Source organism: Gobio gobio (genome assembly GCF_949357685.1).
Source record: "Gobio gobio genome assembly, chromosome: 15".
Lineage (NCBI taxonomy): Eukaryota > Metazoa > Chordata > Actinopteri > Cypriniformes > Gobionidae > Gobio > Gobio gobio.
In genome coordinates this window covers 6,529,987-6,602,075 of record NC_137108.1, presented here as the reverse complement: position 1 = coordinate 6,602,075, position 72,089 = coordinate 6,529,987, and the positions used below count along the sequence as shown (strand labels likewise).

Here is a 72,089-nt window from a genome sequence, read left to right as displayed (position 1 = left end):
GCGGTCGGTCGAAAGTTTACTTGATACTTTGAGTGAGAACGGGTTGTAAGGGTGCTTTCACATCTCTAGTTCGGTTCATTTGGTCCGAACCAAGGGCAAACAACTATACATTGTAGCATTTTTCCGCTTTTTTGGTTCCTTTTCACAACACACTGATTCCTTTGGTCCGAACCAGTTGAAACAAACCAAAATGCAGTCAAATGACAACATCCACATCACTCATTGGCCATGGCGTATTTCCTAAACTGCGACTGCGCGGGCTGGTTTTGTCAATGGCCATAATCTAATACATTGTTTGTATACACCACAATATGCAAACAATACATTTCTATAATGAAGCGTGGATTCGGCTTGAAAACAACGTTCTAATGCTCTGCAAACGGCGAGCGCGCATCGCTCGTCACTTCAAGCGAAGATCACGCTGTTCTTGTGAGTTTTCGAAAGTTGGGACCTAATATGGTCATCAGACCAAATTTCTATGAGGCTCCGCCCCTCCTCACTACTCCAAGTTTGTCCGCGAGCTGCCATGCTAAAGTGCAAACTGTCAACAAACACTTCCTCATCCCATAACGGCAGCTGGTTTAGTCCAAAAATGATCAGTACTTTTTGCAGTTGGGTCTGTTCGAGGTCGTATCACGTTCTCACCACAAACGAACCGCTCCAGAGTTCGTTTGAAAGCGTACAGAGATCACCTCTTCAAGGAGCTCTCGGGACGCTTGTTTGGTCAGCTTTTGGTGCGCACCCGAGTACGATTGCTGCTTTCACACCTGACCAAACGAACCACACCAAAGGGGAAAACCAACTCTAGTACGATTCAACCCAACTAAATGAGGCAGGTGTAAAAGCACTCTAATGCTGTGTTCACACCAAACGCCAATAGAGAGTCAGGAGCGAGTGATTTCAATGTTAAGTCAATGGAAAGGTGTGTTGACACACGTCTGGAGGTCCTGCGGCTCGATGGACGCGATTCCGTCTCATTCACACGTCCAGTTCGCGTGAATGACGCGAATTGAGCGTCTTGCGCGAATGGTGCTTTTTGTGCATTTACGCGCTTAAAGCGAATTTATGTCTGACGCCTGAGTTGAAAAATTGAACTTTGCCGTCAATTCGCGCCGCGTTAACCAATCAGGAGCCTGCTCGCTGCTGTCACGTGGTAAAGTGACGTGATGAGAAACCCAGCATAATTTAAAAATACTACTATCGTGTCACAAAATGTAGTTTTAAGACTTTTTCAGGTGGGAATGTAGTTATTTAAAGCTCAAATCTTTGGTTTATTTATAAAAAAATGCGCCTTTTTAAAAAAAAATTATCTTGTGTTTTTGGAGTCGTGAGATCCAGGCGATCAGCGGCACTCAGCGCTCATTAACCCCAGCGAGAGCAGCCTTTCCTCAGCCAGTCCTTCTGACGTTTGCCGCTGGCTCTGATGTCCTGTAGTTGTTCGTCTTGTGTGGATCTAACGGGCGATCTTTGGTGTCATGAATCTACAATTTGTTGTCTGCAAAATCGTTTTGACTGAGGGCAAAGAGAAGTTTCATAACTTTATTTTTTAAGGATATTTAAATATATATGCAGTGAAGATAATGTAGGAGTTGCCTGGACCACATTTGTGGGGCTATTAATATTTAATATATATTTTAATGAAAATGAAAAGAGGTAGAGTGGTGTTTTATGACATATTTCTCCTGGAGCGTCTTGAACGTGCATCTATTTCGCTTCAAACGCTCGATTTATACACGCGCCCAATTCGCCGTGGACGCGCGAATGGATTCAAAATGTTCAAGCGTCCAACTAGACGCGATGTTGCTTCTATTTCTATTTTCACTCTATTCACCTTTGGTGTGAAAGCACCCTAATACTTCAATGTTTAATAGGTTATTTACTTTTTTGAGACAGTATGTTTACCAGCTGTTAAATTCCTAAAATGTAATGTAAAATAAAAACAAAATGAATGAATTGAAACTAAATCTAATGATCCCATGATGGGAACCCCTAAGGTTCTGTATGAAGCGCCTGACGGAACCCTTTAAGGTTCTTTATAGAATAATTTCTTCTAGTGAAAATAAAGTACAAATAAATCACAGAAAGCACACAGTTGTTCTTAAACATCTATACAGTAAGATCAACCTTGATATTTCAAAGAGTACTGTGATTAATTTCAGTGGAGTAATGTAATATCTGCCCTTCAGATGTGCTTCACTGATACCCGTCACACTGAAGAGTCTTGTGTGTGTGTGTGTGTGTGTGTGTGTGTGTGTGTGTGTGTGTGTGTGTGTGTGTGTGTGTGTGTGTGTGTGTGTGTGTGTGTGTGTGTGTGTGTGTGTGTGTGTGTGTGTGTGTGTGTGTGTGTGTGTGTGTGTGTGTGTTTCAGGTCTGTTTTCTCAGTTGTTTGTGGTGCTGCTGACACCAGCAGAAGCAGGTAATGCTGCTCTGTCCTGTCTGTTTTACATTAGCTTTCATGGTTACTTGACTGTTCTACATTTAAGAGGATTTTTTTTATGTGAAATTGACCCCAGGAAACCTTTTTCATCTGGCAGAATGCATTTTTCTCTCCTTAATTTGAAATGCTTGATCTTCCTGTGCGTGTTAGGCGGCATCAAGAGAGGCCCTGTATTTATGGGGGAAACGTGCATGTTTCCCATATTTTAAATCACACCTTTGAAATCCCGTCATAAGGCCTGCTCACTTAACCCATAACTCTTTCCAACTCAGAGAGCTGATTTACGGTTCTTACAGAAGTGAGACCAGGACCAGGCATTTTCAATAAGCAAGCTGGGACGCACAAGCCCAGGTTACGTATACATCACTCATTATATATACAGCGGGTCATTGTAATTTGAGACTGAAAATGGTTTAACCTGTTAATTTCAATTTTTAAGGTCACCACTGAACACCTCAGGCCTCAGTAACCCCAAAGACATTGAGGGACCACCATAGCAGGACTCGTCCACCCCAGTACTCAGATTAGTCGTATAATATTGTGTTGGTCCCTCTTTTACTGCCTAAACAGCCCTGACCCGTCGAGGCATGGACTCCACTAGATCCCTGAAGGTGTGCTGTGGTATCTGACTTCAAGATGTTAGCAGCAGATCCTTTAAGTCCTGCAAGTTGCGAGGTGGGGACTCCATGGATCTGACTTGTTTGTTCAGCACATCCCACAGTTTCAATGCCTTCACAAGAACTTTAGAGTTCATTCTGTATATTTTTAACTTAATTCATTTAACTTTTTAACTAATAGGTAACTTAGCAATGGTTATTGGTTTGTAATCATATTTTAAAAATTAACAAAAATAAAGTACTAAATTAAATACATTTATTCCTCAACAAGGCACAGAGTTTGAGGAATCATTCACGTCTGTAGAATTTAGAAATTTCAATATTTAAATAACCGCAACCTCCTGGGTGCCACTGTCCTCGTACGGGGACATTATATTATATACACATTAATATGCAAATTAGAGACAGTGTATAGATACATTGCATTGAATGGGAAAACCCATGTTAGGCCATTTTACCCAAATAATGCATTTGTAAATACTTGATATACCAAGTAAAATGGTATATCAATTAATTACGTTATATCGTTCATAACGTAGTTGAGAATCATCTTTAAACAAAGTTTGGTAAAAAAAAATAAAAAATTTATCCAGAAACCTGAAAACTGATTGATGAATGAAAAAAAATCCCATTGTTTTTGCCTATACATGTCATTTCATGTCATTTTATTTTTTAAACAACTGGCCTCTTACGAAGACATAGCATAACATGAATAAAATATAATTTTTCACAAAAAAACATTTAATAAATAAATAAATATGTTTCTTGTGCAATGACTTGACAAAAAACTAAATTCAAAAGATTTTATTTTCCTGGGTCTTGGGAGGTTAAAATAAAAATATATTTCAACATTTTCTAAAAAACATTTTCTTTTATATTTGAATTTAATTGCATTATATTTAAAATATTTCAAGGTTGAAAGTTAGATTATCTAGAAGACTATCTAAAAAATGTCTGGCCTTAACTTTAAACTAAACTTTAACTAAACTAAATATCACAATGCACATATAATAATCACATCACATTCAATATTTTGGTGGCATTTTTTCCTGTTCTACATACTATAATACTTACTATAGGATACTAACACTGAATCTAACCCTGAACTCAACCTTAACCCATGTATTTGATTTATATTGCTCTGTACTTTCTTGGGTAACCATTATTTTTGTAAGGAAGAAATCTGAAATAAATAAATAACAAGGATTTCTTATAACAGGTCTGAATAGAGGGTTACAGTGTAGTTACCTAAGAAAGCACTGGCAATATAAGGTCACTACATGGGTTAAGGTTAGGTTTAGTGGCAGGTTCAGGGTTAGTAGCTAGTTATAACTCAGTTATTGTAGGCCTAATTGTTATAATAAGTACAAACATGTGGAGCAGGACTACAGACCCGGGGTGGCCATCGGGAGACTCAGGAGACTTCCCGGTGGGCCGCTCTGCCCGCTCATAAACTGGGCCGGCAGACTCGCCTGCTTTCTCTTTATTTTTTCTGTATTTCTATATGTGTTAAGTTAATGTGTGACTGATATAACACAGCTAATTACAATAGATTTGAATTTAAATCAGCGCATAATCATCAGACCGCGCATTAAAGGGATAGTTCACCCAAAAATGAAAATCAGCCCATGATTTACTCACCCTCAAGTCATCCTAGGTGTACATGACATTCTTCTTTCAGACGAATAAAATCTGAGTTATATTAAAAATGCCCTGGCTCATCCAAGCTTTATAATGGCAGTGAAGGTTGCTCTGTTCATAAAAGTGCATCTGTCCATCATATAACTGCTCCACACGGCTCCGGGAGTTAATAAAGGCCTTCTGAAGCGAAGTGGCACATTTGTGTAAGAAAAATATTCATATTTAAAACTTCATAAAGTAAATTATCTAGCTTCTGGGCGATCATAATCCGTATTCAACTTAGGGAAAAAGTGTTACGCTATACGTCTGATGACATTGCTCTTCATACGTACCGTAAGCATTTTGAACTGCGGGAGGCGCGGGCGCTTGAATCTACACTTCAAGTCAGGTTAAGTTGCTGATTGGAAATATGAAATTTAATTGTGAGTTCGGCAAGCAGTTTTGAGATTTTAGTATTCCCCTCATTCAAATAGAGAGGACTTGTACCCAGGGGCGGTTCTAGACTCTTTTTAGGGGGGCTTCAGCCTTAACTTCTGCCCCAGCCCCCCTCAAATAATGTGTGATTAACCTTTTAAAGCATTTGAAACTGGCGGGAGGCTTCGGCTTCGTCCTGTCTTTTAGTCAGCGTGTTCTTCAATCCGCAGTGGCGCCGGGCAGAGCGCACGTCAGAAGCATGTGTGTGCGTTCATCTGAGCCATTGGTCTGTCATCGCTCGTCAATGTCAAAATATTCGAGAAAACCAATCAAATCAGAGTAGGCGGGCTTTATGTTCACACAGAATCTGCCGAGGCTAAACGCGAATTTTAGCAGCATGACTCGACGTCAAGTGAGAGAAATGTAAGCTAAGACTCTGCTTCTTTAAGTCAGAAATGTTAAACAAAGACAAAAATATTCAGGCAAATGAATAGCCTACACTTTTGTCTAATTTCGCCAATTTGAATTGAAAATAGGCCAATGTGATTCATAATGTAATTAACAAACAAGAAATATTAACAAAACCGTTTTCTTCAGATTAGGCATAAGATTAATAATGAATGTGTAAATATTGTAAATTAAAGGTCCCGTTTTTCGTGTTTTTTTGAAGCTTTGATTGTGTTTACAGTGTGCAATATAACGTGTTCATGTTTCATGTGTAAAAAAACACAGTATTTTTCACACAATTTACTTATCTGTATACCGCTGTTTTCACTGTCCTCAAAACGGCCTGAGAATTTCCTCGTTCTATGAAGTCCCTCCTTTAGAAATACATAACGAGTTCTGATTGTGCCAGCAGTTCCTGTGTTGTGATTCGACAGCAGCTTAGCACACGTTGCCCGGGAAGGTCACGCCTCTTACCATAACGGGGAGATGAACGCGCTCAAACTACAGCCCCTGAAGGCCAAACAAAGGTGATTTGACTCCGGGATGAAAATAACAGCGTCTGAACGACAAACGCAACCAAACCTAACCGAACGCAACACTTCCTCTTCTCCACGAGGGAGCAACAAGACCACGCCCCCTTTTTCGCGTACTCTTGTGGGCGGAGGTTAGTCGACAAACTGTTCTACTGACGTAATTAAAGCAGGATGTACATGGATGTAGTCCAAACCGGCCGTTCGCTGTAGGCTTTGAAAGGGAACTTCTATTAAATAAAATATCTCGCTTGGCATTGAACTTTGAGCTTTATAATTTTACAGGTATTATTTATGCTCTAACAGCAACATTACACACTAACGTCTCGGTTACGTATGGTAACCCTCGTTCCCTGAAGGAGGGAACGGAGACGTACGTCGGACGTACCGACGAATTGGGATCACTTCTGGGAGCCCCTATCAGCTTCGAGCTATCTAGAACCGGCCAATGAACAATTGGCGTGCGAGATTTGCATCTCGCGCTCCGCCCCGCGCCGCGGGTATAAACAGGAAGCAAGAGCGAATGCACGCTGTTTTTCACTGAGGAGCCAAACGTAGTGGCTCAACCTGCAGTGATGGTACAGCAACTGTGGCGACGGGACGTACGTCTCCGTTCCCTCCTTCAGGGAACGAGGGTTACCATACGTAACCGAGACGTTCCCATTCAGTCGGTCACGTTCGACGTACGTCAGACGTACCGACGTATTGGGATCCCCTATGGAAAACGCCATAGTTACTACCACTTCCAGCGCCCAGCGATGAGCCCCACAGACCCCGATCTGATGCGGGCGGGAAAGTTCACGCAGGGAGAGTCAAAGCTGCTGTTCCGCAAGACCCACTCAGCTGACTGTATTGGATAACGCTGGGAAAGCGTGCCTGTGAAGGCAGCTGCGGAAGCCACATCATGCCCAGAGGGAGTTACCATGTGGAGAATACACGTATGGGCTGGCCGTGGGCAGCACAACATACGGAAGTCCCAGGGGTGGCCCCGGCCAATTAGGAGGGAGACAACACGTACCTGGGACGGCAGAGGGAACTCTGCCGAGGGAAAGACACGGGCTCGCCGTAGGGAGCCGTACCGTGGAAGAATACACATATGGGACCGCCGTGGGGGTCACTACATATGGAACCCAGCCTAACACAAGTTCCACCAATGCATTCGAGTGTTAGACCTGGCGTTGAACGCTCCGCCACGTCCGACAGCCGCGGGTTGCGGAGGACTCAACAGGGTTCGCCGTTCTGGGGAAATCGACTGGAGCAAAATAAGCGCACGCATCCGTCTACCATAGGGGAGGGAATGGCGCAGCAAGCCGACACTAGAACGGGCACTTCGGTGTTACTGACTATGGGAAGTGAGCACACAGGAAGAAACCGGCTCTACACGGAGGCTATAGAATCTAGCGAACGTGTTAGGTGTCGCCCAGCCCGCAGCTCTACAAATATCTGTCAGCGAGGCGCCACGAGCCAGCGCCCAGGAAGAGGCAACACCCCTAGTGGAGTGGGCTCTTAACCCGAGCGGGAAGGGCACGTCTTGGGACTGATAAGCCAAGACGATGGCATCCACTATCCAGTGGGCCATCCTCTGCTTGGAGACAGCCTTTCCCTTCGGCTGTCCTCCGTAACAGACGAAGAGCTGCTCTGAGGTCCTGAAGCTTTGCGTTCTGTCCACGTAAGTCTGGAGAGCACGGACGGGACAGAGAAAAGCTAGGGCTGGTCTGCCTCCTCCGAAGGCAGCGCTTGCAGGCTCACCACTTGGTCCCGGAAGGGAGTAGTGGGAACCTTGGGCACATATCCAGGCCGGGGTCTCATGATCACATGAGAGTTACCGGGCCCGAATTCCAGGCACGATTCGTCGACCGAAAATGCCTGCAGGTCCCCTACCCTCTTGATGGAGGCCAACGCAGTCAGGAGTATTGTCTTTAACGACAGAATTTTCAACTCAGCTGACTGCAGAGGCTCAAAGGGTTCTCTCTGTAGTGCAGTTAGCACCAGAGTTAAGTCCTAAGAGGGTATGGAGGGAGGACGAGGCGGATTTAATCTCCTCGCTCCCCTAAGGAACCTGACGATTAGATCGTGCTTACCTAGAGATTTTGCATCTACGAGCTCATGATTAGCGGCGACATAGACTTTGAGGCTGGAGGGAGACAGCCTTCGTTCCAACCCATCCTGTAGAAAGGTAAGCACAGATGCGACCGAACATCTTCGGGGGTCTTCTCGGCGAGAAGAGCACCAATCGACGAACAGGTTCCACTTCAACGCATAGAGGCGCCTCGTAGAGGGGGCTCTAGCGGAAGTGATGGTGTCAACTACCGCTTTCGGTAGGTCACCTAGAACCTCCGCGTCCCATCCAGGGACCAAACATGGAGTTTCCAGAGGTCCGGATGCGGGTGCCATAGGGTGCCCCGTCTCTGAGTCAGGAGGTCCTGCCTCAGAGGAATGGGCCAGGGAGGTGCTGTCGCAAGGAGCACTAGTTCCGGGAACCAAGTCCGGTTGGGCCAATACGGAGCGACCAACAGGACCTACTCCTCGTCCTCCCTGACTTTGCACAGTGTCTGCGCAAGAAGGCTCACTGGGGGAAACGCATACTTGCGTTCTTCCCGGGGCCAGCTGTGGGCCAGGACATCCGACCCGAGGGTCCCCTCGGTCAAGGAATAAAACCACTGACAGTGGGTCGTCTCTGGGGAGGCAAACAGGTCTACCTGTGCGGGCCCGAAACGACTCCAGATTAGCTGGACCGCCTGGGGATGGAGTCGCCATTCTCCCGGAAGCACCTGCTGACGTGACAGCTCATCGGCCGCACGATTGAGCAGGCCCGGAATGTGAACGGCACGAAGCGACCTCAGATGCTTCTGACTCCATAAGAGGAGATGGCGGGCGAGTTGCGACATGCGACGGGAGCGTAGACCACCCTGTTTGTTGATGTACGCTACGGCCGCAGTGTTGTCCGTCCGGACCAGAACGTGCTTGCCTCTGAGCGGCACTTTGAAGCGGCTGAGTGCAAGACGAACTGCTAACAACTCGAGGCAATTGATATGCCATTGCAGTTGAGGCCCCGTCCACAGACCCGAAACTGCAAGCCCGTTGTACGTGGCACCCCAACCCGTGGATGAGGCATCCGTGGAGTGCCAACGGAGTGCCTGGACACTTGTTCTAGGGGGACTCCCGCCCGGAGAAACAGAGGGTCCGACCACGGGCCGAAGGTTTGGCGGCACCTCGGAGTCACTTGGACGCGTAGAGGGAACCGCTGTGCCACGCCCATCTCGGGACTCGATCGTGTAGCCAGCGTTGAAGCGGTCTCATATGAAGCAATCCGAGCGGCGTTACTGCGGCTGCGGATGCCATATGCCCCAGGAGCCTCTGAAAATGTTTCAGTGGTACCGCTGTCCTGCCTTTGAACGAATTCAAGCAGTTCAACACTGACTGGACGTGCTCCTCTGTGAGGCGCGCTGTCATGGCGACCGAGTCTATCTCCATACCGAGAAAAGAGATCCTCTGTGTGGGACAGAGTTTGCTCTTCTCCCAGTTGACCCGAAGTCCCAACTGGCTGAGGTGACTGAGCACCTTGTCCCTGTGTTCGCACAACTGCTCTCGTGACTGGGCAAGAATCAGCCAGTCGTCGAGGTAGTTGAGGATGCGAACACCATGCTCTCTCATGGGAGCAATGGCCGCCTCCGCAACCTTCGTAAAGACGCGGGGCGACAGGGACAGGCCGAAGGGTAAGACGCGGTACTGATATGCCCGTCCCTCGAACGCGAAGCGTAGAAAGGGCTGGTGTCGAGGGAGAATCGAGACATGAAAGTACGCGTCCTTCAGGTCGATCGCTGCAAACCAATCTCGGGGACGGATGCACCTGAAGATGCGCTTCTGCGTTAACATCGTGAACGGCAGCCTGTGAAGGGACCGGTTCAGGAATCGCAGGTCCAAGATCGGTCGTAACCCGCCGCCTTTCTTGGGTACAATGAAGTATGGGCTGTAGAACCCGGACCTCATATCAGCTTGAGGGACCGGCTCCATCGCGTCCTTCGCCAGTAGGACAGCAATCTCCGCCCTGAGCATGGGGGCGTTCGCCTCCACTACAGTCGTGAAGTGAACGCCCCTGAACTTGGGGGGACGCCGGGCGAACTGAATCGCATAGACGAGTCTGATGGTACGGATGAGCCACCGAGACGGGCTGGGAAGCGCTAGCCAGGCTCCCAGACTCCGAGCAAGGGGGACCATCGGCACCACAGACGTACCCGCACCGGGGCAGCGAGGCGGAACGCAGGGATCCGGCTCGGACGGCATGGGAGCGGCCCGAAGCGGGATCTGAGTGTGCTGTGCAACACTTACCTGCATCCGCGGAGGGGGCGTGCGAGTGTGGGGAGGCCGCTTGTGTGCGTCCCGACAGCCGGCGTCCCCTGCTGGCGAAGGGAGAGGTACTTGAGGGTGGCGAGGCATGGGAGCGTCGACCACCACCAAGCGCGCTCTCTTGGCACCCAGAGATATTGGAAACTGCTCTTTTATTGATGTTTTGGGTGCCACTGGCACTGGGACCAGCGGCGGAACAGAAAAACAAAAGATTTTCCCCTGGCCCTCCTCCGGGGGAAGGAGTGGTGCTGCAGCCATCTCCCTCAGAGCAGTCTCCTCCATCTCTGGGCGGCCCGTCTCAGGGTCGCTTGCGACGACGCTTGCCACCTGGCTTGGCAGCGGCCTGAGCGGGCTGGACATCCTTCCCACGGCCGGCCCCACGCCGTCGGCTGGTGGAAGGCTGCTGCGGTGCCTTGGCGGGGGCGGGGGCGGGTGGACGTCCTCGGCGACGAGTAGTCGGAGGTGCTGCCGCCGGCGGCGGGGTGGAGGCAGCAGCGGGCCGCCGGGGCAGGATGTGCTTTATCGCCTCCGTCTGCTTCTGGACGGCCGAGAACTGTTGGGCGAAGCTCTCGACCGCGTCGCCGAATAACCCAGCTGACGAGATGGGGGAGTCCAGGAACCGATATTTATCGGTCTCCCTCATATCAGCCAGGTTAAGCCAGAGATGCCGCTCCTGGACCACAAGTGTGGACATCGCCTAACCGATGGCACGGGCGGTGACTTTCGTCACCCGGAGGGCGAGGTCCGTCGCCTCCGGAGCTCCCGGAGGAGCTCTGGGTCAGGCCTACCCTCGTGCATGTCAAGGAGTGCTTGGGCCTGGTGGACCTGAAGCAACGCCATGCCATGCAAAGCGGACGCAGCCTGTCCGCAGGCCTTGTAAGCCTTCCCGGTCAGACCGGAAGAGAACTTACAGGCCCGGGACGGGAGACGCGGGGCACCGCGCCAGTTAGAGGCGGTCGCCGGACACAGTTGCATCGCGACGGCGCGCTCCACTGGCGGGATCCCCACGTAACCCTTGGCTGGCCCGCCGTCGAGGGTAGTGAGGGGGGAGGAGTCACTCGGCCGGTTTCTGGCAGAAAAAGGTGCCGTCCACGACCTTGTGAGCTCCTCATGCACCTCCGGGAAGAAAGGTGTCGGGGCAGGACGCTGAGAACCAGCGCGACCCACCCCGAGGAACCAATCGTCCAACCTAGAGGGTTCGGGACACGGTGGAGGGTTCCACTCGAGCCCAACCCTTTCGGCGGCCCGGGCAAGCATAGCAGCCATCTCAGGGTCCGGGGCAGCCGTTGCCACTCTCCCAGAGGGAGGCAGTACGACTGACCCTTCATCCCCCGAGGACTGAAACTCCCCCTCCGATGCAGTGATCGACATCTGTTCGTCCGCTGGAGCTCCAAAAGTCACCACTGGTCTCCCGTGGGAGGGTCCAGCGGGTTCTCTCGGAGGCTCTACCGGCTGTTGAGCTGAGGGATTAGGGGCCTGCGGAGGATCGCTCGGCGGGTTTGCCCTAAACGTAATCCTCAGATCACCCTGGCCATCCAAAGAAGCAGGTCCACCCGGGTTAGGGGTAGACCTAGTTCGTGGGATGGGTAAGGGGACTCCCCCAGCCCGGAGGTAGGAGAGTCTAGATCTTAGCTCCGAGATAGTCATGTTCCCGCAGTGGGAACATGAACTATCCACAAACGCCGCCTCAGCGTGCTGTGTGCCCAAACACGTGAGACAGCGATTGTGACCGTCAGCAGGGGACAGGGAACGACCGCATCCAGAAACGCACGGGTGGTAAGACATCTTGAAAAAGACGGCACGTCACCCGTGAAGCTCTTTTTGTGAGGAAACGCTCTGTGCTGAAGCACTCAGGGGGAAACGCGACAGCGCACGGGATTGTGTGCAGCCCGTGCCTGTACTCAAAACAGGGAAAACGCCCAACCAGACCAACAGAAATTTGTTGCTGTGAAAACAGCAGTTTTCTCTGTACCACAGAGGCAGCAGATGAGTCTTCCGCGATCCCGCTCGAATGTGCCGTCTCTCCAACACGCGTTTCTCCTCTTCTCCGGTTCTTCTTAACTCCTTTTAGTATTGCTGATAGCAGCGAACTCAATATTGAGCGGTCTTCGATTGCCGTTTGTCTCCGAAGTGAATGACAGCGTGCATTCGCTCTCGCTTCCTGTTTATACCCGCGGGGCGGAGCGCGAGATGCAAATCTCGCACGGCAATTGTTCATTGGCCGGTTCTAGATAGCTCGAAGCTGATAGGGGCTCCCAGAAGTGATCCCAATTCGTCGGTACGTCCGACGTACGTCGAACGTGACCGACTGAATGGGAACTAAAGTTTGAAAAATGGGATCACGAAGAACAGGACCTTTAATATTATTCCATTTGTAGCCTTCAGTAAATAAATAAAAAAGCTCAGCTATTTCAGCCTTGGGCATAAGATTAGTAATGAATGTGTTTATTTTGTGAATTAATTTAATAAACTTAAAACTTTAATAAAACAGTAAATTAACGTGTCTAAGAAAAGTATTCATAAAACATATAAATATCAGTATGTTAATATGTAAACCATATTTACTTTCTTCTCTGACGAAAATGGAAAAACTATATCAGTTAAAGCTCAGCGTTAGGAGGGGAAGAGACTGGGCAAGAGAAAAACAGAAAAAAGAGATGTGGAGATAAGAAAGACAAATAATCTACTGCCCAATGACATGGTTTTCAAGCTACTGTTATCTAATTTTTTGGCCTTCAGAACATCTTAAAATATACATATGTAGATCAGAGAAATAAACATTTTCTCGGGGGAGCTTTATAAGCCTGTGGATATGCATGTTAGTAAGCTACTAGTTAATAGTGCAATTTGGACCCTAAAATACCCTCGCTGGGGGCTAAGCCCCCCTAAAATGAATATCCTAGAACCGCCCCTGCTTGTACCTAAATAGCTGGCCGGAGGCTTTGCAAATATGGCAGCCTAGTGAGATGGTGGTCCAGTGGGTTAAACCATGGAACTGATACGCAGAAGGTTGTTGGTTCGATCCCAGCAGTCACCACCAGTGTGTCCTTTAGCAAGGCACTTTACTCCACGTTGCTCCAGGGGGATTGTCCCCTTAATAAGGTCCCTGTAAGTCACCTTGGATAAAAGCGTCTGCCAAATGCATAAATGTGGTGAACAGACTGTTATTGAAAGGGACTTTGCTTTAGTACATTTATGCATTTGGCTTTCACAGTGTGTTTGGGTTTTGTTCATGTCATGTTCATTGTCTTGTTTCCTGGTTTGTCATGTGATTCCATTGTGCCCTCATGTGATCATGTGTTTCCCTTGTCCTCTTGAGTTCGGTTGTCATTAGGCTTGTTCGACTTCACCCAGTGATGCGCAGACCGATTGGCGGCTGACTTGAAGCAGTGCATGCCGGTTAGGAATTTTGTCCGACGTGAGGCAGCGGCGACGCCATGTGACAGCGAAGTATGGCATCAAAGTACCCGCAAGAGCGATTCGAGAACAGCCGCTAATACAGCCGGTGCAGTTTCTCCAGAGCAGCTGCACGGACTCTGATGACGACACAACTGTTTCACGATTGGCCGGCTTCACCGCATGACAGCGATCACGTGTGTTTCGAGGTTTATTCTAAAACCTTCAGCTCCACCAATGCTCACAAATCTGTTTTTTTAATTCCCTCGGTCGCGCCGGCCCGATCGGCTCTCTTTTTTTCTTATCAGTGCCAAAGAGACTCAAATAACTGTCATTTTTTATCATTCAGGCAAGTGTTATACATCATTATAATCTGTTAAGCTTCTTTTTTTGTGTACAGTCACAATAAAAACAAAATGTTTACTAAATAAAGAAAACAAACATGATGCGTGATCTGCAGTTCATTCAGATAGTCTTCAGAAAAGGAACTCTAGCTTAGTGAATACTTGTCTCACAAACATGAGACATATGTCTAAAGAAACGCTGAAATGTCAGGTTTTAAACAATGTAAACCAAATCGAAAACAAATATTCTGTGTTTATGTAATCTGGTTGAAAAGCGATAGATGTCAGTCCCCCGAGAGCCACTTCATTAGTGCTAATGCGACCACGCCCATGGATCGCGCGTTCTATTGAGATTCAAATACTGAAGAATCAGAGTCAACGCCCACATCAACTCATACAAACACATCAAGTGAAGCGCTGTAATGTTACTTCAGCTACATTGTTTTGAGACGTTGAGGAATAATCCTGGATTTATTCTGCTCATGAAAATCTGTTCATTTCTAAGAGCAAAGGATTCCGCCGCTGATTGTAAGGTAAGTTTATTCTGTTAATATTCATCTGTGAATATTAAATGCAAAAAGACCATTTAAATATTAATCCTGTTGCAACATTAAATGTCATACACACAAGACTGTTTAGACAAGATTTATTTGGCTTGTTTTGGACAGATTATAACGTGTTTATTGTAAAAGAGCCTATGTGTCACAGCAATAAAGCTTTTATTCGCAAATGTCTGCTCATATGCTATAAATAAAGTACCAGTCAAACGCTTTTTATTTAATATCAAAGTTTGTTTGAGTTTTGTTTTGTAGAAAGTGATTTTTTTGTTTTGTGTTGTAGAAAGAGAATTGCTTTCTTTAAAGTGAATTTCGTTTTGTATAAATTGTATCTTAATTTTAATTATTTCTTATTTAATTTTTTTAGCATGACTACTTTTAAAAGCATAACAATTTTTATAAAACAAAGTAGAAAGAAAGCTCTTCTTAGTAATTTTTGTCTTGTTTCAAGTTTAAATATTTAAACTTTCTTAAATCAAGATGCATTTACTAGATAAGGAGCATTTTTTTGCTCTCTCAGGTATGAAGCTCATTCATTGTGCAGCTCATTATGCATGTTATTATGTTCTTTTGTTATCTCAGGTGATACTTATCATTATTCATTAGATATCACGCCTCCTCGCATACGGGCTTTGTGAAGAAAAACTTCACAAATGTATTGTTGTATGTGAATGAGTAGGCTCAATGATTCTCACATCAGTTTGAAGCAAAAACTCAATGCAAATACACCCTGGAGTCAAAAGTCTTGTGGACACATATCTATAGTTTTTTTGAGGCCTTCATTTAAAAAAAAAATTTTTGTTTTAACAAAAATCATGCATAAACATTTTTCTCTCAAATACAAGCATGTACATAGCCTACATGTTGCTTAGATATTATGGTAGCCCAGTTTGTGCTGAATACAGTGTAATTTCACTTTTGCCATTAATGTGTTTATAAGCAACTGAAAAAAAACAGCGCATGTCAGCGCATGTCAAAACTTCTAAAGGGCTTCAAAACAGCTCAGACTCCTAGGGGGTTAACAGTAAAACCTCCTTTCATGTAGGCGCAATGTTATATTGTCATGTTTATCAAAATAAAACTGATAAAAAAATGTAGACCCCACTTCATTGATAGTGTAGGTTTATATGTTTATTCTACAAACACACGCTGTATTAAGCAGTGCATAAAGTATTACATGACAATAATGTCTCTGAAACATCTGTTTATTGCCAAATATTGCATTTATTTCACTTCAGCTGTGATAAAGTATGCAAACACAGCACGAGTGTCACTTTTGACTTCACGTCTCCGTTTGCAGCTCCTCCCCGCCTGCACGCGGCTATGTCGAACACACCTATTGGTTGTTTTAGTCATGTGTTCTCAGTTCAGTTCTGTCATTGGTTCATTGTCCTGATTGTTCACAGGTGTGTCTTGTCTAGTCATTAGTCTTTGTGTATTTAAGCCCTTGCCATGTGTCCTTGTCGAGTATTGTTCCCTGTAACCCACTGTTGGTGAGTGTTTGTTCATGCGTCAAGTCTGTTTCAAGTCAAGTCATCGGTTGTTTTGTATCAGTTCATGTTCTGTTCACTTTGGATCTGTAAATAAACTGCACTTGGGTTCACTTCAACTTGCCTCCGGTGGAAGTCTGGTACATTGGCAAACACTTTTATCCAAAGTATTAGTATTTTTATTCAGTTCAGTTTTTTTCTTTTGATTATCTGTTTCAACTCAATTTCAGTAATTTTTAGCATAAATGTGATTGTGGTTCAATACAGCTAATTCTGATGAATCAATTTGGAAATCCCCCATAATGCTACTATTGTTGCAGAACTGTTTCTTCTAATTTATTTCATTGTTTTGTGGGGGTGGATGGGCTGGTCTTGTGCATAGACTCCCAGGCTGAAAATGGGTCCCACTCCGGCCCTGCATGTGGTCAATTATGATCTCATGTTAGAAAGATTAAGGCATTGGTTTTAAGAGGGAATGTCACATAACAGGGTTGAACAGAAAGCTAGAGCTGTTCGTCTTGTGGCGTAAACTGACAATAAGCAAAGAGACAAAAATAGTCAATGAATTGGTCACTCCATCCAGACACAAATCTATGGGATTTCATGCCCGGCTAACACTGACGTTTTAAATAAACCGAGACTCCTCAAACAGGCTGAACTGGCCTTTATTGTATGAGAACGGCTGAGAAGAAGGAATTGTGTTTGTTCCTCAGCGCGTCCGAGACACTGGTCTGTCTGGGGTGTTCATTTCCTGTTGGGCTCCAGTGTAGGTGTGAGGTGGGTGTTGCGTGTTTAGAGAGCGTCTGAATCCCTGAATGTGGCCTGAAGGATGACATTTCCAAAGGCCTATTCAAACACGAGCCGCCAACCTTTTACGACATCATTCTGTCCTTTTGACTGATGCCTCAGCGCTTTTGCACACACCGGCTTCTGGTTTCACTCCTTTCTCGTGCACTAGACAGCGGCTTTCCACGGGATCGGACAACAGTGCGGTCACTTCACAAAGAAAGTCGACATCCCTGAGGTGACAGCAGACACCACAGTGCGTGAGAAGATGGGCCTATTCTGAAGCCGTGTGTGTGGGAAGGTTGCGCCTCGCTTGGGCTGGGTCAGCTGGGGCTCACAGGGTCTGATCCACAGCGCCATCTGTCTGTACGGATCTGAAGAGATCTCACTTCTGCTCTATCCACCTTATTTTTGAGCGGTGCAGCCATTTGAAACTTCAAGGGGTCATGAACTTATTTATTTTTTTATACTGTTGTCTGAGGTCAACTTGTGACATTTGCGTGGTTTTTACATAAAAAAAAATCATAATGAATAAGTAATAGGCTATTTTCTGCCATGGTTTTCAGCCTCTCTCAAGACACGCTCGGTTTTAACGTGCCGCACTGAAGACTTGGAAGTAAATGCCCACTGCTAGAATTGGATACAATTTTCATATTTAATGTGCTTCAGCTCCCCGGTGAGAATTGTTTTGAAAGCGGCAAATGGAATGATTCGTCCCTCAGGGCTTGCGAAATGTCTTTATCAAACAAACACAATGATTTATCTCTCATCCACCCGCGATTAATATGAATGTTATTTTACATTACTTGGCCCGCCCGATCGGTGGATATAAGCGTGAACCGTGCATCACACACACACACACACACACACACACGCGCGCGTGCGCCAAGTACGTTGCAGACAGCAAAAACTTCCACGATTGTATTTTTCCTTCAAATATCAAGTCAAGAGAGTGAACAACACACATCCCTGGGACGTTGGGCTTTGCAAGCCCTGTGATAGTGGTAAGCTATGTTTATTTAGACACGTACACGATGTACCATTGTATTTGATCTGTAACAATGCAATACTATCACATGTAAAAACATTTTTTACTCGCATTAGTGTGTTGCTTCATTCGTTCATGTAATCTCATCCTGTCTGCAAATCCAGTCTCTTGTTTACAAACGAATCCGCGGTCAAATGAAGGAACAGACGTGCAATATCTTCCCCACGAGAGCTGGATATTCATTAAAAAGAAAGTTCAACAACACATTTCCAAAATTAGAATCCGAAGGAAGCTTATGCAGCAACTGTGTTCTTACACAACCAGGCACAGCGCAATATCTTGCTATCTTCAGCATGTTTATTGCTCGGTAACGCGATCCGTTTAGCTCCATGAGTCGGTGGGCGGGGCTACAGAATTAGGTGTTCTTCTTCTTCTGTTGAGGTGGCTTTTCTGCATTCTTTGACGTCAATGGTCGACATATTCTGAGATCGAGCGTTTGCTGGGCCTGGTGTCAATAAAAGCTTTTCTTTGACTAACAAGGACGTTTTCAGCGCCGAAACTTACAGGATATTCTTATATCACGATGAACATTTATATATAAAAGGCTCAAAGGAAAAGTTGATTTCTCAATTCATCACCCCTTTAAATGTGTCGGGCTTCTGATGTCATTCACTTCCAGTTATTTTAGCCGAACAAAATTATTATACTAACACAATCTCATGGCAATTCATAACTATTTTACGTTTTGCGAAATGGTAACTAATTCATATGAATTTGTATGATCTCATTTGTACGTTTTCGCATGATCTGCTTGCGCCAAGAGAAGGGTGTGTTTAGGTGTGGACCTACTTTTTTCTAAAAAGCTTATTTTTTTGTACTATTCACATCATATGAATTTATAAGAAATTGCCAACTTGTAACATTTCCCCATTAGATCAGGTCGGTTATGCTGCTTTATATTACAAACTGGCATTTGTTGTCATATTATTTTAATTTATTATCATAATCATAAACACAGTGTTTTGTACCACAAATATTTTTACTGTTTACTGCGCTGTTATTCTTCTCATTTCCCTATAGCAGCTAATGAATCAGAAATCTGGCACATTCACAGAAAATAGCTTGCAAAATAAGGTATAGAACCAAGCGTTTTTGTTAAAGGGGTAATAAAATTAGGTATAACGATACATGTATTCCGAAACCATCCCAGTACGGCCATCACGGGTCGATGCATACAGTCAGATGATGAATACAGTCAGTCACAGGCGATCCACACTCCAATCCAGAAGGGGGCGCTCACGGTAATGCAACGCTGTTTGCTAACAACAAGAAAAAGAGCAGAAGAGACGATCTATACACTAACCCAAAACAAGAGTTCAGATGCACGCAAGAGCTTGCTAGTAGCCTATACGCTGAGTTTCGGTTAATTTTTATGACACACTCCACAAACTTCACAGAAAGAAAACCAGGACGCCAGAAAGCAGCATCCTGTAGGCCTAAGTTTTCTATATTTTACAAAAGCACAATGATTTGTTTTTATTGTAAGTGTACAGAGTACACAAGTAAAACTAGACTCAAATCCGAAAGAATGAAGAATCCGTCTTACTCTTATCCATATGACCATAAATGACGGAGTATCTTTCCTTGATTTCTTGTAAAAGCGTAATATTTCAAACAATCAGGAATCTGGGGGGGGGGGGGGGGGACATGTAAATGTTCAACTCGTCTTGAACCGTGCGAGAGCCGCGAGATCGGTGTGAAACGCAGCTGGCGCTCATCATCCATCACGCACCGGCCTCTTGCCACTCTCTCACGGCTCTCGCCCCACAGTGGTTCAACTTTAATTTTATGAAGCGACGAGAATAGTTTTTGTGCGCAAAAACAAACAAAATTAACGAATTTCAATTTTGTTGACGAGACTGACACAGACGAAGAATTTGTTGGATAAATTAGTTATTTTTGTTTGTTTTTGCGCACAAAAACGAATTATCGTCGCTTCATAACATTAAGGTTGAACCACTGGAGTCACATGGACTATTTTAACTGCCTTTCTGGACCTTCAACGTGTTAATATCGAGTTTTGTAGGAAGTGAATTTTTTTGTTTTGCAGAAAGTGAATTGCTTTCTTTAAAGTGAATTTCGTTTTGTATAAATTGTATCTTAAAGGGGTCATAGAATGGTACATGCACTTTTACAAGTTGATTATACGGAAATGTGTGTTGGCAGTGCCTGTACACAACCATCCTATAATGATAAAAATACATCCAGTGTTTTTTTTTAATCTCGTTATATATTTTCCCCTGTCTCAAATCGAGCCGTCTGACCGTGTGACGTTACACGGTGTACGCCCCTCCTACGATTGTTGATTGACAGCAGCGTTTCAACACAGACCCGCCCTGAGCGAGCTGTCATCAGTCCGCCATTGTTGATACTCTGGAGCAGAATGGCGTCTAAGCGATTGTGGTGTTGTGTTGTTGGGTGTAATAACGAACACAGCAGTCATTTTGATGTTCCTAAATCCGAACCGCTGAAGACCCAGTGGCTGCTGAGTTTTGTTTTAGAAGGGAATATTCCCCCCGATCAACGGCAATGTTTGCGTGAATCATTTCTCAGCAGACTGCTTTATAAACGAGCGTCAGAATAAAGCAGGTTTTGCTAATAAGCTGCTCTTGAAAAAAGGATTGAGTTCCTGCTGCACCTCAGGAAGATGTGAGTGTAACGTTTTATTAACCTTTATATTAATCTTTGCAAATCGCTTGCACGCTTCACGATGAATGAGGCTAAAGTTTACATGGTAAGTTGCATTACGGCATGCTTTCTGTGTATGACGTTCTCAATATAATTCATAATCCCACGTTTATAATGAACAACGTGTTATGTTTGTTATTACAAACTGTGTAAGTTACTCGGGTGATAAAGTTAACGTGGTAACACTACACTAAGCTTACTTTGGTACATGGTTTATAACGGTGTCTGTTACTGATTAAGAAGTAATGTAAAAAAAAAAAATCTTATAACATAACAATCTGTCAATGAACTAACACATCAGTAAACACATAGCAACTACGCTACTCTGCCAGTACAAAGATAGATCAAAGTGACATGACGTTAACCAACCATTCAGAAACGTTCGTCATCTGTTCCTGGTCCGACTCCGGTTCAAAATGATAATGTTGCTCAGATGTGTCCTCAGAGACTCCCGTTGCCATTATTTCTCGAAAATATACCCTCAAATGTTGTCAAGGCAACACTCCACGTGTGTTGTGGTGTTATGTCGGGTCGAACCGAACGCCCCACAGAGCAGAGGGGGCGGGGTCAGCAAAGCTCATTATCATTTAAAGTCACATACACTGAAATGACTTGCTGAAAACTAAGCTGGTTTTGACCAGGTAAAATGAGTGTTTTCTTACAATACCAATGAGAATTTTTAATTAAAGTATATTACAAACTTTTCATTTAGACACTAAAGAATCATATTAACTTGTACAAAAATGTCATTCTATGACCCCTTTAATTTTAATTATTTATTATTTAATTTTTTAGCATGATACTACTTTCAAAAACATAAAAAATAGTACAAAAATTTTTGAAAAAATGCTCTTTGTAATTTGTGTCTTGTTTCTAGTCTAAATATTTAAACATTCTTAAATCAAGATGCATTTACTAGATAAGTACAATTTTCAACTAAATAAGAAGAGCATTTTTTTCAGTGTAGTCAAATCTTTTGATCAGTTCAAATATAATAGGCCTTTGTTGACTACATTCTAAATAAATGATTCTGGAGTTTTGTTTTGTAGAAAGTGATTTGTATTGTTTTGTAGAAAGTGAACTGCTTTCTTTAAAGCGAATTTCGTTTTGTATAAATAGCATAAAATGTCTTAATTTTAATTATTTATTATTAAATTTTTTAGCATGAGACTACTTTCAAAAACAAAACAAAAAATAGTACAAAAAATGTAGAAAAAATGCTCTTAGTAATTTTGTCTTGTTTCTCATCTAATTATTTAAACATTCTTAAAGTCCCAGTGAACTGGAAATTGCAACCGACTTTATTTCAGTGATTTGACGTATTTCCGAGAGAAACGGAATACTAAATGAGCAGAACAGAGGGCGTGGTTTGTTTTTTCCTCCCTGTGACCTGATTGGATATAGAAACGTAGGCGTTTCATTCAGAAAACGCACCTCCTCGCCATCTCTGTTTATTAGCTCGCGGGCAGCAGATTGTCAGTTGGATGGACGTGTTTAATGATGGCATGTCGGTGTCGAAGCCCAAGCCGTCAAACAGACGTCATCAAAAAAGGCCAACCAATGTAGAGGGGAAGAGCATTTTCAGATTTTGATTAAAGATTACGAAGCCAAATAATTTTTTGATGCGGATTGACTTGCACGGATGGATTGTTCACCACAAAACTAGCAATTTGCGTTAACAAAGTAAATATGATCAATTTTGATTTCACGAGGACTTTAAATCAAGATGCATTTACTAGATAAGTACAATTTATAATATATGTCCTGTTGCTCTCAGTCACACACCTGAATTAAGCTCATTCATTATGCAGCTCATTATGCGGGTTATTGTGTTCTTTTGTCCTCTCAGTGGATCTCCATCATTATTCATTAGATATCACGCCTCCTCGCATACGGGCCTTGTAAAGGCTTTGTCTTACAAATTTTAAAACAATTTATGGTAACACTTTATTTTGATAGTCCACTTTAGACATTCTACTAACTATAAGTAACTTTGCAACTACATGTCAACTAACTGTCATTAGAGTATTTGTAGACTGTCTGATTAATATTTACTAAAACTTTATTTTGTTGGTCCCCCAAAAGACATTCTACTGACTATAAGTAACTTGGCAACTACAATTCAACTTATTCTACTAACCCGAACCCTAACACCTAACCATAACCTACCAGTCTACTGACAGTCAACTAATACTCTAATGACAGTTAGTTGACATGTAGTTGTAAAGTTACTTATAGTTAGTAGAATATTTAAAGTGGACTATCGAAATAAAGTGTAACCCAATTTATTGTTTTATGTGAATGAGTAGGCTCAATGATTCTCACACCAGTTTAAAGCAAAAAAGTGTATTTGACTCTAGGCCAATACACCCATGAGTCAAAAGTCTTGTGAACACATATCTATTGTGTGTTTTGAGGCCTTAATTTTAAAACCAATTTTTTTTGTTTTCTCAAAAACCATGCATAAACATTTTTCTCTCAAAAATACAAGCATGTACATACATGTTGCTTAGATATTATTGTAGCCCAGTTTGTGCTGAATACAGTGTCCACTTTTGCCATTAATGTGTTTATAAGCAACTGAAAAAAACACAAATGTCAGAGCATGTCAAAACTTCTAAAGGGCCCCAAAACAGCTCAGACTCCTAGGGGTTAAATTGCTGTCTATGGAGGGTCAGAGAGCTCTCAGATTTCATCAAAAATATATTTTTTAATCATTTGTGTTCTGAAGATGAATGAAGGTCTTACGGGATTGATGAACTAATGACAGAATTTTCGTCTTTAATCCGATGATCCCTTAAAATGCTGGCTATGTAGGAACTTTACCTGGCTTTGTAACACAGCAAGTGTGTTAAAATGAGAAACATTGCTGTGAATCGGTGGTTACACAGACCACAGTCGAGCTTTATGTGACAGAGAAAAAAAGCAAACACAAATGCAAGTCGTTCACTTAAAGGCCATTAAGCAGCAAATATAAACTTAGACAAAGTGCTTAATTGGATGTAAGTAAGTGGACTTATTTACCCTGAGATATTTAAGGCGCTGCTGTAAAACATATGAACAGCGTCCAAAGGGTTTGAGGCTTTCAGTGTCATGCTGTCCTAGTTTAAATGGTGGTGTATTCAGTCAGATGCTTGGACAGGATTCTGTATTATTTCCGCTCCATATCCACCTTTCTTTACAAGGCCGCTACTGAACTGGCTATTGAAATCTTCTTCTCTCTTTTCTCCCATGCTGGCACTGAACGGGGAATGTGGACAACTGCTCGAATCTTTACAAATACCTAAAGGACTGAGAATGACCAATGCTAACCGTGATCATGTGTCAGTTTCCACAGCAGAACGACCCGCACTGAACATTTCAAATCATCTGCAATCCACAATGAAGAGAGAGAAATAGTTGGGTTTTTTATATTATTTGAACAGGAGAGTTATTGGACGAAATGGGTTTGTCTAGATCTTTAGTATTAAAAGTTTACCAAAAAAGTTACAATATGTCAAGAACTCAGCTCAGTTACTCAGTTTCACAGGAGAAATCCAGTCATTTCAACAGGAATCCGTGCGTTCATATGGAAGTCCATTATCACCACGTAAGAAAAAATGATTTTGGTAACTCATAATTATGAGATAAAAAGTCTAAATTATGACACAGTTAGTCATATTTATGAGATGAAAAGTCAAAATGATGACAAACTAAATTGAAATTATGACATGCTAAAAATCATAATTATGACTGTCATAATTTCAACATTATCTCATAATTTACACTTTTTGTCATAAAAATCTAAATTATGACTTAGTATGCTATAATTTCAACTTTGCATCTCATATAAATTAGCATGTCGTCATTTCAACTTTTTGTCAATTTCAACTTTTAATGTCATGATTATGACTTAAGTCAAAAGTTCTACTTGGTATGTCATTATGACATTGTCAATTTCATTTTTTCATCCTGTAAGTGACATAATTAAAAAATATATTTTATTTGAATAAAATTTTAAAATTATGACGTGCACATATAAAAGAAGCTGTACTTTATTTAAAATGTACTTTTGTAATTTTGACTTTTTCTCATAATTTTGACTTTTTGTCATCATCAAAATTATTATATTAATATACTCAGTATGTCATAATTTCATATTTTTTGTCATAATTTCAACTATCTCATAATTTCAACTTTGTTCATAATAAAAAATAAATATTTTGACTTAGTATGTCATAATTTAGATTTTTTTTGTCAATCTTTAACTTTTCATTTCTTAATTATAACTTTGTCAAAAGCTCATAAATATGAATTAGCATGTCATAATTTAAACTTTTTGTCAATTTTTAACTTTTCATTTCATAATTATGACTGTCAAAATCTCTACTTAGTATGTCATTAAGACATTGTCAATTTCATATTTTAATCTCGTAATTTACTTAGTATGTCAATTTCAATTCTTTGTCAATAAAAAATAAATATTTTGACTTAGTATGTCATCTCATAAATATGAATTAGCATGTCATAATTTGAATAATTAAAAAAAAATTCAATTTGTTTACTTTTCTGGTCACAATTATGACTACGTCAAAATCTACTTAGTATGCCATTGTCATTTTCATATTTTCATCTCGTAACTAACTTAGTATGTCAGAATTTCAACCATCTCAATTTCAACTTTTTTCAATTTCAATAATTTAAATTACGAAGTCATATTTTGACTGTCATAATTTCATGTCGTAATTATGACTTAGTATGTTATAATTTCAACTTCATCTCATAGTTTAAACCTTTTGTCATGATAAAAAAATATATCAATATACTCAGTATTTCATAATTTCAACTTCATCTCATAGTTTAAACCTTTTGTCATAATAAAAAAATATATTAATATACTCAGTATTTCATAATTTCAACTTCATCTCATAGTTTAAACTTTTTGTCATAATAAAAAAATATATTAATATACTCCGTCATAATTAAAAAAAAATTAACAATTAGGACATAGTATGTCAATTTCAACTTTTTGTCATAATTTCGACTTTTTATGTCAATTGACCAAAAATTTTACTTTTTGCCATAATGACCACAATGAAAATGTAAAAAAAAAAAAATATGATTTAGTATGTAAAAACGTCTACTTTTGGTCAAAATTTCAACTTGTGTCAACTTAGTATGTCATAATTGTGAATATAATTCATATTCAAAATATGAATTAGCAGGTCATAATTAAAAAAAAAGTCCTAATTATGACAAATTATTTTTGACATAAATAATATATTTTCTTTTAATGTCACAATTATAACTTTTCAACTAATAATTGACAATTTCCACTTTTCATTTCATAAATATAACTTTGCATTTCATCGTTTCACGTTGTCATAATGATTTACCGAGATTTTTTTTGTTTTGTGGCAGACATTTGCTTCCATATGTTTCGCTCATGTTCAACTTATGTGTCACACGAATATAAAGTCTTGCTGAAATGTCGCTAATGTGACCACAGCTTAACAAACTCAACATCCATCCCATAGGCTTCTCCACTGGCACCAGGACGATTATTGCAAAAACATTCTAATGACCATTTAAAGCCCTAATGGTCTAATGCTGCGAAGTTTATCTGATGTGATTCATCTTCAGTCCTTCGCTGCATTTCTTAGTGGTTGCCAAGTTCATCTTGGGTGGTGCGTCTAGCAGGGCTACGACCTTTACAGGCTGGAATTCACTCTCCCAACATCTCTGAGGAATTCCATCTCATCCCAAGTCTAAAACTCAATTAAAGACGCATCTGTTTACTCTCCGTCCCTGTTATTGAAATGTTTATGCGTGCCGTCTCGGTTCTTGTGATTGCAATCAATTTGTCCCTCGTTTTGTTGTACTCGTTTCTCCTGTCTCTTTTACCTTTGTTTTTCTGTTCTTTCTTTTTGTTTCAGCTCCAAATGTTCCCCCGTCATGCAAAGCCAAGTGTCCGTGTGTTTCTGAAAGGCACAACATTCCCGTCAAAGGAACAGTCCTAACCCTAAAAACTCAACTACTCAAAAATCAGCAGTTGAAGCCTCAAGACCAGCCTGACCCGAAACGTGAATTAGACTTAACTGCCCAATGAGACGTCACATATGCTTAGGCCACGCCCATGACTGCTGACAGACTCCGCCCCTCAGTGAGCTGTACACAGTCCGTCATGTTTATCTCCTCGGCCAGAGCATTCAACAGCATTCAAGTAAGAAATGTGTTCTTATTAAAGCTACTAAAGTTGTTCAGTCGAGAGCAGTGAGTGATTTTCTGTTTTTCTCTCGTTGTTTGATTCATATAAACAGCAGATACAGCAGTGGGTAATCACATGAACATGATTCCTATCCCGACTCTTTTCCACCGGCTGTGAGGGTAAGACCACATGTCCCACGTCACCAAGCTACGCCTTTGTTTTCAATAGACGACCTCTAGCGGACGGAAAAGTTGCATTGTGCACCTTTAAGTGACACGTCATGACTTCCTGTTTCACTGGGCTGTAAAAATGAAGTGACACAAAGGCCAGATTTCTATAGTCATCCATCATTATGAGAAAGACCTGAGAATACAGTAATGATGTGCGACAAAAGGTTGTTGAGATGCACAAATCATAAAATGGCTATAAGATAATAGTTTAATTGTTGGAATACTCATTTCCACTATCTAGGTAATAATTAAAATCAACTGGAGAGGGTAACAATACCTGTCTTTATTGGCCCCACACACACTGAGGAGGATGGTTTGAGTCTGCAAGGTTAAAAGTTGGAAAACTGCAGATGCTAGTTGGGGTCTTGGGGTCAGAAAGTCTCCTCAGACCTCTTCTATATAACCACAACTTGTGGAGGTTGCAATAAAAAGCCTTTGGTGACATCAAATGGCAATCTCATGCACCTACAGTTTGCCAGACATTACTGGGACTTTCAGTGGGACTGGGGTTTATGGTCAGATGAGGCCAAAATAAAGCTTACTGGAAAACCACCAGAGGTGGGTAGAAATGTATACATCAAGTATGGTGGTGGATCTTTAACACTGTGTGGCTAATTTTCTTCAAAAGACCCTGGACAAGGGTTAGGATCCACGGTCTCATAAACTCCAAGTACCAGCAGATGTTAAATCAACACCTGACTGACCCTGTAAGGAAGCTAAAACCGGGCCGTGGTTGGATCTTCCTGCAGGACAATGATCAAAAGCACATCTCAGAATAGGTTCACTGACCACAGAATGAAGGTTTTGCCATGGACGGAGCAGACCTCTGACCAAAACCCCATCAAAAAACCTGTGGGATGAGCTGAAGAAGAGTCCACGAGCACAGAGCTCTGAATCTGAAGGATCTGGAGATTGTGGATGGAGGAATGGTCTCTGATCTCTTGCCACATGTTCATCAACATTATTACGCATTTGAGGAGAAGATCCAGAGCTGTTATTTTGGCAAAGGGAGGATAAAAGTATTAAATGAAGGGCTGCCAATAATTGTGGAACGCATATATTTTTAGTTTTATGAACTATTTGACCTTAAAGGTTAGTTTTTTGTGAATATTTTGAATGAAAGACTAAGAGATACACAGAAAAAACAAATGTTCAGTCAGCTTTGTTCATATTTACCAGGGGTATTCCCCTTTACGTATTGTCAAATGAAATATGTTTTTTGTTTTTTTCGCAGAATGTACTGACAAGCATATTAAAGATAAACTAAAATATATATTTACATTAAAACCTGTATGTCACGAACTATGTATATTTGTAATTACACAATTGGAATGAAGCTGCAATTTACATTTACACAAAATATTTTAACTTTAAATGTAATATCAAATAACACACAACAGTTACAATTATAATCAAGTTTTGTACATGTGCTTTAGTATGTTAGTCAGCACATCAAGATAAGTGTACTTCTTTAAAACACAACAAAGGATTATTAAAACAAGGATTTAAAATGAACTAAATAAAGATGTAATATGTGATATTGGTTTACCTAATCATGTTATTTTCTGGTTTAAAAATGATTTAAGTGGAAGAACTCAATGTGTTCAAGCTGAGGGTAAACATTCAGGACTATCGGAGATTGTTAAGGGTGTTCCCCAAGGATCTGTGTTGGGGCCTCTTTTATTTACTATCTACATAAAGTCTTGATTGTGATATTCAGGAAGTAAATTTTCACTTTTACGCAGATGACACTGTCATGTATTGTGGTGCACCTTCGAAACAGCAAGCCTTGCTCAAGCTTCATGTGATTCAGTCACGACTTCATACACAAAAATTTGTTTTAAACGCTGATAAAACCAAGCTTATGTTATTTTCAAGCTCGAGAAAGGTAGTAGATAATCGTATTCCTCTCCAGACTTTACAAGGTAATGTGATTGAGTTAGTGAAAGAGTATAAATATCTTGGCATCATTGTTGATGATACGTTATCTTTTGGCTTAAAGTTAAAGAAAAAATTCAAGATAAAGCTTGGGTTTTAATTTCATTTAATGTAAGAAAGAGGTTAGTTTCTGCTACTTTTTTGCCTGTACTTGATTACGGTGATTTGGTGAATCAATTTGCTTCTTCTCATCGTCTCTTCCTTGGATGCCATTTATCATAGTGCTCTAAGATTTATATCAGATTGTAAACCTTTAACTCATCATTGCACTTTGTATAACAGAGTAGCTTGGCCTTCTCTGTCCATTAGAAGGAAAATGCACTGGTATCTAATTATTTATAAAACTAGATCTGGGGCTGTTGCCTTCATATCTAGGTTGTCTTAATCAACAGAAAAGTGTTGGGAAATATTCCCTTCGGTCTCAAAATTGTTATACTCTTTCTGTTCCGTTTGTTAGAACTGAACTGGGGAAAAGGGCTTTTGCGTATGCAGCACCGGGAATCTACTCCAAATGGAATTGAAATGACAAACTCCTGTGTTTTGGAACATTTTAAATCTATTATTCGGTCACTTGAAGAAGACTCAATGATGTGAAATTGTGTTTAAGTGTTTTAAAAATTGTTTTGTTTTGTCTTGTAAGTTTGTGATTGTAATTGCTGCCCATTCTTGGCCAGGACACTCCTGTGAAAGAGAGATTATCCTGGTTAAATAAAGATCAAATAAATATATATATATATATTCTTTTAATTATTACAAGAGCGCTTTTTAAACGTGTACTTAAGTGTTGAGAAAGTCATGGAAGTGTACTCTCTTTAAGTATACTTAAGTGGCCTTTTATTTCATTGATACTGTATCATCTGCAAGTTCAGTTTTGTAAAAAATATACTTAACATTTTAAGTGCATATTCAATAAAATTAAGCACTTCTGTTTCACAAGGATAACTTACAAAACACTGATGTCACTGCAGACAACGGAGGGAAAAAAACAATCCTTAAATACAAATAATACAATGACACTCACCGAATAATTGTGCATAGTTAGGATAAAACCAACAAATAGGCTTGTTGACATCCAATATTGTTTTTTTTACTTTCAAGGCTGTGCGTCCAATCAAACTACAGCATTGTATTGTATTAATTACATGTCAGTGTCCGATTTAAGGGAGACTTTTGTTTATTTTAGTCCAATATTCAATTGTGTCGCAGGCTCACTGCTTAATCTCCAGCCCTGAAGCAAAACCATTGAAGAACTGTTCTAAATCAAATGCCATGGCGTCCCCTAGTGGAGTGAATAAACACACCAGTCACTTACAATCTAAAAGATCTACAGTAGTGGCCAAAAGACGTCATCTTCCTAAAATAATTGCCCAAGTCATTTTTTGAGTCATCTCCTCATGATGCTGGCCACCTCTGGTCAAATCTCCCACATCCTCAGTTGAACAGTTCATGCAATTCTACCCCTGTAGTATAATGGCCTATATCAAGAGTGTGACACAGGACGTTTTATTTTGCCTAAATCAAAAGACAGTGAGACCTAGGCAATTTTACACGCCTTTCAAGATGGCAGCTGCATCGAGAAGAACGACAATCTACTCAACCTCTGAGTTTTTTGTGTTTTCTGAGAAACCTGAAAAAAATGACTTGGGCAAATATTTTAGGAAGGTGGCGAAGTGATGTCCAGCCCAGGAACATTGACATCTACAGCCTTTATTCAAATATTATTAGGAATGTGTTAAAGATTCTGTAAGCATATTGCATAGTTGTGCTTGTAGACGATTGTTTTATTTACGCAATGAAATGTGTGCCAACATTGATTTTGGCCAGGCTGTCAAACAAAGAAATTATGAACACATGCAAAAATAAGAGAGAACCAATTAAATATTAATAACTAATTATGTTGTAGTCAATGCATGCTTTTTCCTGTGAGCTTTTTGTGTTTCTATGCGTTTAGCTGTAGTTTGCCTTTTGTTTTGCCAAATCATTTAGTCAGACAAATACCTTAAACAAGTTTAGTGTTTTGTTCTTCCCTCATATTTAAAAAAAACCCGAACTATTTTCCACATTTTCGAATGGTTTAATCAAACTTGTAGAACAAACATCCCCTCCGGACATCACTTTTGGACACTACTGTACATGTTCCTGGTCCTCTTGAATGATTCATTGGTCCACGTTACTCAAAAAGAAATATGTATTTTGCTCGGTTTCTGGAAGAACTTTTCTTTTTGCATGTCACAAATCCACTGCACGTGACATAGCACCCGCTTTTCACAAACCAATCAATTCCTTAATAATATATATTTTTTGTCCCCCTAAATATCATGTTTTAATCTGAAATATTTCACATTATGAAAGTAAAATGGGATGCGACTGATTCCTTAGGAAACTGAATGACTGAAACAGTTGGGATATCGTTGATGATAAATAATTGGACAGAGTTTGCAACAGCATATGTTTTCAGAAGTATATTTATATTTTTTACATGGTTTTAAATATTTAAAATAATTCACTGTTGAAATTCCCTGCATATATATCTTTTTTCCCCCTCTCCATTGCATTAGAGGCATTCCTGACATGTGCTGGTGGAGCAGGAGACGTCCTTATGAGGAAATCCAGTCCTGTTTCCAGCCAGTTTTCAATATTCACGAATTCTCTGTCAATCTTCAGGTAATGCCCAAATTCTTCATCAAGCCTGATTCATAAGAACTCAAGAGCTCAAATTCACACTCCAGAGATGATACTTCAGTTAAAACATGATGCTAAACACTGTCATTCCCATTTCCATTATTATTTCCAATTGATTAGAACAAGATCCAGGTTCGTTTTCAAGTCATTTTAGCATGTAAAATGTTCCTACGCAACACTAAATGAATCCTGGGAAGAGCGACTGCAGGAGCAGAATGACTCCGACCACCATCAGACCACAGAAGAACAGCACCAGCCATAGAGGGAACGATCCTGAAATATAACAGCATTATTTACACATCACATTACACGATTAGACAAGATACATGTCAAATAAAATACCAATGGCTCGATTGACCTATAAAAATTGAGTATTCCCGGGAGCGGTGTAAAAATTGTGAATAGTCAAGTCAAGTCGAATTTATTTTTATAGTGCTTTACACAATACACATACATTCACTGGCCAATTTATTAGGTACGCGTTGCTAATACCAGGTTGGACCACGTTTGCCTTCAGAACTGCCTTACAGGGATAGTTCAGCTAAAAATGATTTACTCGCCCTCAAGTCATCCTAGGTGTGTATGACATTCTTCTTTCAGACGAACACAATCAGAGTTATATTAAAAAAGTCCTGGCTCATCCAAGCTTTATAATGGCAGCGAATGGTTGTGTTGTTTTTTTTAAGTCCATAAAAGTGCATCTATCCATCATATAACTGCTTCACACGGCTCCGGGGGTTAATAAAGCCCTTCTGAAGCGAAGTGATGCGTTTGTGTAAGAAAAACATCCATATTTATAGACTAAAATAACTAGCTTCCGGCAGATTGCCATACGGCAAAAGAGTAACCCCTGACGTGATGTACAGGAGCATCTCAAGCTGAGTGGATAGTGCTGGGCAACAAACTGAAGCCCCTCTTCTCTTATTTGGAAATCTTCTGCCATTTCTCTTTAAAAATTCTCGTTTTAGACATTCGTCAATATGCATGTGTCAAGGGTTCAAGGGTCAAGGGTTACTCTTTCACCGTAAATCGATGCGTACGGCAATCTGCCGGAAGTTAGTTATTTTAGTCAATAAAGTTTAAAATATGGATAGCCGTGTGGAGCAGTTAAATGATGGATGGATGCACTTTTATGGACTTCAAAAACAGAGCAACATTCACTGCCATTATAAAGCTTGGAAGAGCCAGGGCATTTTTAATACAACTCTGATTGTGTTTGTCTGAAAGAAGAATGTCATACACACCTAGGATGACTTGAGGGTGACTAAATCATGGACTGATTTTCATTTTTGGCTGAACTATCCCTTTAATTCTTCATGGCATAGATTCAAGAAGATTCTGGAAACATTCCTCCATTTGGTCCATATTGTCATGACAGCATCGCGCAGTTGCTAAATTTGTCGGCTGCACATCAGCCCTGTTGACAGCAGGTATTAAGATGCCGATATGATCACAAGTGGACGACGCTAAACAGGTGTAAACAGGGTCTAAAACATTTTGAGCTTGTCCACTTTCGACCACTTCCAGAGGTAGTGAAAACACATTTGATTGCTTACGTAGTGCAAACACTCATGTGGTCAAAATGTGTTCGAACAGCCACAAAAGACGCCCACTCTCCAACTAATGACCTAATGCGTAAACATTATGGGAAAGCGCTCTAGCCGAACAGGATTTCAATTTTGCCGGCTGAAGACCAAAGTATGGTTTGAACCAAATTTGTACCAAGTACAATGTTCTCTCACCATTCCTGATTTCTAACACACACTCAGAGTGTTCGGCTGGCCTAGCGGCTGTCAGGGCGGAAACTAAATCTGATGCTCTCTGTGTTTTTATGTCGTCACTAGGCGTGATCATGTGTAAATTGCGTGAGCTTATTTCTTCCATTTGATTGAAAGATCTGAAAAAGCCCATACATTTCCCACCCATAGACCCTCCCCTCGAAGAAATCAGGACAGAAGCGGTTGAAAGCAGACAAAAGAGACGGATTAAAACACCAGGTGTAAACGGGAATGTGTCTCCCTCGTCTACTCATGATCCGATCGACCAAAACGCATCTTAATACCAGGTGTAAACAGGGCCCATGATGTGAATCTCCCGGTCCGGATCTGGTGACTTTGGAGGCCATTTGAGTTTAGTGAACTCACTGTCATGCTCAAGACACCAGTTTGAGATGATTTGAGCTTTGTGACATGGCGTTATCCAGCTGGAATTAGCCATCAGAAGATGGTACACTGTGGTCAATAAGAGATGGACATGGTCAGCAACAATACTCAGAAAGACTGTGGCGTTAAAACAATGCTCAATTGGTTCTAAGGAGCTCAAAGTGTGTCAAGAAAATATCCCACACTCCATTACACCACCAGCAGTCTGAACCGCTGATACAAGGCAGGGTGGATCCATGCTTTCATGTTGTTTACACCAAATTCAGACTCTAGCATCTGAATGTCGCAGCAGAAATCGAGACTCTTCTATAGTCCAATCTTCTATAGTCCAATTTTGCTGAGCCCGTGTGGATTGTAGCCTCAGTTTGGCTACAAAATGCACTGAGTTGCTGCCATGTGATTGGCTGATTAGGTATTTGAGTTGACGAGGAGTTGATGGGTGTACCTAGTAAAGTGGCTGGTGAGTGTAGTTTCAACGCTTTACAGAAAATCACGATGTTAATGTTTATAACATCTTAATGTCTTCATGCCTTTTAGTAGCATTTAGCAGATCAGAGCTTGGCGATCATATAGTTTACGAGCAATCTAGCAGTTGAGATTGGCTATATAGTGCTCTTGTGCAACTTTAATCATGCCATACTTACTTCGGTTGGACACCGCATGCATCTGACAGCGGCTGTCGACAGCGACGCTCAACATGACCACTTCATTATCCCCCTTTATGGCTTTACTTTTAGGAGCGTCAGGTAAGAACGTCAGGTCTGTGACAACAATGCCATGAGATTCCTGGATGTAGTACAATTTCTGGAGGGTCAATCAGAAGAGAAGGTCAGTGGTAAAATACTGGATCGGATTCAACACTTAGGGCCAGATTTACTAACAGCTCTTTACAGCATTACCCTCTTTAGGCATTAAAAAAACTACTGTCAGGATTTATTAAAAGACACGCAGTGATAAATTAGCGTTGAAAATTAGTTTTGTGGCTGATCTTATTGCATATGCATTTGTAGGAGTTTCCCTTTCAGATGAAGTATTTATGTGAGGAGAGTGTTTAAATGAATCATGCGAGGTGATTTACTAATGTTTGCGCTCGTCAATTTACTGGTGTTTGCGCCATTATTTACCACCCAAAAAAAGCACATCTTAAACCAGATGCTAACTGGTAGATTGTGTTGGTCATTATGGAAATGATCCAGTGTTTGTGTTCTTTAATTTGCGTGTTGTCAGTAGATCACGCACTGAACTGTCCCGTCCCATCGGCACATTTATGTAATTGCGATTTGACACTAATTTGCCCTGTTTAGTAAATCTGGCCCCTGGTGAGCTGCCTTGTTGTCTACTGTGTAAATAGGCAGCTTACTATCAAGTCATCATCATAACAGAGGTGGAATCTCATAGGTGAATGAGCTGAAATTATTTAAATAGGCAACAGCTTTGTGCATCATACTAAAAGTGCTAAAATACTTGGGTTATAATTACACTCAAATATTGAGTGAAGGTCATTTCACACCGGACGCGTAACGGAAAAGCGGATATTTTGCGTGCGAAAAGTTTGTGTCCAAACCATTCACATCAGCCACGACACGAATTTGTGACGTTTCAGAGCTCAAGCATTCCAAATCATTTGCATCGACAGCTGAGAAAACACGGACACTTCCTCATTCAGTGAAGACGAGCTTTTCATTTGATTTAAAAGACCGAAAAGAAGGTTTTGGGTGCACCCAGTCTTAAAGAACAGAGTCTGAAGGGGAGTATGCTAATCTTGTACAGGAGCTAAAAAATCATGGCCGGTCCTGCACTTACTTTCGAATGTCCGTGGGATAATTTGAGCTCCCCCAGAGACATTAGCACCGCATCTGACCAGACAAACACACACTTCAGGAACCAATCGATCCGGAGCTGCTGTGTTTCCAGTTGAGTGACAATGTAAACATTTAAGTGCCACAGTCGTACTGAGGGAAACACATTCACTTTCTATAGTCATGGACACAATTAGGTTTAGAAAAAAATCAACGAGTTTTAACTCAAAAGGTTATGTTATGGCTGTCTGTAGCCTACAGTGGGCAAACACAGCTGCATCTGTACAGATGTAACTACAACTACAGCTGTAATCTCGTGAGAAATGCGGTACCTGGAAAAGGTTAATGTTGATTGAATAGCTAGTGACATCTACTGGACATTTCGCCACCTTTGTTTCCTTGTATGTGATTGGTTGAAGCCTTTTCTGTCGCCGCGAGTGTTCAAAAAAAAAACGTCATTGAAGCTAAAAAATGTAACATGTTTTTTTCGCCGCAGCACATTCGCCATCGGTGTGGAAGCACTCATTGCACAAACAGCTGATCACAAAAATAAAACCAGTGCGCAAATTATTTGCGTGTCAAAATCGTGTCCAGTGTGAAAGGACCTTAAAACAGTGCATTCATTATTAGATTAAGAAAAAGATTTTCATCTACACTACTGTTCAAAAGATTTCAAAAAATTATATAAATACTTTTACATTAAATATAATCATTTTATTCAGCAAGGTCACATTAAATTGATCAAAAGTGACTTCTATTTCAAATAAATAATAAATAAAAGCGTTTCTTTTGAAATGTCTATTCATCAAATAATCCTGATCAATTATTTTAGTATCATTCAGATACTATTATAGTTTTTTATTAATATTTGACCGTTTTTATATTTTACATTAGTTCGTTTTAGTACTTTTTATGTGTTTTTTATGTTGTCATTTTTAAAAGGTTTTTGTTAAATATGTTTATATAGTTTTTATTACTTTTATTTTCAGGTTTATTTGTGCTTATTTTAATAAATAAAAATGAGAAATGTTGCCTTGGCAACTAGCTGAAATAAAATATATTTAGTTAATGTTTATTTTATTTGAAGCAACGTTACCTATAATAACCCTGATCCTGATAAATGTGTCAGTTTCCACACAAGTATGGATCTGTTTTCAACATTGATAATAATCATAAATGTTTCTTGAGCATCAAATAATCATATCAGAATGATTTCTGAAGGATCATGTGACACTGAAGACTGGAGTAATGATGCTGAAAATTCAGCTTTGATCAGAGGAATAAATTACATTTTACAATTTATCCAAATAGAAAAGTCATTTTAAACTAAAATATTATTCAGAATATTATTGTTTTTACTGTATTTAAAATACAGCATAATTATGCCTCTATTGTCTTAAAATGCTGCCTATGAAAGCAGCTCAATAGGTTGTGTGTGTAACTGATTCTGCTGTCTGTACCTGCAGGGAAAACGCTATATAGATGGCCACAGATCCCGTCACAGTTCCAAGACCAAGAAATGTTCCCGAGTCACTGAGGAATAACACACAACCATGAAACTCATGACAATTCGCCATAACATTAATTAATGCATAAGAGATCCAGAGATATTGCCTCTACCTCACTGTAAGACAAGATGTAACTTCATTTCCACAAGGCTTCGTGAGCAGCGGCAGGAAAGAGCGTCCGTCCCATTTGGTGATGTAGCATTGTGGGGGTTTGCGCTCCCGTTTGTGAGGGATTTGGATCGAATAGAGTCTTAAAGCATCTTTCTGGTCCTCTACTTTTGCAAACCTGTGAGCAAAGACACAATGACAAAACATCAGCGAATCAGACAGCTTCTTGTTTGTTACTAGCTGGCCCTTTACACAAATAGGGTACATTTTGGTATCGCATTCGTTTTTTTCTACAGCACTAGTGATGTCCAGTTCGCGAACGAATCGTTCTTTTTAATGAACAGACTGAACCACCTGAAACAGTCTGTGGCCCGAGTCAGCACAGATCTTACTCAATCTCAAGAAGTTACTCAATCAAAACTCACTTTTGGACATGCCTGACTCAAAATGGGCCAGTATTCAGGAGTATATGATCTAGGGCTGTCACTAACGATTATTTTGGTAATCGAGTAATCGGACGATTAATTTGATGATTAATCGAGTAATCGAATTTTTGTGTGCGCTAATAAAAATAGACCTGAGCAAAGACCTAAGCCTTTAAAATGATTTAAAATGCATATATAACAATGAGGAAATAATATTTGCTTCAAATAAAGTATCAAAAAGCAAGTAATCATATGGTTTTACAGAACAAAACTGTTAAAATACACAATATAAACAATCGTCATGTACATCATGTACTATAATATGACTGCAGAGGGCGCCAAACGCCTAGTGATTGTTTAATATATGGCCACTTCTTTATGATAGCATTGCTACAGCCACTGTGATTTCTTCAAAAGAACTATGTGGACATCAAAACATGCAAACTCAGAGCGAGGGTTTAAACATATTGGCGTGGGTTTACAAATCTGATGAAATTCCGCACATTGTGCTCCCAGATACTGAATATACACACCGATCAGGCATAACATTATGACCGGTGAAGTGAATAACACTGATGATCTCTTCATCACGGCACCTGTTAGTGGGTGGGATATATTAGGCAGCAAGTGAACATTTTGTCCTCTAAGTTGATGCGTTAGAAGCAGGAAAAATGGCCAAGCGTAAGGATTTGAGCAAGTTTGACAAGAGCCAAATTGTGATGGCTAGACGACTGGGTCAGAGCATCTCCAAAACTGCAGCTCTTGTGGGGTGTTCCCGGTCTGCAGTGGTCAGTCTCTATCAAAAGTGCTCCAAGGCAGGAACAGTGGAGAACCGGCCACAGGGTCATGGGCGGCGAAGGCTCATTGATGCACGTGGGGAGCAAGCCGGCGGAGGCAGTGATGCTTAGGGCAATGTTCTGCTGGGAAACCTTGGGTCCTGCCATCCATGTGGATGTTACTTTGACACATACCATAGGTACACAACGCTGCAGGTGCGTGAAAATTTGATAATGTGTGAATCCAGGTTCTGTTGTTGTTGAGCTGTTCTGTATGCTGCTGTTTGCATGGTAAAATAAACCCATGAGAAAAAAAAAAGGTATTTTTAACTGATCAAAGATAGTCGTCAATTGTATTTTTGTTTAATGCCAATTCAGTATTATAATCTTATCAGTTAACGGTTGATATTCGGATAATGAGTGGCGGTTGTCTGTCAGGAAAATGAACCGAAATGAGCACGCCTAGTAAGGAGACATTCATTTTAATCGTTTATTAATAAACTAGAGTCTGTGTTGGCTGCAAAGATGAAGTTGACGATGCGGACTCGTCATCTCCGCAGTAGTGAACATGTGCGCGCGCGCCTATAGAGGGAAATGCACCTACAGTGTTTCCCCTACAATGTATTCACAGCGGCGCCACTGGATTTTCAGCGCCACTGCAAAATCTTCACATTCACTTACACACTGTAAAGGAGAGAGAGAGATTGACGATGGCCAGAGAACTAAACAAAAATGTAGTCTGCTTACACTTTCACAATATCACAGGGCTGTGATATTAATCTTATTTTATTTTCGCTTCCAAGGATTAAAAAAAGATGATATGAGGTAAAACTATTATAAACTATGCTCGCGCATCGTCTAGCACAACTTCCTTCATTTCTCCCCAAACATGCATTTAACGTCAGATTCAGCACAATCCGTGATTGTTGTCAAATGCACTCTCCACTTTGGCTAAATTGCAGAACGTGTTTGATTAAATGAAAAGCACAATAATCCGCGCAATAGACGCTGTTTCCAAGTTCAAGGCGGGGGTGTGTGTGTGCGCGCGCACGCTGCGAAACGGACAGACTTGCACATAGCTTCGTGTGCGCGACTAAACCATCAAATACACAACAAAATAGCCTATATCTCAAAATGACAGGCTTGGAGAGTATTCACTTAAACACAGTTTAGCTTAAATGGTCGTAAAAGGGAGAATGATATTAGATCTGCGTCTTAAAGGGGCAGCATCTAATAAAATTAGTGACGATTGAGCCATTAATGTGAATCAACCAACAAAAGGCAAAGAGAAAATTACTTCTTTTTTTTTTACCTTTTTATTAATCATATGTGTATATATATATATATATATATATATATATATATATATATATTTAATAAAAAGGTTAAAAAATACACCATGTAATAATATTTCACAATATTAGGCTACTGTTTTTTTCCGCTATTTTTGATTAAATAAATGCAGTCTTGATAAGCATGAGACTTTTTTGCAAAAGTTTTTTTTAACATTTTTTTAACATTTTTCTTACATTTGAGCCCTTGCCCCTTAGGAACTTTCTGCACGTCCCTGCAGGTTATTGAAGTAAAATAGGCTATAAGCTAGTCACCTTTTAAACTAATGAAAAGCTTCATTTGGATTTTAATGTTCAAAATGTCTATTTCTATCCACAAAACTTGCCAGAAGTCATGGTTTAAGGTTTTTTATTTTATTTTATTTATTCCGGAGGTGCATGCCCCGGACCCCGGACCCCCCGACGAGCGGCTTGGCAACAACCTCCGGCACGTAACAGCACCGCTGCTGGAAAAAATTCTAGGGGAAACACTGACCTTTCATAATCAAAGTATTTGTTTCGATTTGAATTGGTTTGTTTAAACGTGTCCCTGGGCGTAACCGCTGAAAACTAATGTTTTTTCCACCACAGCTAATCGTGCTGCATGCTTATTGGCTCACTGACATTGACGAGATTAACCCCTTAAGTATCGAAATTTGGTATCGAGTGGCAAGACCTTTTAAGATACTCGATAGGCAATTTGGTCGGTACCTAAAAAGTATCGAAAACGATACCCAGCCTCAAGGATGACCAACAAAATATTCAATAGATTAAACAAACTGTTCTGTTGTGTAGCGGGCCAAGTTGATGCTTCCTCAGAGCTGACTGCTTTACTCTTGTGTGTCACGTGACCAGAGTGTAATCTCAGCTTTTTCGGTTAAAAAAAAAAAGCGTTATCATATCTCGATATTATCGCAAATGCGATTAATCGTTCAGCCCTAATTGTAATCAAGGACTTTTTTTACTTGAATCTAATTGAGGAATCATAACAGACCTAGATCTCATGATGCTGGTTTTTGCCAAGTCATTCAGCACTCCAGTTAGTCCAAAATGACTCAAGCCCTATTTTTTTGCCTATTCATGGAAAGCGGCTGTCAGGAAGTGTGCACAACTCGCCTGCATGCCTTGTAGCGGTACATCTTCTCTGTGATGTGAGGCATGCTTTCATGCCAACACAAACCCACGGCCAGCTGATCGCCGCTCCACACGCTGCACGCGAAATCACGGCCAACCGTTACAATGTGCTACAATCAGAAAGAGAACAGAACACTAATTGGACAAACCACGTTTGAAGACATCATAAAATAGCCAATATCAGCACTATAGAGATGCAGTTCTTACTTGCTTTAATAACTATAAAAAAAAATCTTCACAAAACACACAAGCTACCTTTTTATCAGGACTGATGTCTATATCCTCCAGTTCATCATTGTGAGCTTTGAAGCTCCACTTCTCTTTCAAAGAGGGAAACTGCAAAAGAGAGGAAACGTGTTGAGGACAGTGCTTGGAGAAAAGTGCACAGACTCATGGGAGAAGCTCACCTCCCACACTCTGACGTAGCCATCGGCCCCTCCACTCAGCAGAAGCGTGAGGTCAGCGCTGAAGCGCACACACTTCACACAGGGGTCCTGTGGGCTGAGGTCTCCCTGAACCGCACCAACATCCTCCACTGAGATCTGAGGAGACTCCTGCTTCATCTGGGGTGCGTCTCCTCCTCCTCCTCCATCTCCGTTCTGGCCTTTCCCGCCTCTCTTCCTGGCTGCACCTTTATCTCCAGATCCTGTTAACACGTGCCATGGTAAAAGGTACATCAGACACATGAAAATAGATACACATGACTATGGACCACTTTCACAGACTGTGATAACGTGTTTCCACTGTTATTAACATCGTAACGTTTTTTTTACAATATTAAAAATTTTTTATGTTTCTGAAAGAAGTCTCTTCTGCTCATCAAGGCTGCATTTATTTAATCAAAATACAGTAAAAGCTGTAATATTGTGAAATATTATTACAATTTAAAATACAGTTTAAATGTATTAAATTAAAAAGTTAAAGATCCTGTTCTTCGTGATCCCATTTTTCAAAATTGAGTTAGTGTGTAATGTTGCTGTTAGAGCATAAATAATACCTGTAAAATTATAAAGCTAAAAGTTCAATGCCAAGCGAGATATTTTATTTAACAGAAGTTCCCTTTCAAAGCCTACTGCGAACGGCCGGTTTGGACTACATCCATGTACATCCTGCTTTAATTACGTCAGTAGAACAGTTTGCTGACTAACCTCCTTGTATAGTGTGTTTGTCGCCATGTCAAGACGCTGTTATTTTCATCCCGGAGTCAAATCACCTTTGTTTGGCCTTCAGGGGCTGTAGTTTGAGTGCGTTCATCTCCCCGTTATGGTAAGAGGCGTGACCTTTCCAGGCAACGTGTGCTAAGCTGCTGTCGAATCACAACACGGGAACCGCTGGCACAATCAGAACTCGTTATGTATTTCTGAAGGAGGGACTTCATAGAACGAGGAAATCCTCAAGCCGTTTTTAGGACAGTGAAAACAGCGGTATACAGATAAGTAAATTGTGTGAAAAATACTGTTTTTTTACACGCGAAACATGAACACATGTTATATTGCACACTGTAAACACAATCAAAGCTTCAAAAAAACAGGAAAAACGGGACCTTTAATTGATCTGTCGGTAAGCCCCTCCCCTTGAACGCAGATGAGCCAATGGCATATGAGTATCAGTTGCGCTGGGACCGGAACTTGGACATCTTTAGGTTTCAGCGCCATAGAGAAACATTGGAAGATCCGAAGCTCTCATCGGTTTGATGGTGTTTATGCTACAAAAACGGTAAAGCGATGTGCCTGGGGTACTGTAACACTGATTCCAGGTCTCCTGAGAGAATTTTCTGGTTGTCATACTCTCATAGGTGTAATGAACTGGGTTTTTTATATATATATGCCGCACTGAAGACTTGGAAGTAAACGCCCACGGCTAGGATTGGATAAAAGATTAGCATATTTAATGAGCTTCAGCTCCCCTCAGTACATGTGGGGATTGTTTTGAAAGCGTTTGGAGAAATGCTCACAGGGCTCGAAAAATATCTTTATCAAACAAACACAATGATTCATCTCTCATCCACCCGCGATTGATTGGAATGTTATTTCTGTATCATTTTGCTCGATCATCAGTGAATATAACCGCGAACCGTACACACACACACTCATATATTTTGTGCGTGAGTCCGTCTGAAAAGCACATAGCCCCGGGACTTTGGGCTTTGCGAGCTGGTGTAACAAGTCTGAGTCTGATCACGAATGAACCAATAACACCTTCTCCAGCCTGTGGCCGCGTGCTAAGGTATGTAATCAATAGATATCAAACTATCTGTAACAATGCAATACTAACACATATAAAAAAAACAATTACCCCTTTTCCACCAAGGCAGTGCTAGAGCTAGTTCAGAGCCAGAGCTAGTCCCAGTTCATAGTTGGTTCGAGGAGCCTTCTAAGAACTGTTTGCTTTTCCACATGCTCTGAGAACCACAACAGAGCCAGGTCTTACGTCACTGAATACGTCTCATCTTTCTCAGCAACGCTAGCGAGGCAGCGGCAGTGTTGCCAAGTCCGTGGTTTTGCCGCGGGCTGTTTTTTCATGTCTGCGGGTTGAAGCGACCCCAATTATGTGATATTTAGCCCCGGGAATGCAAATTTTAGTAGGCAACCATGCCAAAAAAACACATATTTTACCCCCAAATGTGATTTTTACCGGGGAAGCCCCCCTGAAACGCGATTGGGCTTGTTTTGAGTAGCAATTGGGCGGGTTTTGTTGTGAAAACATGGCAACCCTGGGCAGCGGGAACCTGGCAACCCTGCGCAGACCGATCCACGTATGATATATAAAAAAACGCATGAGTGAATCAAAAGCATAAGGAGTCAAATGTTCTCGCTGGACTCGTTATCATACGTCGATCGGTCTGCAGCCTTCCGTCAACAAAGCAAACCTTGCGTTACTATTGATTCACATGGCTTTACGATCCTACATCGGCATCAAAACACAACGAAAACAGCGAATCCAACGCATTCATGCAGTTTGGCGTAATTTGTATAGACGGAGATTACAAACGAGCAGCAGCTGTTAGCTCCATTAGCAGCTATTTTTAACAATGGCGGATCTCCAGTTTGTGTTGGTCTTGTTGACGCCGCCCCCAGCGCCTGACGTAATCGGTTCTTACTTCTAGCCCTGTTCTAGCCCAGCAATGTTTTGGTGCTACTTAAGAACCACTTTTCCTGGCTCGGAGCTGGGGCTTTGGGTGTGGAAACACAAAGAACCGATTTGAAACTAGGCTCTGGCTCCGATCTAGCTCTAGCACTGCCTTGGTGGAAAAGGGGTAAATATGTCTGCAAATCCAGTCTCGACCTGTATCTTGTTTACAATCGATTCCGCATCGTTTAGCTCCACGAGTCGCAGGGCGGATTTGAGGCGGTGCTTCAGCGTCCTACTACGTCAGTGGTCGACATATTCTGAGATCTCTTGTTTTCTGGGCCTGGTGTCAATAAAAGCTTTTCTTTGACAAACAAGGATGTTTTCAGCTCTGAAACTTACAGGATATTCTTATATCACGATGAACTTTTATATACCAAAGGCTCAAAGGAAAGTTGATTTCTCAATTCATCACTCCTTTAACTTGTGGTTTCAGCTCATCTCAAGATCAAAGACTGCAATGCGAGAGAGAGCGGCATCAGCACTGGTGATATCATTTAGTCTCGCTATTTTTAAAGGAAGAAAACACCATTAAATGTTCTCAAAGCCAAGCGCAACAAATAGCAGAACGAGCTGTAACTGTTATGTGCGTCTAATGCACAGCGCTCGTGCTCTCTGGGTTGCGTGCTTTCATTGATTTGCGTAATTTAAATCTCACACTTTAATTACAGGCTATTCATAGCTCATAACTTAATAAAACAAGCTGTGTTACTTTGATGAATGAAGAGCTCAAAATGTAGATCTGTATGTGCAATGAACTTTATCTGAATTAAACACAAATATCTCTTGCGTTTCCTCACACTCCAGCGTTTACGCCTCCATGTGCTGCATAGGTTGTCGACCCTGGTTTAGGTTATTTAAGAAATGTCATTTTGCTCATTTAAAGCGACCCACTTCATTGTAGTTTATATGTTACGATAGCATTGCATTTAACACTGAGAATGTGAATAATTTTAATGTGACGATCGGGTGTGGATATCTAAATCAGAGAAAATCATGTACGGGTTATGGTTTGTTTTTAACAGTGGATTTGGTGACCCCCTCCAGGGTTCCCACTCTTTTTCAGCAACCATTTTCCAGTACTTTTCCAGGATATTTTCAATTTTACTACGACGGGAATAAAAGACAAGGATCATGCCAAATATTGCTTTCTAAGTCTTTAAAAGCCGTACAGTTTTTTGCCAATACTTAACAATCCAGCATTTTTCAATATGAGCTCTTAATCATACATTATGACTATGGAAGCTTGTTTACACCACAGAATAGAAAGAAAAGGTAATTGAGACTTTTTATCTCGCTATTCTGACTCCCTCGCAATTGCGAGTTTACAGATTTGTGATATAAACACGAAAATTGTCGCAATTCTTTTTTCCACAGAATTGGACTTTATAACTTGCAATTGCAGTTTAGATCTCACAATTCTGAGAAAAGAAGTCAGAATTGCAAGATATAAACTCGCAACTGCGCAAAAAAGTCAATTGAGAAAAAAAGGTCAGAATTGCGGGTTTATATCACGCAATTCTGACTTCTTTTCTCAGAATTTGTGATATCTAAACTGCAATTGCAAGTTATAAAGTCCAATTCTGTGGAAAAAAGAATTGCGACAATTTTCGCGTTTATATCAGAACTATATGTGTTTATATTGAGAACTTATGACTTTTAACTATTCAATCTATTAGTATTTTATCCTTCTTAAATTATCTTAACTGTAGCACTTTGAGATTTGTTCCAAATTTAAAGTGCAGTACAAATAAAATGTATTATTATTATTATTATTATTATTATTATATCACGAAATTCTGACTATATCTTGCAATTCTGACTTTATAACACACAAATGTGACTTTATATCAAAATTATGTGATTAGGTAGCAGCTTACGAGTTAACATTCACTGCATACATTTGAGCAGTTAATAGCATTAGCATTAGCTAAAGGCTGCAAGTGGCAACACAAGACTAAACATCATTATTCAAAATACTACTCACACGCATCAAACTCAGCATTGCTGAACATGTGCTTTCTGCAACTAGCGCTAATTGTTTGGGCCAGCGATAAACTCTTTATACTCGGCTAAAGAAATTTAATTTATTTTTTTCCCCAGACAACAACAAGATTTTCCAGGACATTTTACATTTTCTCTCATTTTCCAGGACTGGAAAATTTGTCATCAATTTTCCAGGTTTTCAAGGTTTTCCAAGACGAGTGGGAACCCTGCCATCTCTACTTTTGTTCTTGCTGTTGTTCCAAGTTTCCTTCCTGTCCAATATTTGTTTGCTTTTTACAAAAGCCACAAAGCCTTCAGAAGACAGTAAAGGCTTGTGTCATGCCAGAGCTGAAGCTGAAACTTGAAAGTTAAGTTGCACAACATAAATGCAATGTTTAGGCATTATTATTTATATTCCTATTATTTTGATTTATAGGTTGTAGGTTTAATAGTAAATTAAATAGTTAATAGTAATTTTAAATTCATTTTTATATATGATTTATTTTAAAATTTGTATTATATATATATAATTTGTATTTGCATTATAATATGGCAATTGAATGCACTGTATTGTTTTTTTTCACAGATATTAATGTATGCAATTTCAACAATAAAACTAAAAAATTTTCTAAAAAGGAAACAAATTAGTTGTTCATTTTAAGATGCCCGTCTTATTTTCTCTTGTATATTTAGTATTGCTCTATAATAAAGAAAAAGTACTTCTTATCAGATTACCCGATTAATCGATGGCAAAATTGGTAGAATACTCGATTACTAAAATATGCGATAGCTACAGCCTGAAGACTGGAGTAATGATGCTGAAAATTCAGCTTTGATCACAGGAATAAATTACACGTTACAATATATTCACATAGAAATCAGTTATATTAATTTGTAATAATATTTCGCAATATCACTGTTTTTACTGTATTTTTGAATAAGTTAATGCAGCCTTGGTGAGCAGAAGAGACTTCTTTTAAAAACATTAAAATATTGTAATATTTCCAAACTTTTGACATGTACTCTATATATTCATTAAAAAAGTGTACATTTATAACAAACTTCTTTGTGTTTTATTGCCTAGGCATTAAATTACAGAAGCTGTTTCACTCAGATATACGTCACAATAGGGAAGAAAAGACGTTCACAATCGTTTCATGCTGATCTTAGTGTTTCTAATACAATGATGGAGTGATGGCATATGTGGCATCTTTCTCCCTTCTGACTACCGTCGTCAAGCTCTCGATCATTTTGTCCTCTTTTGGAAAGACATAGAAATGCCACTGTTGATTTTTTCTTTTGATATAGGGCCAAATGGGAATGCAACGATTATATTTGTTGTAGTTTCCATTCACCACTATCGACTATGATGACTTCCGAGAACCCTGGGAATGTGAAAAGGGTCCATTAAGTCATTGGTGTTTTGATTTCGCCTCTACTGACCATCTTTAGCTGCAGGTATCTTTGCCTGTTTGGCCGGATCCTGACTGAACTTCATCAAGCTGCAGCTGCCATCCTGTCCCGCAGCGATCACATCTCCGCCCAGACACATGTTCATGGTGGCTCGTGTGTCCGTCTCATGAGTGTGCAGCAAGGTGGCGCTGTGCACACCGCCAACCAGCTCTAGACTCAGGAAATGCTGCAATGAAACGCCAACAATTAAATAAATACATAATCTTTGTCTCCCCTATCTATATTGTTTTTCTATAAAACAGATAATCATAAATATTTGAAACCAAACATGCCCTTTTTTCTCAAAAAAATCATGCATAATTCAACTTTGCACCCTTATAAAAACACCGTACATATCCTAAGGGCTGTCCTTTAGACAAACAAATAAATAAATAAAATAAAGTTTGCATATGCATTTTGTTGAGTATCATATTTCATATATCAGGCTTTTATGGCTCATATAGTATGATATAAAAGAATATGAAGCTCACACCCAAAACACTTCAATTTTATTCAAAAGGCCCAAATGCAGATGCTGAGATATATATATATATATATATATATATATATATATGCCCAAAAATAAGGTGAAATTCTTATGCTTGTAATGTAAATAAATGAAATCTTTCTAAACGGTATATAGTGACTATTAACATTAAATGCATATACAGTAAATCATATCAATATCACTCTATATCTGCCCATAAAATGTCTTAGTAAGATGATATTTAAATGTTTTCTTTTATGATCAAAGCTCTGTAGTTTTTACTAAATCACTGCAATGTGATAAAATGATGATTGAGAGATTAACAAATAAAAAGCCTGATGGATCATATCTGATACATTTGAACATTCATTTTATATATATATATATATATATATATATAAAGATGTATGGATAATCAAGTAAAGTTGCTTCAGTCCATGACCTGAACGTTTGAACAACCTGTTAAAGGCACAATATGTAAGATTTTTGGATTATAATGGTATGACCAAAAAGTTATATCACTGTATTTTTCTAAATTATACCGGTTTCGCGGTATATGACGGTATTTTTTTTCCATATTTTTCGGTATATCGTCTGTTCAGCGTCTCTCTTAACGAAGATGTGGGTTTATTACTGAAAAAATAGCGATGTAACCCCATCGTTGCTGAGAAATATAATGTAGTGATCCACTAACTTAGCTGTTTTATTGCTAAAAGTCACTGGGCGGCGTTAATAACAAGTTTCTGTGCTCGTGAATGTGCAGCACACTTTTATTTCATTCCAATTAAAATCATTCCGATTGAACGATTCTGTGGACAGTTTACACGAGACGTTATCTAAACCGATCTGGTGTTGCTTTAAGAAACACCTCAGTGAAATAAATTCTTCTGTCAGGCGCAGGTGAAGTAGAAAGTTCCTGGGAAAAACGCTGTCAGATGAGATGGCCAGGCGATGTCTGTGTCATTATTCCAACATTATCTTCATAACTTGTTACAAAATAAAAAGTTATACACTTCAGAAATATTAGTGTATCCTTATGAAAGCAGTGTTTATATGCAGCATTTTCATTTGGACTTTTAAACCGATTACAGTGCTCCGTCTAAACACACCTGAAATGAAAACAGCGCATTAATATAGAACGAGAATTCATCTGACTTGGAACTACCTGTGCATTAAACGATTTTATTGCACACCTTCCAGCCATTCAAAATCAAATATTCAGACAGACCATGGCATAAATTACATTATTGTTCAACTAAAATGGTTTTGTTTGCACTAATAAATGCTGCAGCCTACCAGCTGCAATAACCAATAAAACTTTGTTCCGTGTATTTTTTTCTATATAGTCATAAATATCGTTATCGCAAATATTCTTGAAATATCGTGATATCATTTTGAGGCTATATCGCCCACCCCTAATGAGACGTATATAGTGACGCAAGACCTGGCTCTGTGGCGGCTCTCTAGCAAACCGGTTCTTAGAACAACGCCGAACTAGCATTAGCACTAGCTCTGAACTGGATCCCGGTTTATTCTGGTGGAAAATGGGTTGTAGTAGCCGTTGAACGCATGCACAGAGTAGCATTATAACTTTCAACACACCCCATTAATGTATCTAATACGATAAAACAGCGCTGTGTACCCATGACCGGAAAAAAGCGGAAGGGCTTGTCTGTGGCATAATAAATGCTCCGTGAAATCCAGGCATCATCAAGCTACGCCTTTGTTTTGAATAAGCGACCGCTAGCAGCAACAAATGACATATTGTGGCTTTAAAAAAAAAGTACAAACTATTAAACAGACGATAGAAGGCATGTTGCAGATTAAGTGCAACAGTTTTTTCTGAAATGTGATCATGTATAAATGTGTGTGAATGGCTAAAGACAGTACCACTCCATTCTTGATGCCAGTCTTGGACGCGCCTCCTCCTCCAGCTGTGATGATCAGTCCCGTCCTGGGGTCGACTTTAACAGTGTAGAGAGGGAAGGGGGCTCTGTACAGATCAGGCGCTCTTCGTTTACCCATGATGCTCTCTGATCTCTGGACTCCGGTCTGAAAGTAAATCCACAAAACCAAATCAAGTTCTGCAGAACCGTAGGGATGAAACGATTACCGGTTTCACGATAAAATGTAGTGACGGTTAGTAATATCGTATAAAATTTAATTATCATTAAAACCGCGTGTGATTATCACGGTTGTGAAAACTCGCGGTAAATCCTGTCAGTCTGGCGCACCGCTGTTTCTGAATGAGGAGAAATGGCAGAAGGCAGTGACAGCACTCTGGGGATTGTTCAGCCTCTAAAAGGACCAAATCTGAGGTTGTTCTATTGAGTTTATGAATGCAATGTCTCATAATCAGAGGTGTTCAGATTAGCCAGAGTTTTGTTCAGAGCGGCTCTCACTCGCTGAAATCTACACTCAGAGCAGATTGAAACGTGCGCTGTACGCTGGAGATTCACTCATCATACAGTGATTGACTGTTTTTGTTCTATTTCAGCAGCGAAAATAGTTTCAAACAAACACCGCAGAACCACAGCGCATCTGATGTGACTGGCATAAAGTTGGCGAATTTAGGGACCGTCTCTAAAGTTACACACAACATTGGTAACGTTATACACGTTTCTGACTTCAATAGCGTTTGAAGAGAATGACAGTCATAAAACTGACTGTAAAGTGATCATCTAGGTGTCAGGTATGATGCACACATTTTGATATTTAATAAAATAAACTGCCAAATCATATGGAAATATGGATATGCATTATTTCTCTAGGATACTGTTTGGGCTCATACACAAAATATGCTAGATTGAAATGCGTCATTGCTGAAAACTGATGAGATTATTGCTTAAGAATATATTTACAGAGATAATATTAGAGATTATATTTGCGACAAATTATTATTATTATGCGTTGCTATTGACGACGGCCATTATAAGGAAGGAAATCCCACAGAATCTAGCTTAAAAAAGTGCATAGAGCTGCTTTAGTTATTTGTTGTTTGTTGATTTTCAAATATAAAACTTGTTGAAATGTGTTCAGTGTGTGCATCTGTTCTTTTTGAACACTTTCATCTCATTTCAACAAAACCGTGATAATATTGATAACCGTGATAATTTGGGTCACTATAATCATGATGTTAAATTTCCATACCGTTTCATCCCTAACTGCATTCATCTCTTGATATATTGGATAAACAATTAAAACACATTTTCTACAGATCATATTAGTGACTTTGAAGATGAATGAAGAGTGGTTTGAGTTAATGCTGCCATTTTTGCTATTGGCATTTTAATAGGAAATATTACAGGCATTTCCTCTTTTTCTTCTTTCTCTCGAGATAGCCGATTCAGAACATCTGCCGATTCCAATACCGAAAAATAAGGGTACATAACTATAATATTAGAGCTTAAAATTAAAATTAATAGTCCAAACTATTTTATACAACTGCTATTTATTTTGGATAAAGACTACCGAACATTTCAGCGGTTTCAGTTCTATATGTTTATCTCCCTCTCTTGCCGTACACATGTATGTTTGCTTTGTATCTTTAGTGAGTTTTTCTCACTATAGTCCCCTTTATCTCGCTCACTGGGGTTGTAACAATATGTTGTGTTTATTATGTCACACTTACTATTTATCTAACAATTTAACAATTACAAATGGATTTTAGGAAGGGGGTCCCTTATAAAATGCTCATCCTATTTGGGGGTCCTTGCCTTGGCATCAAAGTTTGAAAACCCCTTGTTGCACTGAACTGTATTTTCCTTTTTTGAAGTGATTTCAATCATATTTCAAGCAATTCAAAACCATTATGGCATCAGCTGAAGGAAATAATACATTATTCATCAGCTTTAAGATATCAGCCACATTTTCTTATCAGGCAGATAACGATAACACATAAAAACGAACATAAATCGGACGATATCGATATGGTATATCATGCATCCCTATTAAAAATATTAAAATGAATGAGCAAAGATGACGGTCAATGGCCTACTTCAGCTCTGTGTTTCCATCCTGTTATTGCTTCTGCTCATGTGCAAATAATAATAAAGCTGCAATCAACACGGCTTCATTTCGGAACTTTATCAGAGCTGAAGGAATTGAAAATAATCAAAGATATATGATATTTGAAATCCAACAAAGAAATTTGCTTTACTGTTGTCAACCCACATTCCTTATCAGAAGGGCCATCTGGAAGACGATAGAGAGGCCTGCCGGACAAATGTTTTCACACCTTTAGTATAGTGTGTAGTATATAGGGTTGGGAATCGTGAGAAATTTTCCGGTTCCGGTTCCGCCTAACGATTCCGGTTCCAATTCCGGTTCCATTAAAATTATTAAACAAATAGTGGTAAAGGAAAAAGGCACAATACGCAACTCAAACAATCCATTTTGTGTTTATTACTTGCTCTAAAATTTATTTACAGGTTGGCAATGTCAAAAAAGTCCTGTACTGTACATATATTACAGTATTAATTAAGCCATTCTTGCAACACATTGTTTTTCAAATGAACACCTCTGAAATTGTCTTATTACATTTTATCTCTCTGTCTCTAATAAATATAATTTATAACTTGGTTTTATTCAGTTATATTTATTAATTAGTTGTATATTAATTTAATAGTAATTCAGTTATTCAGTGAACTTGTAAATAATAAATTGCAATTCAGCAATACAAAGGTAATTGTGCCTAAACCACTAAACCGCTTACCTAAACCACGGTGACTCAACGGTTGACAATATATATATATATATATATATATATATATATATATATATATATATATATATATATATATATATATATATATATATATATATATATATATATATATATATATATATATATATATATATATATATATATATATATATATATATATATATATATATATATATATATATATATATAGGCCTTTCACTATAAATCTGGTATAAGTCCTGTGGCACTCTCTGCTGTAGCAAATGTTTTGTTAAATTGCTAGTGCAGCCTCCTTTGCATGTTATTAACTTTTCACGTGTTACATTTTGCTTCATTATCATTCATTCTTTGGAAATGAATCCATTGTGACTTTCTCTTCGCCATGCTGGTGGTCAACGAGAAAATATCTGACGCAAAACCTTAAATGTGTAGCGCGAGGGCTTTCAGTGCTGAACTGCGTTGCACTCCTGGAAGCGGCAGGCAACGTAATTAATATTCATGATGAGGTGAGCCAGGGTTGCCAGGTTTTCACAACAAAACCCGCACAATTGCACAATCGCTTCAACCCGCGGACATGAAACACAGCCCGCGGCAACAGTGGAAAACGGGAAAGCGGGAAAACCACGGACTTGGCAACACTGGCTGTCACTCTGATACGCTTCCAGCGCTTCGCACACACATTGCACCAGAACCGTTTTCGGAACCGAAACTTAGGAATTTCGCGCGGTTCTGGTATTTTTCAAAAATCAGTTTCGGTTCTGCATAAGAACCGGTTCTCGGTTCCCAACCCTAGTAGTATAGTATAGTAGTTTAGTATAATTTGGTCTGATTGGTCAGTGTGAATGTGTCATGTGTGAGTTTGGTCTGATTGGTCGTTTTAAATGAATACATTTGGTTTCAGTCACATGGTCAATGAATAGATAAAAGAAGGTTGGAACTGTTGCTATTTCTCTTTTTCTCTGGCTTTTTGCTCTCCTTTTCTCTGGCTCTTGAGGTCATTGGGGCTTCTCTTCTTTGCTCTCTTCTTCTCTCTCTCCTTCTCTATCCCTCAGGTAACATTTTATTCATGCGGTGTACGATTAATGGTATAAGTTTATCATCTCATACATCCATTTTGAAACTATTTTAAGTGTAACCATAACCAGATTTTGTCATTAAATCCTTTCTATTACCAATACTGTGCTAACTAGTTTTGATTTGGTATTGACTTTGAAGTGCTCCCTATTGCAATACAATATAGTCTCATTATAGCAACGTTCTCCCACATATTTTGCTATTGTAACTGCACTTATTTCCGTCGTTGGTATAAGTTGCAGTGGGTGGAAATAGACGAGAAATGTACAGTTTTCTTCCATCTTTCTGATAACGTTTCTTTAGTCGTTCGGTAACCCTCCAGCCTGAACACCTGGAGGAGTCGACACTTACAGAGCCTTTTCTGAAAGTATAGTATAGTTTTAAAGACAGATTTCCTTCTATTACAATAGATATTTAATATATGTGACCCTGGAGCACAAAACCAGTCATAAGTCGCACGGGTATATTTGTGGCAATAGCCAACAACACATTGTATGGGTCAGAATTATCTTTTTTTTTTTTTGTATGCAAAAAATCATTAGGATATTAAGTAAAGATCATGTTCCGTGAAGATGTTTTGTAATTTTCCTACTGTAAATATATAAAAAATGTATTATAATTAATAATACGCATTGCTAAGGACTTAATTTAGAGAACTTTAAAGGCGATTTACTCAATATTACGATTTTTTTGCACACTCTCCAGATTTTCTCATAGTAGTATCTCGTCCAAATATTGCCCTATCCTAACAAACCATACATTTAATCAGCTTTCATATGATTTCACAAATGACCCTTATGACTGGTTTTGTGATCCAGGGTCACATAGTTTACAGAGTCAAAGTTATTCCATAACAGGATTGAACCAGACCACAGAGACATCCATACATCACTGTATGAAGTTATTCATCAATATAAACACTGAATCTGTGTGTTTTCATTCACTAGAGCGCCTTCATCTGCTCCCTAATCTCTTCAGATCAATTTGACAGTCGCATTCCCTGTCATCCTACACGTTTGAACACTATATATACAGTTTCAGCGTTTAAACTACTCCATAAGTATCTCTGTATATTGTCTTTGTTCGCTATCTCAGTCTGTCTCGCGAGGCTCGCGCGCGCGTCGCAGATGTCAGTTAAAGCGTCAGTGTTGATGTTAAAGTCTCCGCACCTGAGTCTGCCAACGCACTCCAGTCTCTTACTCCAGATACTCCAATGTTTAGTGGACATGCCACTGTCTCTTCCCACTGGATCTTTCACAACATTTGTCAAAGAACCACCATCCACTTCCTGTGTTTCCCTAGATACACGTCAGCACAGCGTCATATCCTACGCGCCTGCGTGTCGCGCGCATGGTGTCACGCGCGCAACCGTAATAAATGTAGTAATAGTGCACGAGGAAGTCGGAATGGAGCAAACTTGTTTGAAAGGTTGTTGAATCTGAACTTTATAGGCCTGCACAGATTTAACCAAGCGCTAAAACCCTAGTACGATTTTGAACGGGTTGAATAGGCCTACATAAATTGAGTTCTTACAATTAAACAAAATTTAATTAATTAATAATTTAATTTAATTACGTACTTGAGTAAGTAATAGCCTAAATATAACATACATATGTTATAAAATAATAATACAAAATGATTTACAAAAGATCGTGTTTGTAGCATAAAGTGCTATATGCAAATGAGAAGTACATAATAAAAATGAACCATGGTAAAATGCATTTTTTGTTATTTTTAGTGAGTTTAATTTTGGCTACTATAGCATTTATTTATTGAAATACATTTTGAAGAGGGGTGTGTGTGTGTGTGTGTGTGTGTGTGTGTGTGTGTGTGTGTGTGTGTGTGTGTGTGTGTGTGTGTGTGTGTATAGGTGTGACAGGTGAAGTAAATAACACTGATAATCTCTTCATCACCTGTTAGTGGGTGGGATATATTAGGCAGCAAGTGAACATTTTGTCCTCAAAGTTGATCAGGGTGTCAGGGTGCGTTCACACTTGTAGTTCGGTTCGTTTGGTTAGTTTGGTCCGGACCAAAAAACAAAAACAAAACATATAGTCCTGGGGCCTGTACCATGATGGTAGTTTAACAAACTCAGGGTTACAGGATTAGTTTCGAGTTGACAAAACCAAACCAATCTATTCAGGCTTTGTTGGTCCCGTGATGCTGATCATCCGCTTTCTCTGTCAACTCAGGCTTTGATCTGGAGTTTAGCTGTGACATCAGTAGTGAACAGCCAATCACACGCTGTGGATCAGTCAAACTGAGATTCACTTCTCGCGAGAGAAGCAGTGAGATTGATTTCTCTCTTCTACAGAATATTACATGATTGAAAAATATTACGAATTTAAACAAATTTACACATAAGAAAATAGCTGTCGAGGACAACGTTAAGAAAAATCTTATACGTCAATGCAAGTAAAAGTTATGAAGTTAGTTTAGTTGATATATAGAGAATTGAACATTTATGCTCACATGTAATTTTTTATAGATTTAGTTATTGAATTTAAAGCTTATTTGTATGACCTTTATATAGGCTATTTATTTTAATATTAACAAAATGCATATTAATGATTGATTTACTAAAATTATACATGTGTAATTGATTAAGGGTATAATAATTACATAAATTATTTTTAAATAATTCAAAATTATTATTATTATTATAAATAAGCATTGTTAAAAGCCAGACGCTTTAGTCTTTAATAGCCATTTGCTATATAGTGACCTTTAATTTGGAGTAGAAACAGGGGGAGTGACTTTATTGCATCAGATATGTGTCACTTTGCTCACAGTTGATTGGTCCAATTTCAGTTTGAGATCTCTTATCCAGAACATAACCTGCCCTGGAGCAGGTTAGCCGTGGAGCGTAAGTTATCATGGAGATGAACACGGCTAAAAGCCAAACCACTTTAATGGTACATAAAACCCAGGATTAGCACAAATTAAGCTTAAACATATCTGGCTAGCCAGCTAAACCGGCTTCATGGTATAGGCCCCTGGGGCCCGTTTCAGAAAGGAGGTTAAGTGAAAACTCTGAGTATGTTAACCCTGAAATAAGGGAAACTCTGGGTTTTCTGTTTCAGAATGGGAGGTATGTTAAACCCGAGAAAGCAGGGTAAGTCAAACCCGTTTCTAAAAGAGAGGTAACTTATACTCAGAGTCAGTTACCAGGGTAACTTACTCTGTGAACCTAACCTGGTCAGGAGCCGGTTCTCTTTGGTAAACCCAGAGTTTCTTTCAGTCTCCTCTCCCTTTTTAAAGCACCAGCTGTGTTTAAATAGTTTATTAATTAATTCAAACTGCACAAAGGCTTTTCTTACTGAGTATGTTGGTCATATTTCATGTACAAATATCAAAAAATTATACATTTAATCTAAATCTAAGTGAAGTTTACTTCAAACACATTAAACTATCTGCCACTTGACAAAAATAAATAGTAAGAAAAGCATTTTTGCAGTGCAGGAACATTCATTCACTTCTTATATTTTCATCATGAGGACACTGTCAAAGTGACAAAAATGGCATGTCCTTTTATACAGGAAGGATCCTGACGTTCACTTAATAATCTAGAAGTGACCAAATAATTAGAATTTCCTTTAGGATTTCCAGTGGTTGGACGCATTGATGACACTCATATTCCCATCATCACACTTTCTGAGAACGGATTACTGTATGGGATGGAAGAATTCCAGATGGTAGTACGAGATATATGCCATAACCACCACCACAGCTGTTAAATACATTTATTTACAATTTTTATGGTCATCTTTATTTCCTACAAATACTTAATCTTTTTCCTGTTGGATGTTAATACTCTTCCTCCATCTCCTCTTCATCTGTCAGTGGTGCTGGAGTTTGGCTGGCCTGAGTAGAAGTCATAATAACATTTCCGGGTTTCCAAAGTTGAAGTCGTCATAGTTGGGTTAACTTTTATATTGGTGAATGAGAGAATACATTAAATATATATTTTTGTATCCCCATTTGCAAAAATAGCAAAAGAAAAACTCCACAATAGTGATTTCACAACTTTCAAAAAGAGGGAAAAAATAGAGTGAGATTGATAACGGCAGTGGAAAGAGAGAAAGATGTTATTTTCACCATCACTCCCATAGATGCTTTATTAGAAACACCCTCACAGCAGCGGTAACTTGTTTTTTGTAATTTGATGCAAAAGTAATATAATACAAAGTATTAGTGTTATAAATGTACATACATTCAAAAATATATATATACAAAAAACGTTGCAGGATTTAGGAAATTGATGACCATGCGTGTACATATGGTTTTATTTTTACCAGCTGAGAACTCACGAAGAGCTAATAAAACATTCAAAACATTCAAAACAGCAGCAGGATTTCCTCCATTGTACACTCTAAAAAAAAAGGTTCTATATGGCACCAAAAATGGTTCTTGGCTCGTAATCAGTTGGGGAACCTTTTTCAGTGGATCTTCAGCGGTTCTTCAGCAGTTCTTCAGCGGTTCTTCAGAGGTTCTTCAGTGGATCTTCAGCGGTTCTTCAGCGGTTCTTCAGTGGATCTTCAGAGGTTCTTCAGTGGATCTTCAGCGGTTCTTCAGAGGTTCTTCAGTGGTTCTTCAGTGGTTCTTCAGCGGTTCTTCAGTGGTTCTTCAGCGGTTCTTCAGTGGATCTTCAGCGGTTCTTCAGCGGTTCTTCAGCGGTTCTTCAGCAGTTCTTCAGCGGTTCTTCAGTGGATCTTCAGCGGTTCTTCAGAGGTTCTTCAGCGGTTCTTCAGCAGTTCTTCAGTGGTTCTTCAGCGGTTCTTCAGTGGTTCTTCAGCGGTTCTTCAGTGGTTCTTCAGCGGTTCTTCAGTGGTTCTTCAGCGGTTCTTCAGTGGTTCTTCAGTGGTTCTTCAGTGGATCTTCAGCGGTTCTTCAGCGGTTCTTCAGCAGTTCTTCAGCGGTTCTTCAGTGGATCTTCAGCGGTTCTTCAGAGGTTCTTCAGTGGATCTTCAGCGGTTCTTCAGCAGTTCTTCAGCGGTTCTTCAGCGGTTCTTCAGTGGATCTTCAGCGGTTCTTCAGTGGTTCTTCAGCGGTTCTTCACCGGTTCTTCAGTGGTTCTTCAGCGGTTCTTCAGTGGTTCTTCAGCGGTTCTTCACCGGTTCTTCAGTGGTTCTTCAGTGGTTCTTCAGTGGTTCTTCAGCGGTTCTTCAGCGGTTCTTCAGCGGTTCTTCAGTGGTTCTTCAGCGGTTCTTCAGCGGTTCTTCAGCGGTTCTTCAGCGGTTCTTCAGCGGTTCTTCAGTGGTTCTTCAGCGGTTCTTCAGCGGTTCTTCAGTGGTTCTTCAGCGGTTCTTCAGTGGTTCTTCAGCGGTTCTTCAGTGGTTCTTCACCGGTTCTTCAGTGGTTCTTCAGCGGTTCTTCAGTGGTTCTTCAGTGGTTCTTCAGCGGTTCTTCAGCAGTTCTTCAGCGGTTCTTCAGCGGTTCTTCAGTGGATCTTCAGCGGTTCTTCAGTGGTTCTTCAGCGGTTCTTCAGCGGTTCTTCAGTGGTTCTTCAGCGGTTCTTCAGTGGTTCTTCAGCGGTTCTTCACCGGTTCTTCAGTGGTTCTTCAGTGGTTCTTCAGTGGTTCTTCAGCGGTTCTTCAGCGGTTCTTCAGCGGTTTTTCAGTGGTTCTTCAGCGGTTCTTCAGTGGTTCTTCAGCGGTTCTTCAGCGGTTCTTCAGTGGTTCTTCAGCGGTTCTTCAGCGGTTCTTCAGCGGTTCTTCAGCGGTTCTTCAGTGGTTCTTCACCGGTTCTTCAGTGGTTCTTCAGCGGTTCTTCAGTGGTTCTTCACCGGTTCTTCAGCAGTTCTTCAGCGGTTCTTCAGCGGTTCTTCAGCGGTTCTTCAGCGGTTCTTCAGCGGTTCTTCCGTGGTTCTTCACCGGTTCTTCAGTGGTTCTTCACCGGTTCTTCAACGGTTCTTCAGTGGTTCTTCACCGGTTCTTCAGTGGTTCTTCACCGGTTCTTCAGTGGTTCTTCACCGGTTCTTCAGTGGTTCTTCACCGGTTCTTCAGTGGTTCTTCAGTGGTTCTTCACCGGTTCTTCACCGGTTCTTCAGCGGTTCTTCAGTGGTTCTTCACCGGTTCTTCTATTACCCCTTTTCCATCAAAGCAGAGCTAGAGCTAGATTGGAGCCAGAGCCTAGTTTCAAATCGGTTCTTTGTGTTTCCACACCCAAAGCCCCAGCTCCGAGCCAGGAAAAGTGGTTCTTAAGTAGCACCAAAACATTGCTGGGCTAGAACAGGGCTAGAAGTAAGAACCGATTACGTCAGGCGTTGGGGGACAACAAGACGAACACAAACTTGAGATCCGCCATTGTTAAAAATAGCAGCTAATGGAGCTAACAGCTGCTGCTCGTTTGTCATCTCCGTCTATACAAATTACGGCGAACTACATGAATGCGTTGGATCCGCTGTTTTCGTTGTGTTTTGATGCCGATGTAGGATCGTAAAGCCATGTAAATCAATAGTAACGCAACGTTTGCTTTGTTGATGGAAGGCTTGTTCGCAGCGGTGCTGTGCAGAGACCGATCGCCGTATGATAACGAGTCCAGCGAGAGCACGCGACTCCTTATGCTTTTGATTCACTCATGCGTTTTTTTTTTTATATATATCATACGTGGATCGGTCTGCGCAGCGCCGATGCGTCTCGAACAAGCCTGGTGTGTTTGTGTTTCCCGCTGCCCATGGTTGCCATGTTTTCACATCAAAACCCACCCAATTGCTTCTCAAAACAAGCCCAATCGATTTCCGGGGGGGGATTCCCCAGTAAAAATCACATTTGGGGGTAAAATATGTGTTTTTTGGCATGGTTGCCTACTAAAAGGTTGCCTACTCGCATTCCCGGGGCTAAATATCACATAATTGGGGTCACTTCAAGCCGCGGACATGAAAAAACAGCTCGCGGCAAAACCACGGACTTGGCAACACTGACGCTGCCTCGCTAGCATTGCTGAGAAAGATGAGACGTATACAGTGACGCAAGACCTGGCTCTGTTGTGGCTCTCAGCAAGTGGAAAAGCAAACGGTTCTTAGAAAGCTCCTCAGTCGAACCAACTATGAACTGGGACTAGCTCTGGCTCTGAACTAGCTCTAGCACTGCCTTGGTGGAAAAAGGGTAAGTGGTTCTTCAGTGGTTCTTCACCGGTTCTTCAGTGGTTCTTCAGTGGTTCTTCAGTGGTTCTTCAGCGGTTCTTCAGCGGTTCTTCAGCGGTTCTTCAGTGGTTCTTAAGTGGTTCTTCAGTGGTTCTTCACCGGTTCTTCAGCGGTTCTTCAGTGGTTCTTCAGTGGTTCTTCAGCGGTTCTTCAGCGGTTCTTCAGTGGTTCTTCACCGGTTCTTCAGTGGTTCTTCACCGGTTCTTCACCGGTTCTTCAGTGGTTCTTCAGTGGTTCTTCACCGGTTCTTCAGTGGTTCTTCAGCGGTTCTTCAGTGGTTCTTCAGTGGTTCTTCACCGGTTCTTCACCGGTTCTTCAGTGGTTCTTCAGCGGTTCTTCAGTGGTTCTTCAGTGGTTCTTCACCGGTTCTTCACCGGTTCTTCAGTGGTTCTTCAGCGGTTCTTCAGTGGTTCTTCAGCGGTTCTTCAGCGGTTCTTCAGTGGTTCTTCACCGGTTCTTCACCGGTTCTTCAGTGGTTCTTCAGTGGTTCTTCAGTGGTTCTTCACCGGTTCTTCAGTGGTTCTTCAGTGGTTCTTCAGTGGTTCTTCAGCGGTTCTTCAGTGGTTCTTCAGTGGTTCTTCAGTGGTTCTTCAGCGGTTCTTCAGTGGTTCTTCAGTGGTTCTTCAGTGGTTCTTCAGCGGTTCTTCAGTGGTTCTTCAGTGGTTCTTCAGCGGTTCTTCAGTGGTTCTTCACCGGTTCTTCAGAGGTTCTTCAGTGGTTCTTCACCGGTTCTTCACCGGTTCTTCAGTGGTTCTTCAGTGGTTCTTCAGTGGTTCTTCACCGGTTCTTCAGTGGTTCTTCAGTGGTTCTTCAGTGGTTCTTCAGCGGTTCTTCAGTGGTTCTTCAGTGGTTCTTCAGTGGTTCTTCAGCGGTTCTTCAGTGGTTCTTCAGTGGTTCTTCAGTGGTTCTTCAGCGGTTCTTCAGTGGTTCTTCAGTGGTTCTTCAGTGGCCCAGGGTCATGGGCGGCCAAGGCTCATTGATGCACGTGGGGAGCAAAGGCTGGCCCGTGTGGTCTGATCAAACAGACGAGCTACTGGAGCTCAAATTGCTCAAGAAGTTAATGCTGGTTCTGATAGAAAGGTGTCAGAATACACAGAGCATCAGTCAGGGTGCCCATGCTGACCCCTGTCCACCGCCAAAAGCACCAACAGTAGCACATGTGCATCAGAACTGGACCCCAGAGCAATGGAAGAAGGTGGCCTGGTCTGATGAATCACCTTTTCTTTTACATCACGTGGATGGCCGGGTGTGTGTGTGTGCATCGCTTACCTGGGGAACACATGGCACCAGGTGCATTATGGGAAGAAGGCAAGCCGGTGGAGGCAGTGATGCTTTGGGCAATGTTCTGCCATCCATGTGGATGTTACTTTGATACGTACCACCTACCTAAACATTGTTGCAGACTATGTACACTCTTTCATGGAAACAGTATTCCCTGGTGGCTGTGGCTCTTTCAGCAGATAATGCGCCGCCACAAAGCAAAAATGGTTTCGGAATGGTTTGAGGAGCACAACAACGAGTTTGAGGTGTTGACTTGGCCTCCAAATTCCCCAGATCTCAATCCAATCGACCATCTGTGGAATGTGCTGAACAAACAAGTCCGATCCATGGGGGCCCCGCCTCGCAACTTACAGGACTTAAAGGATCTGCTGCTAACATCTTGGAGCCAGATACCACAGCACACCTTCAGGGGTCTAGTGGAGTCCATGCCTCGACGGGTCAGGGCTGTTTTGGCATCAAAAAGGGGACCAACACAATATTAGGTCATAATGTTATGCCTGATCGGTGTATAAATTGAATACTTGGAAGTACTTTCAAAACTGATGATTCTACATTGAACATATGCTTTATTTATTTATTTAATTAAAAAATTTTCCTGCTTTATCCCGCTCTCAAAGTCATTCCTCAAGCTTTAATTCGTCAGCTGCAAAAAGTGAACGATGAGTTTCATAGCCTTGTCATAGCAGAGAGGAAAACAAAATGGTGGTTTCTGGGAAACTGTGGCACAGCAATCAACATTTAAGAAACAGTATTTACAACAACCCAGAAGCACAATGTTAGAGACTCCATTAACCCCCCCGATCTCCCTCAGAGGAAGCGTTTTGGATCACACTGCAGTAAACAAAGAGCCTTTACGGTGAATCGGACAAAGCCGAGGAGAAAATGACTAAACAAGGTGCTAAGAGGTCAGTTTCTTCACTCTGCTTTTCCCTGAAGCTTTAAAGTCCCAAACTTCCACACGTATAATGAAGTATTCCATAATTGTTCCCCTATGAACTTCTGAGGCAGAGCGAATTTAATAATTACCATGCTCCCTGTCTCCCTCGGGCTCTCTCTGTGTACTTAGCAACAAGAGCCTGGGAATATATATTAATTACTGCAAACAGTCTTCAAGTGCACAGCGCAGTGACTCCTGCGCTTTCAGGATATTCACAGGGAATAATGTGATGTCACATTCATGCTTGAGTAGTGTGCACTGATGTGATGCATCTGTCAGGCATGATGTGGTGTTGATGTGTTCTGTATGCTTTATAAAGGTCAGCGGTCTGACTATTGATCACTTGTTCAATACCGAGTTTCAGTGGAATAATCAATGCGACCCTGAGGTGGTGTCAGCACAGGCATCCGGACTCAGATGTGTCAGCGACGGTTTTAACAGTAGCGAAACATGTCGACATTTATGTAATGCTATTGATAAAAGTTAAACCAACCCTTCTTGAACATGCATGGCCCGGTTCGACTGCTAAATGCTGGCCCACAGCAAGTCGAACAAACATAGATTTAGCCCTCACTAAAGCAAGCTGTGTGTGTGTGTGTGTGTGTGTGTGTGTGTGTGTGTGTGTGTGTGTGTGTGTGTGTGTGTGTGTGTGTGTGTGTGTGTGTGTGTGTGTGTGTGTGTGTGTGTGTGTGTGTGTGTGTGTGTGTGTGTGTGTGTGTGTGTGTGTGTGTGTGTGTGTGTGTGTGTGTGTGTGTGGGCATGTTTTTGTGAAATATCAGGACACAAATGTGTATAATGACATGGGTATGACATAGGTATTACAAAAAGAGGGTGAAATATGAGGACGTTCCCCATGTCCTCACTTTTCAAAATGCTTATAAATCATACAGAACAAGTTTTTTTTCACAGAAAGTGAACTGCACAGTCTCCTGTGAGGGTTAGGTTTAGGGGCAGGGGCAGTGTAAGGGGATAGAAAATACGGTTTGTACAGTATAAAAACCATTACGCCTATGGAATGTCCTCATATTTCACAAAAACAAACGTGTGTGTGTGTGTGTGTGTGTGTGTGTGTGTGTGTGTGTGTGTGTGTGTGTGTGTGTGTGTGTGTGTGTGTGTGTGTGTGTGTGTGTGTGTGTGTGTGTGTGTGTGTGTGTGGTTCAGGTAAACCATATGTTATGAGGACAAAGATGGCAATATCTGAAATCCTTGTTCTTCACTGAAAAAAAAGTGTGTTGGATAACATGATTTTATTGTGTACACTCTAAAAACTATTACTATGATTTACAAATTTTTTTGGTGAAACCAAGTGTTTTTACACTAAAAATCTTTGTACATTTTAAAGTGAAATCAATTACATACACCGTATGAACTGAGTAAATGTATATAAATATAGCTGCAAGCAGCCATTACCGTGGCCAAGCGCAAAGAAGAAGACAAGACATGCCAAAATGGCTGGCAGTGTCAGATCAATAGCAGCAATGAGCAATTAAACACATTTTAAGATGATTTTAGGCAAAAAGGCTGAAAAATGCATTGTAGTCAATGGGAATTACATGTTTTGTTCTATTATAGCGCCACCATTTTTTATGTGTTCTCAGAGTGAGCCCATACATGTCTGTGTCAATTTTGGTGAAAATATCTCATTTCGTTTTGCCCTTATAGACATTTATATGAAAAAAAACACGTAAAAAATGACTGACACCTGACTTTGATTGGATTTTACTACCCCTTACTATCAATATTTTGACATTTCGGTTGTAGTGTTTAACTATCGACCTATGTTTCTGAACTTCTGATGGTTTCGTCTCGATCGGACTAGCGGTTTCGAAGATATCAGCGAATGTTTTTTAAGCGCTAAATTACAACACTGCACAAACCATACGCCGAAACCTGGCAAGTCTGGTATCGTTGGACTCAGCAATGATTCAGGAGACAAAGAAAATGAGTGTCATGAAAATAAGTCAACCACACTCAAAATTATAAGCATTTGAAGAAAAAAAAACTCTACTAGGTTGCGCTGTTTCGAAACTTCTCAGGCTCCTTCAGGGCATCGTGATGATGACCCATAGAGAGTTTCGTAACAATCCGTTCTTGCTTTCATAAAATACAGCATTTTAGCACATCCAAAATGGCCGACAGACAAAATGGCAGATATGATAAAACTGGATATCAGACGACTCGGCATGATGTCCTGAATCTAACGAGACAAACGTTGCAGAAGTTAGCCATTTTTGTATCTCCAGACCAGTAGTTGGCGCTGGGCCGAAACGCTGCATGTTGCCTCAGGTCATTGTGATGACATGTACCAAGTGTGGTTTGAATACGATAAAGCGTTGCAGAGATTTTGCCTTAAGTGTGTTTTCGCAAGTGTTACGTAAAATTTGTTTGTGCGTTTTTAGAAAACGGTTTGAGAAATCAACTTGAATTGCAAGTTTTTTTGTCAGCATGGTCTGAAGATGATCTGGTTTGATTTTGTACAAATCAGACTAACCGTCTAGGACGAGTTCGCAAAAGTAGCTTTTTGGAAAATTCAAAATGGTGGGAAAAAATCAGTGGAAAAAAGAATTTTGTTTCTAGCCCTTATGGTTCAAAAGTTATTAGCATAAACATGAGTCAAACTTTGGACTGATGGTGGCGCTAGATGGATTGAGTTAGATACTCTAAATTTGCTATGGTGACATTTCAGACTGTCCTGTATTAGTGTGCCAAATTAGCTTTTTACCATACAGTTCTATGGGCTGCCATAGACTCACGGCGGAATAATAATAATAATAATAATAATAATAATAAAAGGAACGCTAACGGTTTCAATAATTCGCACCTTCGGTGCTTGGCCCCTAATAACTCCATTTGGTACATTAACAAATACAATTGAGTACAAAACAAATTGGGTAAAAAACATTTAAAACCAATATTTATGTTAATACACTCTAAAAAAAAAAAAGGTTCTATATTGCACCAAAAATGGTTCTTGGCTCGTAATCATAGGGGAACCTTTTTTAGTGCTATATAGCACCAATTTTGGTGCTTCAGTGGTTCTTCAGCGGTTCTTCAGAGGTTCTTCAGCGGTTCTTCAGAGGTTCTTCACCGGTTCTTTGACTAAGGTGCTATATAGCACCTCTGAAGAACCGCTGAAGAACCACTGAAGCACCAAAATTGGTGCTATATAGCACTAAAAAAGGTTCCCCTGTGATTACGAGCCTTTTTTTTTAGAGTGTATGAATTGTTTTTATTTATGATTAATATGAAGTTTTATAGTATAACTTTAATTTCCTCTAAACGTTTGTAAAATAGTCCACACAACTAGCCTGGATGCCAGCCGAATTTAGCCCCGCCCACAAAATGTTTTGCTCGGGCAATTCGGTCTGGACTCGCTCCATAGAGGAGTAATTATGCCCGAACAGAAACTGTTCGGACCAATGAAATTGTCAGGGCGGGCTTTAGACGATGATGGACAGATGATCAACAGTAACGTAATCATCCACGTCATCGAAGGCTCTTGGGTTGAATTTGCTCTTATCCTAAACGGAGAACTTGTTCGTATATGCGTTCACCTTTACTATTTCTCTCAGAAACGATGATCGTGTTGGTAAGTACTCTGTGTATCCTTAAATTATTTTATTACTGGCAAAGATCGTTTACACTCATCTTTTTCTTGTAACGTTACTTAATCCAGCGTGCGTGCAGACAAGGTTTCCAAGTGTTTTTGCAATGTCGGGCACAATTGCTACTCAATACTATAGCCCAAAACAATAACTTTCGGGGGGTTATCCGGAAAAAAATGCCGTTTGGTTGGCAAAATATGTTATTTTGGCAAGGTTGCCTGCTAAAATTCGCATTCCTGGGTTTATATAATCACATAATTGGGGTCGCTTCGACCCGCGGACATGGAGAAAAACACGGACTTGGTAACAGTGCAGTTGAGTTCTGTTGACATTTGATAACTAACGTTACGCGTCGCTCCGTTGCTCTGATTGGTTGTGGGTCTATCCAATTGAGGTCTTTCCTGGCTCGGTTGAAACACGCCCCATAATCAAAGCTCAATGGAGCGGTACCAGACTCATATTCTGACTAGAATTGAGTATGGCCACGCCAGGCTACCACACAACCACACTTATGTATGACATTGGCCTTTATTGTCGATGAGTACAGCAATATATTTTACTGTTTTGACATGTATACAATATTTTACAACATATTTACAACATTTAAACTCATGTAACAAACATTTTAGAAGTAAAAAATTTAACATTTAAAAGGAATTCAAGTGTAATCAACTGGTCCGTTATCCCATTTCCACCGTATCAGCGCTGGTTCTCGAGCCTGAGATGGACTGGCGTTCTGCAGGAGGACTTTGAACTTCACACCGCCGTCCTGCATTTCACTCGTAGCCAAAAGATGCTGCAACACCTGACACCATAACCGGCCAATAAACAAACAGTGCACAATTGTGAGATTATTTTATCATCCAAATGAATTTTATTCGTTATCTTAAGGAATAAAGTTGTGTGTTTTGAGCAAGGCACCAGGGGCTTCAAACACAGATGCCACACTTGTTTAGGTGGCTCACATTGCGTCTCTGTATGTTGTTTTGCATTGAATAAAATGATTTTAAGCACAGCAATGATTTTATAGATCAAATATTTACACACAAACCTGAATTTCACAGAGGAAATGCAACAAATCTGCGACGCTGAGAAGAAGAGAGACTGAAGAGAATTCAAACAGCCTGCGTGGCGGGGGACGGGTGCAATGTTTTAATCGAGTAAACTTACTCAATTTCTTCAGTGTGTGTTAAAATATTAATAATCTTGATTTGAGTTATAATTTTTTATTAATATTTGTGGTTCTTGAAACAGATCAATTTAACTCGCCCTTCTAAAATATTTTGATAGAAGTTTCACGAATATTTTAAGTATATTTTAAATAAATAATTGGTTATTCGAATACTAAATTCTTTTAGTGAAAAAAACTTAAATATAATGCTGCGTTCCAGGCAAGTTTTTGAGCCCTTAAGTTACAACTTCAAACCACGCCTCGCGACTATGAGGCTTATGCTAAATTTACAATAATTTCTATCGCCAAAGGTGCTTACTTGCTTATTTGAGGGAAACGGAGGGGGAGAAAACAGCGCATACGGCAATAGAAGCTGTTATACCTGTTATTTAACGTTAATTGTATATTTGTTTCATAAACACCGCATCCGTAGGGGCTGCCATTGTTGTTTCACGAGCCATGTGACGTCAGATCTTGTAACTGGGAGTACATCGATCTAGTACGAGTTCACGGGTGGGAAGTCACGGGTTTGACTGCCGTTCCAGTGCACGTTTGCAAAATTAACTGTTGGATTTTTTGTCAATTATTTTGGTATGTTCAACTCAAACCATCGAGTAAATGATATTCAGAGATTTTATTAAATTAATAAAGTTAATTATTACTGTGATATTTACCAAGCCACTGAATTATTTTTTAGAGGGTCCCACATGAATCAGTTAAGTTAAACAAACATAATTTCTTCATGTAACTTCAACATTATGGAATGAATACATTTTAAGTGATTTAATTAAGTAGTCTCAAAGTGAATTTTATATGATTCAGGCATTCAATTACATATATTCATTCGTCCACTTCAATTTAATGTATTTTAATGTTACTCAACTGAATTATAATACTTCACTAGCTAGTTGACAAACTTTTACCTATAGCAATAGCACACATTAGCATCTTAAATGCTAAGCATTAAAAGCTCCTTCAGTAAGGCCGTTGACGTTATTGTTTTAGTCCGCAGCCTAAGCAAATGCTCCACTTAATTTAAATGATTTGAATAATTCCAACATAATTGAATATTATTAAACACAATCAAGTCTCCCCTTTCTCATCTTGCTCAAAAATACATAAAATAACACTTTTACATATAAAATAAATTTACTCTCTCTTGATTTAGCCATATGCAAAGCATGCTGGGAACTAAAAAGCCCCGCCCAGTTTCAGTTAATGCAACACAAATCATTCATGTAATCTCAACACAAACGGATTAAGTAAACTTCTATTTGACTTATATTTAAGTGGATTGAACACAATCAAATTACGTTAGGACAAAATGTATAGCAATTGTGATGTTTTAACTCATTTTAATGAAGCAATTTGAACAAGCAGTAAAAATTATTTATTTCAGTGTTGTGGGGAAATTTTTTTGGTCCTTATGAGGAAAACAGTTTATAAATCAGACTAAATTATGTTTTTTGAAAATGTAAAAATGCAGAAAGTTTTCTGCGATGGGTTAGGGGATAGAATATACAATTTGTACAGTATAAAAATCATTATGTCTATGGAAAGTCACTGTGTGTGTGTGTGTGTGTGTGTGTGTGTGTGTGTGTGTGTGTGTGTGTGTGTGTGTGTGTGTGTGTGTGTGTGTGTGTGTGTGTGTGTGTGTGTGTGTGTGTGTGTGTGTGTGTGTGTGAGAGAGAGAGAGAGAGAGAGAGATGGGTATTATATATTAAAAAACCTTATTTTATACCTTATGTTACTTCATATTGTTGTCTCACTCCAACCAGGCTTTCTTAAATTTTTAAGTCATTCCACCTTAAATGACATTAAACTGACTTTAATGAATCTTATAGAAAAAGTAGAAAATTGCTTAACTTATTTTAAAGAGTTAAAGCTATTGTAAAAACATTTGCGATCATAACGACCTTATCATTATTTACAGTATGTTAACTAAAACCATAAAAACGTTTTTGTTACTTGAAATGAAAATAAACGTTAACTGAAATTAACAAAATACATTTAAAAATTATATAACTTATTTCAGCTAGTTGCAACTTTATGCACTTGATTAAAATATCTAAACCTAAAACTGAACTAGAAATAAAAATAATAGATAATAAATAATAATAATAAATACAAATAATAAAAAGATATAGACATTAAAAAAACAATAACTAATAAAAATGTCAAAAACACACCACAAAAATGACCAAAACTTTAACTAAAAGTAAAACGAAATCGGATCAACAATAAAGCGCATAAAAATTATTAGTATCTCAATGCTACAATAATAACACTGACTCTGAACCTAAACGTTTACTTGTGTTTTACATTTGAATCCTTTAGAAATGCCTAGATATATTTTATTTTTACAGTTATGCAAATAAAGCTTTGTTTACGCTGAGAATGTTTACAGTTTTGTAAAGAATAGCCTAAATGTAAAAAAAAAAAAAGCCCTATACATGTTGTTGCATTATCCTATAGATTCATAGAGATTCGCTGGAGGGTTTGTAAAGATGGGCTGAATAATTCTAGCTGTTAACATCTGGCCAATCCTACTATAGAGAAGGTTACGCTCATGAATATTAAACAGGGTGCGTGATTGGACACTTACAAAGAAACGTCAGCGCAATCAAATGCATATTCCTGTCGCAAGCCGACGCCATAGTACAATTGAGAACTCTGATTCATTTAAGCGAATTGGTTCGCTCTGTAGGTTCAATTTAGAGAATCGATTCATTCGAGTCATCGCTCAAAAGTGTTTGCAAAAGTCTTACGCAGCATTTTACGTCCTTATTTATTAATTGTGTTGAGGCATAATACATTTTATGCTATTTATAACTATGTTTCCCATGATATACCATGGTTCTGCTTTCAACAATCTTACTATTTTCCTTCCTTATTGATAAATTAACATTTTGCTAAATTCTTTATTTAATTAAGTGTTTGGCGCTACATAACTAAGCTCAACTCAAATATAACTGTCTCCATTCCAGACAGAGTTGTTGGAACATTTATTTTCATTTTATTAATGTAAATATCCAAAAACATATCATGACCGAGTTTGAGTTTGAAATATGTAATACCTGACTTTGATTTTAAAACGATCAAATATTTGTCTTTTAATAATGATATACAATACGATCATATTGAATAGTATAATATTTTGCTGTTAGCCAATTACTTCAAACACAAATGCAGATTCTCTGAGAACCTCCCACATTTGTACTTTTCCATAAATGATCTTCTTCAAATCTTTAAATTTCCTTTGTTCGTCTTTTTTATTGTTCTTTGTTTGCTGCTATTTAGACGTGAAACTTTATTAATCTTTGTCTTTGTGAGGTTTGTTTGGTATCTTGAATGTTTTTTTCAATAAGCAAAAACATTCTCCTTTCGAATGACTCTTAGGGAATCGGTTCCTATGAGTCATTCAAAAGAACCGAAGCGGCTCAAAAGAACAATTCCTCCGCGAATCGGACATACCGTTCGCTTGCGTTTAGAAAGTGAGGACGGCTGAATCTCTCCGTATATACATACACACAGACTCAATGAAAAGTCTGGTCTATCAGGGCAGGAGAACCGGAGGCTGTGCCAACATCTTCTGTTTTCATCCGCGGAACGGAGAGTCGCGTGATTATTGATGACTTTCGGGTGGAAAAAAAGCCTTCGAGTCTTCAAGCGTACGGTGATTCGCGTGCGTTTCACGGGTGTTTGTGAGATTGATCTTCGCCACACTGTAACATCTTCGAAGGAGCCACAGATCGGACTGTGCTGTGTTATGTGATGTTAACGAGATAAATCATCACTGAAAATACTGCTTTGCACGTCTTGGGGTGATTTCACAAGTCAAATTGTTATGATATGTATAATTTCTTAGCATAACAGAAGACGGCAGCGGCGTATTGTGCAATGCATTTCCATATTTCGCACGGCGCGGGAGCGCAACATGTATTTCCTGCGTGAATCCTAATGCACAGGAAGAGAAATGCATTATAACACACCGTGTCAGGCCACGATACGCACTCCGATCACGACCACTCTGTCCATGTAAGCAGCCTCTGGCTTTTTATTTCCCTTATCACAGGGTGTCATGTCGATCTGGGGC

General features: G+C 40.2%; 1 protein-coding gene and 1 long non-coding RNA gene across 2 annotated transcripts; one reads left to right on the top strand and one right to left on the bottom strand.

Moving 5' to 3' along the window:
* Nucleotides 1–23,804: 23,804 nt before the first annotated feature.
* LOC307138264 lies at nucleotides 23,805–29,824 on the top strand. Its single transcript, XR_013818007.1, has 3 exons — nucleotides 23,805–24,331; nucleotides 26,658–26,944; nucleotides 27,042–29,824. It is a non-coding gene; the product is annotated as an uncharacterized lncRNA (long non-coding RNA).
* A 1,720-nt stretch (nucleotides 29,825–31,544) lies between these two features.
* On the bottom strand, nucleotides 31,545–55,184 carry preb (prolactin regulatory element binding). The gene is made up of 10 exons (XM_079836161.1): nucleotides 55,025–55,184; nucleotides 49,967–50,128; nucleotides 47,581–47,776; nucleotides 41,430–41,668; nucleotides 41,278–41,358; nucleotides 41,005–41,132; nucleotides 37,361–37,534; nucleotides 37,201–37,273; nucleotides 34,586–34,745; nucleotides 31,545–32,052 (listed from the first exon to the last, which is right to left on the bottom strand). Exons 2-10 carry the CDS (start codon nucleotides 50,099–50,101, stop codon nucleotides 31,958–31,960), a joined length of 1,281 nt encoding a protein of 426 aa, XP_079692287.1. The 5' UTR covers nucleotides 50,102–50,128; nucleotides 55,025–55,184; the 3' UTR covers nucleotides 31,545–31,957.
* Between the last annotated feature and the right edge of the window lie 16,905 nt (nucleotides 55,185–72,089).

Bases quoted from the DNA above. Each gene is read 5' to 3' on its own strand.
- preb (XM_079836161.1), bottom strand. From the start codon at position 50,101: ATGGGTAAACGAAGAGCGCCTGATCTGTACAGAGCCCCCTTCCCTCTC. The intron at 47,777-49,966 runs GTACTGTCTTTA...GTTTCATTGCAG, and splicing joins CTGGCATCAAGAATGGAGTG to CATTTCCTGAGTCTAGAGCT. The intron at 41,133-41,277 runs GTAGCTTGTGTG...TTCTGATTGTAG, and splicing joins ACATCAGTCCTGATAAAAAG to CACATTGTAACGGTTGGCCG.